Source organism: Aplidium turbinatum, chromosome 1 (assembly GCF_918807975.1).
Source record: "Aplidium turbinatum chromosome 1, kaAplTurb1.1, whole genome shotgun sequence".
Lineage (NCBI taxonomy): Eukaryota > Metazoa > Chordata > Ascidiacea > Aplousobranchia > Polyclinidae > Aplidium > Aplidium turbinatum.
Window position 1 is genome coordinate 43,593,575 of NC_137472.1, and position 60,948 is coordinate 43,654,522.

Consider the following 60,948-nt stretch of genomic DNA (forward strand, 5'->3'; position numbering starts at 1 on the left):
GTAATGATACGTCGCCTGGATTTGATTTGTTAAATTTCGTCTGAAGAAAACATTATTGACCTATTGTGTTGTTCGGTTACACTCAAATATTTCTCATTTACTCAGGCCCGGATTTAGGGGGGGGCAGAAGGGGCAGTTGCCCCGGGCCCCCCGACTTTTGAAGGGCCCCCCTATATGGAAAAGTGTTATTTTTTTCCTTTTGGCCTTTAAAGTTTCTGCAAAATGCTGTGCAGTACTGGAGTAATGCTACTGTAGACCAGGGGCGGATCTACCGGGTGGGCCTGATTGGTACAGGCCCACCCAGATTCACAGCGGGCCCACCCAAAGTCAGATTCATGCAAAAAAAATATTAATGTTTAACACTAGAACCACCAAGAACACTAGAACTGAATTATCCGTGGCATCACTATTTCACAGCATGATACCCAAAAAAAAAAACATTCTAAATGATCCGTGTGCACTGTATGGCATTGAGACCGCATATGCTGAACATGCTGTATTCATTCAACACATCAGAGGGAAAATGGATTGGGAAAACTTTCCTGCATTAATGGAAGGAGGCTGCTGGATAGCTGCCCTGCTGACATTTTCCCGAACATGAACAGTGTTTTAAGGACCATCATAACACTGCCTTCCACGTCCTGCAGCGTTGAGAGACTTTTCTCCGAAACAAACAGGATCCAAACGCGCTTGAAATCATCCATGCTGACTGGACGTCTTAACAACTTAACACTTTTGTCTTTTGAAAGACAACTCATTGACAGTTCGGATTATAATGACATTTATAATCTACTTTTTTAACTCGAAACCTAGAAGACTCCACCTTGTGTAGAAGCTCCGGTAAAACTTTTTTTGTATGCTGGCCCGCCGTGGCATCATTGGTGAAGGCCCACCAAGATATTTCGTAGGCCCACCCATGAATTACATTCCGAATCCGCCACTGCTGTAGACGTAGAGATGGTTTTACGCGGCGTAGGCGCGAAAAATTTTTTTGCCTGGGGCCCCCCGATCTAAAAGTGCCCCGGGCCCCCCATCAGCTAAATCCGGCCCTGCATTTACTAGTTTCAGGATTGTTCGCTAGTTTCATGCAGCCTAACAGGTCACACTGAGAGTCACTCAGCCATTTCTTTTATGACAGAACAATAGGCCTATACCTTTTTTTAAATTTTGATTATTTTTGTATTGTAATACTGTTACTAAAAATGTTTTTACTCGTATAGTCTTGTACTATTTATTGGCTTGAACTTTTCTCTGTTGCACTGAAGTTTAAACGCCCTTGCTACAAGAGTTTATTGATTTTAAAAGTTTTTCCTATTTTTAATCACGCGGAATAAAGTTTATATTTGAATAAAAAACCACAGGACTTCACTTGAGGATCGCAGCAGCACATGATTTTTTTTCTTTCATTAATATTACTCAACATCAGCCTATCTTGTTTCAACGTAATTTGCCGATGCTTGACATTTGTCACATTAAGAACTGGGAAGCAGCTGACTCGATGACTGATATAGTCTTTCGCTGCTTCCTGTCTGTTGTGGTATTTAGATAGCTATGGTACTATTTTATTCGTATTGTCGCAATTGTCGCAACAGACAAAAGAAAATGTTTCTCCCTCTTCTCTCTCTCTCTTGTAAGCTTAGTTTAAATGGCAAAATCGTCATTTCCGTAGGGTGGCAATTGACTTGTAGACCGTATGGTCGTTTCGTTGTTTCCCAGTCGGTATGGGAACTTGTGCAACTTTGCATTGTGTACATTAATTGCATATTTCAAACATGTACCTATGTTCCTGTTACTGACAAATAAAACATTGATTGATTGATACACCATACTATTTGGTGCTACATATAGCTCTGTCTGATGGTATATTGTCTCAATTTAACTTGATAAACCACTTAGTATGAATAATAAAACACAAACTGCATGTATCAAGCTAAATTAAAACAAACTTTCAAAGGTTGTACGCGGCCACATAGTTGGAGCTATCAAGCATCAACCAAGCGCAATCAGAGGAAGGTGATAAAGACCAATTGGCCTTGTAGTGCATGTTTTTACAAGTGGATGTGGAGCTATTCTGGCATCCGATGGGTTTTCACATGCATTTATAATATCAAACAGCTGTCTGAAACTTTTGTATCGCAAATATTCTGTTTGAATAAGCTTAACTGAAGGTGATCTACAGTGGCGTATCTAGGGGGGTGGGGGGGCAGACCACCCCGGGCGGCACGTCGGGGGGCGGCACTTGCAGACTACAATTTTAGATTTTGATAACAATCTGATAAAAAAACGCATTTCATTTTCATCTGCTTTTTCACATGCCATATATAATGGACTGCATGTACGGTACTGGTGAGGAACTTCCGGTACCAATTCAGCAGCTCAAGTCAACGAAATTCCTGGTAGGTTGCACAGTGACCGTGTGCTCTTCGAGACAGTAGCCTCCCGTATAGGTTTATAGCCTACTGCCTACCTGTATGTCAACATGTTTAGCCCAGCCAGCCATTCATACACAGTACAGCATACCAGTAGGCCAAACACGTTCCGGTTTAAATTTCTACAAGATCTCTGGCCTAAGCTATGCTTTCAACTCAAACGGTGCGACTGCGCATCATTAACCATACCCTGTTAACACTTAGGGGAAGGTCGGGTTAGTTGAGCCACTTTTTGCATTTTTGCAATTTTTTTTTATATGAGTTGCTTTTATTTCTTCATTCACAGTGCTCTACCTTCTGCGTATATTAAACAATATTTGTAGGAAGTACAAGCCTTATCGAACGACGACAACCGGTCCACAGGTGTTTAAAAACTAGTAGTCAAATGGCTCAACTAACACCACGGTAAGGGTTAGTTGAGCCACAGCCTGAGGTTAGTTGAGCCTCATTTATTATTTTTGAAAACACAAATTTAATCACGTTTCTTTTCCAAGCCTTAGTTTATATTTAAAGTAACAATATCAATGTATGAAAACAGGTTAACAATTGTTCCAAGAGTCGCTCGTAACTCAATTTGCAGATAAAATAATGAAGGTATTGCTACGGCATCCAAATAACACCATTTCATTATAGCTTGACCACGTTTATGAGCTTTTGTTGAGTTCTATGTAGTTCAAAGAGATTTATTGGACCGTAAACAGACTTATCCAACGGCTGCAATCTATGTAAGGTGTTTGAAGGTATTGTAAGCATTATAACGCCATTTATACACTGGCTCAACTAACACCGAAGGCAGTGGCTCAACTAACATCTTAACTATACCGCCATGAAAATGTTAAAACTACAGCAAAACTTCATGGCACACCATGCCGCTTTTTATTCAGAACGTAGCTTGCTTGGTAAGCTACCAAACAAATTAAATGAAACTGTCTCAGTAACCAAGCAAAAAAAATATTATTGGACATACCTCTATTTTCAAAATCTACTTTCCAAGGTCAAAACACAACTTTTTAACTTCAGCACCACAAATAATATCAATCGTCAACTCAAACCAGACGGGAGACCACGCGATGAAAAACTTTAAGATTGTCGGCAGCCGTGGCCGAGTGGTTAGCGCGTTGGGCTCGCAGTCGAGAGCCTGCATGTTCGACTCCAGCCACCCGCACTTGCTGTTGTTTCTCTGGGCAAGAAACTTAACGATAATTGCCTCTACCTAGTGATCGATTTCGAGTAATGGGTAGTACCAAATTTAAGTCATAAGTAGAGTAGACAACCGGAAACTGACATTGCCGTCGGCTGCAGCGTGGGTCAGGTGTATGTCGGAAGGCGTACACCGATGCATAGCGCTCAAGTCCGCTTTCCCGCAATGCAGGATAAAGATAAACAAAACAAAACAAACAAAGATCACGTGACGATAAAATATGGTTACCTCACCACATTTAAGAATTAAAAGGGGTGGATCAACTAACCCAGTGGCTTAACTAACCCGAGCTTCCCTTGGCAAGAAAATAAATGTCAAAACCGCATCCCTCCAGCTGCCCAGTCCAACTCCAATTTTGGTTGGTGAATGGTGACTGGTGTGACTGGCCAGTGGCCTCTGGTCTGGAGCTTCCATTTCAATAAATTAGGAATTCGGAGTTTCCAGTCCATAAATTAAAGTTTTTTGATAGACTTTCATTAATAAAAGTTTTTTAAAAAACTGTAGTGGTGAGTTGTACCGGTACCGTAATAATTACAAAAAAATGCCAGACACAAAAATAAAAAATGCCAAAAAAATGCCAAACGTAATTTTCTCCTGCCAAACGCTTTCAAAAAACGCCAAATTTGTGGAATTTGGCAGGAAAAACGTCAATATGGCAACCCTGTATGCGACTGACTTCCAACAAACAATTTTACGAATGACTAGAATAATTTGCGATATCTCAAATGCACGTAGACAGTAACTGTGACGCAATAATGAAAGACATTGTCACGCAATTCAAACCGTTGTTCAAAGGTAGTGATGCAATATTTCATCAGGTCTTACGACCGATGGTGCAATATTTGGACATTTTCTAGCAATTTCCATGACGTAAGATGCCAGCTAGGTTAAGTAGACCATAACGGTTTTTATATGACGTTTGATTTGGTGAAAATTTTCGGGAACATAGCGGCCCCTAGTTATGACAGTCTGACATGGCATAACTAAAAAAGAATTGACGACAATTGTGAGCCAATGAATAAAAACACACGATACACAAATTGTTTGAATCACTCACGTTTATGTTAACACGTAAATACAAAGGGCATGCAAAGAATGAACAACAATACGAATAATACACGACGATACATGAAATTGGTACCATAGGTACACACTAAAATGACGCTATATACAATGGTTGCGATAATAACCGACTGTTCTGGGCTCAGACAAGTGTCGGCCACCGCAGACAAAACCAGGCTCAAACCCTAACACTTAGGTGTTCTTTACGGGGGCGAGGCACGAAATATCCCTCAACACGTAGTCTACTTTCACTTCCCCCGTACTCTCATCATAGTTGCAGACGGCAACTTTAGCTCTACGAACCACAGGCTTCCCTTTCCTAATTTGTGGAACTACCTCATGCACCCTCCCAAGTTGATACTTCCCACGTTTACCAATGTCTTGGAGAGAACCCACCACTACAAGTTGACCAGGCTCCAAATTCTCGGCCATTTTTAGCCATTTTTTCCGGCCCTGAAGCCCTGGCAAGTAAAAATCTATCCATTTGCTCCAAAACTGCTGAGAAAGTGACAAATTGAACCGATAATCCCTTCTTAGTTGGTCACGATCATGTGGTTGCCCAACAGCACAGTATGGGTCTAAGTATGGGGTCAAAAGTGAGGCAGGGGTGATGACAGTAAAATCCCTAGGGCCGTCACTCAAAGGTACCAAAGGGCGTTCGTTCACGATCCGAACAGCACTGCTGGTGTACGTAAGCAGTTCAATAAAATTGGGCTTACGAATTGAAGAGTCCAAAATGTGAAAAAAGTACTTGGTCATATCGGCCACGAAACCAAATCTACTCAGCCGAAATCTAGCCAAGACATCTACCAGAGGGTTTAACAAGTCAGGACCCGAAAACATTACATCATTAACACAAGTTCCTCGCAATTCAGACTTGCCGGCGTAAACAATGCGCTTTTTTAATTGTGACGTAACAAAGTATGGTAAATACCATTCACATTCCTTTAGATTTTCTGCTTCAGCAGCACGCTCAATATAGCCATTAGATTTAAGATCCTTCATGGTGTCAGTAAGGAAATCACGAAGTTCAGGTTGTTTTAAAGCCTTCTTCCTTAAAGCAGCAGCTCTATCTGACACCAACACAAAATTGTTAGGTAGATCAATATCTTCCTTCAACGGAACAGGTATCTCAAATCGACCATCTTTCAACTCAATATTCGGTTCGACAAGTTCTCTAGCCAACTTATCATTGCGAGACAATTCACAGGTTTCATTTTGCAAGGTCAAATCCTGAATGACTTTATTCAGGTCTGCTATTTCCATATCACGAGACTCAATTTTACGCTGAAAGCTAGAGATGACATCCGACTCTGAAGACGTCTGCACTCTGCACACGCTAGCAACGCTTTCATCTAAGGGTGACTTACCACCACAAGCCAACCAACCGAGAGGAGTGAGCAAAGCATGTGGTTCACTACGATTCTCACCAACACGCTCTTCTTTAGCACACATCAAATAAGCGTTGTCGTTTCCAATCAGTACATCTACAGTACTACAATCATTCAAATGAAACATATTCACGTCATGAAAATGACGGAAACTACTTAAATCCTGCTTATGTGGTAAAGTTTTAACATCGTCAGCCCAAGCTGGGTTAACCACCGAAGTTATATCACAAAACAGTTCATTCGTCTCTAACGACTGAATGTTGAGTTTAACAAGGTCAGCACAAGTAGGTTTCTGACCAGCCAGAGTATCCATTTTAAACGACGCTTTGTCATACGGTTTAACGTCAAGTTCGCAGACCAAATCACTCGAAACAAAAGTCAACTGCGAACCAGGATCATGCTGACAATACACCAACTTCGATTTGCCAGTTATTGGATTCAAAACACGAGCAGCAGTAACGCGGTTAAAAGCTGCTTTAACATTTCCAATCTTAACATTACGCACAAAAACTCTGGCACCAGCATCATCTTTGCCAATCGAATCCAGAGAATCAAGTGACGTCACATAAAAATCATGCAGAAGAAAATAGTGTTTCCTATCGTTGTTAGGGACACACTTACGACAGTTGTTTGCATGAACGCAATCCCTAACCATATGCTGGCGCAAACAATTCAAGCATTTGCCAGCTTTCACAATGACATCTCTCCGATCTTTAGGTGTCAAGCGCAAAAATTCTTTACAATTAGACAAAAAATGATATTCAACTTGACCACGTGACGAACAATAAAAACATGCCGGTATGTCTCTACGTCTGGCCACACCACCGCGCGGTGCGCCAACAGCAGTCGAGTACTGCGAACTCCCTGAAATCACATTATCATGGGGTTTTACCGACGTCTGCCTAACCGGACATGAAGGCAATTTTCCTTTGCCAGACTTTTTAAAATGCTGCGACTCACCAGAATCGCCCATTAGCATAATGCTAAAATCAGTCGACTTGCGCGTTTCCTCCCGTACTACAAATTCAAACAAACTCTGAAAAGTAGGCTCATCAGTGCCACCATACTGATCACCTAAAAAGTCAAGATAACGCTGCTTAGCGTCAAACGGGAGTCGCTTAGCCAAATCCAAAACAAAACGTCCTTCCAATTTGTCACGCTGACCATAAGCTTGCGCGTAAAGCAGACACTGCGACAATTCATCTTTAAACTCTTTCAAATCACTGGAAAAGATCGAAGTCAATTTGCTACCATAGCGATACTTTTTAATTTCCGGTTCGGCGAAAAGACCTCCACGAACCCCAAAACGCTGGGACAAACGAGCTAACGACATTTCTATCCTGTCTTCTTCTGACAAGCCAGGAGTGTCGGAAACCAAATTAGCAATCGTTTGCGCAGCTGTTTTAACACAAGCTGCTTGTAACAAAGTCAAACGAGTTCCTTTAAACGGTGAAGCTGCCATTAAGGCCGTAACACGACTTTTAAAGAAGATAAATGGCATATTATTACCATCGTAACCAATCAAGGCCGCCTTATCAAAAAACGTCCTACTATTTTGGTATTCAAAAAAGCAATCCTGTTGTTGAGAACTCGATTTAGCGGGAGAAGACAAACTATATCCCTTAAGGGGCTGAGTGGGCTCAGTCACATGCACAGCCCGATCACGATCCTCACACACGTTAAAATCAGGAGACGCGATACGCCTCTCACAACCACCCAAATTACGTGTAGCTGGGAGATCAAAAACTAGCGGCGCAGAAAATTGTGAAGGGAGCAAAACATTACTTCTGATAGCGGCCCCGTAACCTGTACGCTCTGGGGGAGGAGTTCGGCTATAATTCGCAGGCCTTGGCTCTACAGCCTTCGGAAGACCCTTAGCCGCGGCCCCGAGACCTCCTGAAACAGCTGGAAAACGTGTGGATTGCACTGGTCCACTTACAGATTGAACAGGCGCCTGGAAAAAGTTATGTAAATTAAACTGCGATTGATGTTCATTTCTGGAATGGCTAGAAGAGCCCTTCTTAGAACTACGCCGGGAGCCCAACTCTGATCGATATTCAGCTAAAACTACCTCTTTACGTTGTTCAGCCCTCAACTGAGCGTCTTTGAGTGCGAACTCAGCAGCTCTCGCTTCTGCTCTCGCGGCGGCCTCAGCAGCTCTCGCTTCGGCCTCAGCTCTTATGGTCTCAGCTCTCGCCATGGCCTCAGCAGCTCTTGCTTCGGCCTCAGCTTGTATCTGGAGCTCCTCTCGTCTTAGCTGTAGGTTAATTTGTGCCACTATCCGAGACGAACTCGTAGACATCCTAGTGCTTACATTTGAGGCGCTATCCTCAGGATGTATGTCAGCATCCAACATATCTGAGAACTTACTTACTTTTTGTTCAAGGTTATTTTTTAACGAGTTAAATTCGGGGTCTACCCTATCACGAAGTTCTGCCAAGATTGCAGAGTTAAAAATTTTAGTCAAAAGAGCATGGAAATGCCGTAAATCCTCTTCCAAAGTAGAGAACTTAGATCTAAAAATTAACAGTTCCTGCTTATCACTCAAAGAACCTAGGGCTACAGAAAGTTCCCCAATTTGAGTCAAAATATCCCTTTTAAGATGCCGGGCCTCTCGAACTGACTTAGCCTCATCGTTACTGGGTCCCCCCCAGAATGGCCTGCCCGACCGCAAAGAACACCATCAGGCTTAAACTCAGTCGAGTCGACGGCGGTCGGTAGCCACTTTAACAAGTCGAAATTCTGCCACTGAAATTGATTAGAATGAAACCGCCAACCAATCAGAACGTGTTATAAGAGGCTACCATCCAATTGTGACCCTTCTAGCACTCATCTAGAGAGTTAATGCTTGTTTTGAACTTTATTTGGTAATTACAGAAGAAAAAGAGCAATAGCAGTGGTGAGAACCGAACACGCGTCAATGAAATGACTACTTTCTAGCCCTAACCCTAACCCCTAAGCCAACCAGCTGACAAAAAATCCATCACTTAATTTGCTTTCTATGATCTTCTTTTCGCCATTTTTTACGTCACTTAAACCGTAGCTTATGATTGGTTGGCGGTTTCATTCTAGTCAATTTCAGTGGCAGAATTTCGACTTGTTAAAGTGGCTACCACGGCGGTCGAGTCCCTGTCGCCACCGAGTGTAGACATATTAAATGTTGGGGCTAAATTTAACAATTAAAAACTTAAGTTACACAAACACACAAATTATTACAGTAGTTATAAAAAACTTAACTGCAATAACCGTAAAAATACAAAAAAGAATTTAAATGCACGATACCGTAGCTGTACGAGTATATGAAGTCCAAAAGTCCACAAAACTTGCTTGGATTCTTCGACTTGAATCTTCAAACACAGATCGATTGTCTTTAATCTTCTTTCTTGCCAATGAATGTCAATGTTGTTTTTTCTTCAGAACCAACAAAGAAACGCCTTTAATTTTTAACTTGAAGTTCTTCAGTACCAACTGAGAAGAAATGTCTTTAATTTTCTTTTGCTTCTGTAGACTACCAACCAACAAGATCTTCTTTTATTATTTTGCTTTAATTTCTTCTTGACCTACCAACCGACAAGAACTCGTCTTTTATTTTTTATGCCTTCAAGTGCTTCTTGGCCTACCAGCTAACAAAAACGTCTTTTATTATTTATGGTCACAGCGGTAAACCATAATCTCTTCGTGGGAAAATTGTAACATAAGATTCCCGAATCCGTTCGTCTGTATGTAATGACCGAAAAAGAAACACTCCTTCGAAACGTCTTTTCAAAATTGTATTTCTGTAAAAATAGCCTCAAAGCTGTCGAAATTGGATGCAACGCCGTACACCACTAAAACTTGTCACTACAGAACAGATTACTTAGATAAAAGACGGAAAATTTGTCCAGCTAGCAAGCACCAAGCAAACAGTTAAATATGCGACTGACTTCCAACAAACAATTTTACGAATGACTAGAATAATTTGCGATATCTCAAATGCACGTAGACAGTAACTGTGACGCAATAATGAAAGACATTGTCACGCAATTCAAACCGTTGTTCAAAGGTAGTGATGCAATATTTCATCAGGTCTTACGACCGATGGTGCAATATTTGGACATTTTCTAGCAATTTCCATGACGTAAGATGCCAGCTAGGTTAAGTAGACCATAACGGTTTTTATATGACGTTTGATTTGGTGAAAATTGTCGGGAACAATAGCCTACAACAAGAATAACCGGGAAAGGCAAAGTAATGCACTACATATAACATACAGAGTACAACATCATGCAAGCAATCACGGTCGGAGACCAAATATTTGAGTTTGTTTAGATACATAGGCTGCACTGCTCATTGCCTGAGAAGTTTCTGATTTGTCCCAAAATGCAAGACTTAACTAACATAAATTAAAGTGCTCACAATTGCTTACAAACGCCTTCAACACTGCTTGACTAAAAATACTTCACACTACGAAGCCAAGTCATTGTTTACATTTTGCATGGAGCGACATTACCAACCTACCTACTTGCTTGCTTACATTACATTCCTGTTCTGATATGTAATTTACTAATTTCTCAGTAGGCCTAAGTTGTTTTAACTAATTCTTTCTTTTTTTCTGCAAGACTTCAGTCTCCACGTGGGACTCTAGCGTCAAAGGCAGTAGTGCGATATACAGTACAAACAAAACCAGCTGACTGAACAATAGATGACACTGTGACACAACACTAGAACAATGGGCAATTGCAAGACGTCAACATTTCGCAGTTTGACAAAAAAAATTGCAAACTACAACTAAGACATTAAAAAGTATGCGTTGACGCTATGCGCTAAAAAACTGCGAAAACTTTGCGGCGCAGCCTCAAGCGCAAACTATCCAAAAAAATGTGGCCGCAAGCGTTAGGGCAAACAAAAAGTCTACGCCGCAAGTATGCGGCGTAGAATTTGCGGCGCATACGTACATCTCTGATAAAAGCACAGATGTACGGTAACCAGTTGCTGATGATAATTCCAGTTCTTCTAAACAACAACGTTTGTAAAAACGTACCCTTGCACAGGTAAAGTAGCCTACGTTATAACTAGGATTTTTTAAACCTACCGGCACTGACAACTTGTATTGCGCAAAGCTCACTGCTTGTAGTTTCAGCACTTCGGCAAGGTTGGCAAAAGTACCATTTCCGTGACTCTTTACGTTAATGAAAAATTGCCACACGGAGGTATATACATAGGCTACTTTCGTGGTCATTTCAGTGTACCTACTGCACTGATGAGGCCATTTAGGTCGAAACGGTGTGCCACTGTCTGCAGTTATATGTATGTTTGTATATGTTTTTAACTCATTTTTGCAACCACGGATATCATGCTTTAGACAACGATAAAATTATTTATTTGTAATTTAGTTTTGTAGCTTTTGACAAGAGTTCAAAAGTTATCTTTTGCAGTCATTAAATGCTCAAAATGGTACACATCTACAAATGAAATCATTTGAAGATATGACAGGCCAAAAAAGTCGAACTGGCAGTGAATTTGCAGCTGCAATGGATGTGGTTTTTACCATATTTTTGCAGTATCACTTACTGTGATCCACCAATTACATCTACCAGAAAACATTTGTTTCATCCGTCGCTAATGACGCTCACCCAGTATGACGTAACACCACCAAAGTCGTCTCAGAGCAGTGAAATATGGAGTTTCGGCCATGGTGACGCTGCGGAGCAGTCGTATGATATAAATTTCGCCCTAACCAGTAACCAGTCGAGCTTCGAAGTTAAGTTAAAAAAGTTTGCTAAGCATAATTTTGCGCTACGAAATGCTTAAAAAAGTGACTACACTTGGATCCAACCTGTCAGGGGCATTAACCAAACAACCAGTCGACTGTGTATCAACTAAAAAACGTGTCCTAGTGTTAAAAATATAGGCTATTAGTCTTACCCTAAATTTGATAAATTTTTCAAACTATGTTGTCTGATAAAGGCTGAGTTCAAATTCACATGCAACTAGCCTAGGCCTACAAAATGGATTTATTTTTGTTTTTATTTTCATTTCCGAAGAAGTTTTATGTTGAAAATATGCCAACCCACAATCTAAAAAGATTTTCAAAAATTTAAACTATGTTGTTCGATACAGGCTGACTCTAATTGAATGACGTAACCAGGAGAGGGGGGCAATAGCCCCCCTGTAAAAAAAATTTGTCCTTTTGTAAAAATGCAGCTAATAAAACGTTTATCAGGAAAAACAGTTTTTGATTGGAATTCCGTATTTCATAGTAGGCTACAGTGCAGTAGCTCGCTAAATTTAACCAGATTCGGTTAAACACATCCGTTTTCTTTGATCCAACTGAAAACAGTAGCCTGTAGCCTATGTCACAGTTGATGATGTTATTATCTTGATCTTGCATGTTCGTTACTTATAAAGTGTCATTTGTTTTGCTTTTCCTCCAACTACAACCAAACCAGAATCAGCAAGTGCAATCCGTATACACAGGGACGTATAGGCAAAGGGGCAATTACCCTCCTCCCTCCAAAATATTTTGTAGGTCATGTGCAACAGAATAACAATTTTGTGAGCTATTGAAACACTGTAGAAAAGTTTGTAAAAAAAATAAAATTTTATTTTCTTGACCAAATCCAGTGATGTACGCGCATACAAAAAATATTGACGCCGTCAGCGTAAACGCAAACGTTCAAAAAACCGTGCACGGACATTTTGCCGAAAGGACATTTTGCCGAAAGACATTTTGCCGAAAGACATTTTGCCGAAAGGACATTTTGCCGAAAGACATTTTGCCGATGGACAAATTGCCGAAAGGACTAAGGTTGTGAACGATAGACTAAATTATACTGTGGAGAATATCGATACATATAACACAAAAAGGAGTTTCGGTAAAATGTCCGTTCAGCAAAATGTCCTTTCGGCAAAATGTCTGGGTACCCAAAAAACCATACGCCGCATGCGTCAACGTAACTGGTAAAAAAGTTGGCGGCGTCAGCGCATACACTAGCGCAAACTCATTTTGTTTGTTAGGTGCCCAACATTCACACGGTATAAACTACTAGAAACAAACAAGTTTTTATTTTGAATTTTCACGAAGAAACACAAGCATCTGAAAGTGTTCATCTGACATTTTGCTGCGTTTTGGTTTAAATATGTCTTTGCCTATTGCAAACATTCTTTCAACTTATTCAATATTTGGAAAGTTTGATAAAAAAATGCAAACAACAGCTGTAAGACATTAAAAAGTATGCGTTGACGCTATGCGCTAAAAAACCGCGAAAACTTTACGGCGTAGCCTCAAGCGACAACTATCCAAAAAAATGTGGCCGCAAGCGTTAGCGTAAACAAAAAGACTACGCCGCACGGCTACGGCGTAGAGTTGCGGCGTATACGTACATCTCTGACCAAATCTATGTGACAATGTGGTAATATAAGATTCTGTAGGCTAAGGACAGTGCATACCAGGACGACTCACTTTACTGATTTTTCTTGCGAAATGGACAGTTGGAGGGTCACTAAGAAATTCAAAAATTAGCAGAAATGCAAAGCGTTTAATTAAATTCATTTTCGTCGAATGAATTGCTATGTTTTGCTTGAAATTTTGGGTACTAGAACTCCTGTGGCACGAAGCAGCTAAATCCGTTTTCGGGATTTTGCTTTAGTTTGTTACGTACCCCGAACCTAAGTTTTTGTTTCAATTAATCATTGTTTCTGATAGAACACAAGGATCGACTTCGCTGAGAAACCCAACATCCGGAGCTCCCACTCTCGCATGTAAATCAACGTCAACCAACGGGGTGTGAGGACTAGCACCCTTCCCCGCACAGCTGCAGAACCTCACTGCAGCAGTGTGATGCTACCTAGGCTATAGCCTGCTGTTTCCGCTGTAGCGTGAAGTCTACCCCAGTGGCGCGGGAACTATTTTTCTCTAGGGGGGCTGAAACTGCAGTAGTGTTGGCATGCGAAGCCCCCCAGACCCCTCTTGTACAGGTGACTATTTATACCTGGTAGTATGCAATCGGTCTGCTTTTGTGTAAAAGGGTCGCCAAAACAAACACGTTGTAAATTGTAACAAATGAAAGACAACAACAACAAAGCAGTTGTTCAGGAAATTAAAAAGAAAACGAACAAATGAGAAAGTGATATGAAAACGACAGTTCGTGGAAATGAGTTCTCACACGCTCCCGACGATTGCCTTTCGCTCAGGTGTTTTCTCTATGAGCGGTGTCATAAGTTCTTTGACATCTACAATGTCCAAAATTTTTTGGTGGACATGCATCAACGCTAAATGAGTAAGTCGATTATGTCGTCTTCTCAACCACGTTTTCAGGCGTCTTAGAAGAGAAAAAGAACGTTTTGATGATGCAGTTGAAACCGAGAGACAAAGGCAGAGCTCCACGAATTTTCGCATTTCTTTGAAAAGATCAAAGATCGAGGCCTAGTGTTTGAGGGTTTAGTTGCGATAGTATCTCAGCAACCTTTTGAACGGAGTATGTGGTTTTTCCACTTACAACATTGCTGAGCATTGAGCAAGGTAGGCTAAGTTCCGTTTTTAGGCAATCTTTTCTGATGGCATCGGGTACGCATCTCAGTATCAGATCTTTCCTCATCGTTTGCACAGCTCAGAAAGGCCTTTTCTCTGTAGGCTGCTGTAAGCAGATCTGCCTGGTCGAATCATCGATCAAGCTCAGCTTTAACCAAATCAAGGACTTCGATGTATCGCAGTTTCCACGCTTCTTCTCCCGCAGACGACAATTAAGCATCCGATTCCTCTGTGTTTCGAAATCTTGCTGGAGTTTTGCTTACTTGGGGATCCTTTGGCGTTTTATAGGTTATTGGCAGACGCAAAGACGTTCGCTGCTTCCATAAGCTTGGAAACGGATTCATCTTTTCTGAGATTTTTGATCCGTTTGCGAAGAATGGTGATGGATTCCAAAGCTGGAGAAGCAGAGATCTTCTTGTTTTGGAGCTGTCTTGCGACGGCTTCTGCAGGCTGAAAAACTTCACCGCTGCAGGGAATCGCAAAATAAAGCCACATCGTGCTTGCTTGCTTTACCAAGCCAAATATCTTTGCACGTGCGTCTCCTCTCATTGCACTATCTTCTGTCATGTCGGCCAGACATTGCACAGGGTAGACTAGCACTTAACAACATAAGCGAGGGCAGAAGCACGAACGCACCAACGAGGAAGGCACAAAAACCCAGCAAATTGCAGGCAACTTCATCTGAACCAAAAAGCGACATGAACAAACGAATTACAAGCGCAACACTTTAAACAACATCTGTGTCATGTAGGCTACCTTAATTTGTCAGAATTTTCCAGGGGGAGCTGAAGCAATTATCGAAAAAATTCCAGGGGGGGTTGAATTAGCTCTAGGGAGGCTGCAGCCCCTTCGGCACCCCTACTTCCCGCGCCCTTGTGGACTACCTCTGCATTATCATGACTTGAATACTAATAAATAAATATGATATCACGTATTTTCCATATTTATTTTGGTGATACACGCTTTGTACACACTTGGACAGGTCACATGCGCTGCACCTGGGTATGCAACATATGGCAGTAGACCTCGAGCTGTAGTGGCACTAAATTTTGTCATAGCCTAATACTATGACCTTCCAGCAGCTGTCCACCTTCTTTTTTATTGATCAATCCCCTACTTTTACCATCCCTACCGTAGGCTAACACTTTCGTTAACGTTTTGCTTACTTGTAGTAGCCAACTGTAACGTTGAATGTTTGTTTCTACGTACCACGCACACCTCAGGTCTTATACGAACATTAAATAAGTACTAAGTAGGCTTACGGTAGAGGAAATATGGGATCTTGAACCAAAAGTAAGTTTTGCAAGGCTAAAAAGTCTATTTCTCAAACAATTTCTATAAAAGTTTCAATCAACAATTTACGTAACAATAATGAGCTTTCCCTTGAATATTTGTTTTCCATTTTTATTTTTAGCAAATTTGCAGACATTTTCATAGTTTTAAATAACTGGTTTTAACATCCCATTGGGGTGGGACCTTCAAGCCACCTGTGTGAGATGTTTAAACCACTTTTCTGAAATCAAACTTGCATTAAAGGAATAACTAAAAGATAGTTGGGGCAGCCTATAGTTAAGTTTAAAGAGATACTAAAGGAAAAACCTGACTTTGGCGATTGTACACGTTCTTTGTGTTTAACATGCTACCATAAAATAATTTTCAATAAAATTTTGCCCCATTGCGTTCTGGTTGGTTTGGTTGGTTTTGAATTTTATCCTCAGACTGACAAAACCTTGATAGGTTATTCCTGGTAGTTTCGCATACTTGTGGAGGCTCTTGACGCAGGGCCGGTTACCGAGATTGGCAGAGTGAAGTCTTCCGATTGTTGAAGTGTTATTGCCGGGGAATTATTCCATTCACTAGGTGCCGCTGAATGGAGAGCAGTCCTGAAATGCGTTGCTCAAGCGCACACCCCGAGAGTCGAACCAGCGCAGCGTGATCTTAAGCCCGGCGCGTAACTATTGAGCTATCGGGGCGGATGATCAGCATTTCGTGCGTGCTTTTGTCAAAGCTTTGAAAACGGAAGTGGGCGTGAGCAGCGAAGCGGGCGACTGTACAGTCTACGTCACTATAGATTAGCAATCAGCTGATCGAGCAATAGTTGTTACTGCGGCGATTTAACTGTAGCTTAGTAAGCTATGTATGTATGAACATTAAAACATCAGATTTCAACATCAAAACATCAGACAGTTTGCTCAAAACATCAAATCTGATGTTGAAACCAGGGATGCCAGCGACAAATTTCCAATAAACTTAGATTGTGTGCTAAAAAAAACCCAGATGAGGCAAAAAAAACCAGGTCCAGAAAATATGTAGTAAAGCGGTTAAAAAAACCTGCGTGTGCTTTCAGCACCATTTTAAAGCATTACACAAAAGCCTCAGAAATCTACAAATAGTAACATGTATATATAATTATACAATATACATGCTTATGTTGGTATGGTAGTTAATAGCCTATATAATATGTAATATAACTATATACAAAAACAAGAGCTTGGTAGGCCTATATGGGCTCACAGCAAAGATTTTGTTTCAAAATTACCTTTATGGTAAAGCGTCTAGCTAGCAAGGTTCAGTGTGTGTTTAACCAAAATTTCTAAAACTGACTAGATGTATGAGTGTATAGGCTCATAGGCGTCGATTTTTTCTTAGAAGAAAGGAATTCTGGGTGGGCGAGAGTTTTCAAACAGATTTCATTGAATGTGTATGTTCGCAAATTCGCAATGGTTAGTCTTTCTCACAAAGACTGTGTTTAGCGTCGCTGCAGCAATTAGGCCTTAATAGGTTTGATGTTTGCTTTTTTGCGATCTTATAAGCGCTGCTAAACTAAACAAACTTTTTTATATTTTCCTTTGCGACCTAAAAAGCGCGTAAATCATAAATTGTTATCTTTAAAGTGGCGCCTTCAGATTTGCCGCAAAATGTTCGGACAGGTGACTGCTGACTGAACCTTCCTGAGCCGGAAGCTAATCTGGCAGCATGCTAACGTCAAATGGAGCAGGTAGAGATCCATGGCTCACGCTGCTTCTGCAACTACCGGAGCATTGCCCGAGACATTCACTTCACCACTGTCCACATCCTTGAAGCACTACTTTCTTCATCAATGTCATCTCTACGTTCATTCGTGCTGGACGTGGCTTCTTCAGCGTTATCATCTCGACGGCTTTTGGAAGCTGGTTTTAAGAATGCGCAAATAGATGTTTGACTTTGCTTCATGTTTAACTTTTCAATAACGAAATGACAACATTGCGCGGTGCCCCAATTTATACCCAGCAACATGTTTGTGAGGAAAGATTTGTAAAGAGCGATTGTTTCAGTACGTCTTTAGTTTGTATCGGTTATTTTATTGCCATGTTCATTATGATGTCATATCCATATTCCCTTTTTACGCTGACCCGGAACTGAAGTTTGATTGTGACGTAACGAAAGTGAGACCATTCGGAGAAAATAGAATTGCCAGCGTGTGGCAGTTGCCGCAGCAACAACAATGCATAGTACCGCCTTTTTTCAATGCAGGGTTGTTGCGGATGCGGAATTGCTTTGTTCTGTCGGCTACCTAGCGAGAGACATTGCGTAGAACAAGAAGTTGCGCTGCAGTTGGTTGGATAATTCAGCGTTTAACAAAAACGAAAATAAATGTAACGAACACTTCATAAGTGTCATGAAAACAGGGTGGGCGAAACATATTTTGCCCACCCTCGTTTCACAGCAAGGTGGGCGCCGCCCACCCGGCCCACCCTATTTCGACACCTATGTATAGGCTAGCCATTAAGGTTAGTTTTGGCTTTTGAACTAAACTTTTTGCTGTGTGAGTTGTAGACTGCGGCTGAGGAGAATCATCATGCCTGCTTACTGCTTACAGTTTGGTGTACAACTACGATAACTTGGTTCTTAGCAATAAACCCTGCTTAGCTTAGCCTTTTTCATTTGTGCCGGCAGGCGTGGCCGAGCCGGCAGCCGTGGCCGAGTGGTTAGCGCGTTGGGCTCGCAGTCGAGAGCCTGCATGTTCGACTCCAGCCACCCGCACTTGCTGTTGTTTCTCTGTGCAAGAAATTTAACGGTAATTGCCTCTACCCAGTGATCGATTTCGAGTAATGGGTAGTAGCTACCAAATTTAAGTCATAAGTCCGCTTTCCCGCAATGCAGGATAAAGATAAACAAACAAACAAACAAACGAACATACTGTTGAAAAGAATAACTCAAATTCACAATAAATAAATGTTCAGTAACACAAATAGTTGTAGGCTACTGGTCACAGCGGTAAACCATAATTTCTTCGTGGGAAAATTGTAACTTAAAGTTCCCGGATCCTTTCGTCTGCATATAATGACCGAAGAAACACACACTTGAACTTCTTTTCAAAAAGTGTATTTCTGTAAAAATTAGCCCACGGCTACCGAAAACGAGGGGGTGCAACGCGTACACCACTGAAAACTGTCACTACAGAACAGATTACTTGGATAAAAGACGGAACCTTTGTCCAGCTAGCAAGCACTAAGCCAACAGTTAAATGTGCGGCCAACTTTCAAACAATCATTTTACGAATGACCAGAATAGATAGCAATATCTCAAATTCACGTATGCAGTACTGTGACGCAATAATGAAAGACAATTATGAAGTCATTCCAACAGGTGTTTAAAGCTGATGTAATATTTCCTGTTTAAACAGGCCCAAACAGGCCCAAACAGGTTTGACACAATTCTTATGAACGCTGGTGCAATTTTGGCACATGTTTTAGGAATTTCCATGACGTAATATTCAGTAGACTTGAACGGTTTTTATATGACGTTTGATTTGGTGAAAATTGTCGGGAACATAGCGGCCCCTAGTTATGACAGTCTGACATGGCATAACTAAAAAGAAATGACGACAATTGTGAGCCAATGAATAAAAACACATGATACACAAATTGTTTGAATCACTCACGTTTAAGTTAATACGCAAATACAATGGGCATGCAAAGAATGAACAGCAATAAGAATAAACACGACGATACATGAAATTGGTACCATAGGTACACGCTAAAATGACGCTATATACAATAGTTGCGATAATAACCGACTGTTCCGGGCTCAGACAAGGGTCGGCCACCGCAGACAAAACCAGGCTCAAACCCTAACACTTAGGTGTTCTTTACGGGGGCGAGGCACGAAATATCCCTCAACACGTAGTCTACTTTTACTTTCCCCGTACTCTCATCATAGTTGCAGACGGCAACTTTGGCTCTACGAACCACAGGCTTCCCTTTCCTAATTTGTGGAACTACCTCATGCACCCTCCCAAGTTGATACTTCCCACGTTTACCAATGTCTTGGAGAGAACCTACCACTACAAGTTGACCAGGCTCCAAATTCTCGGCCATTTTTAGCCATTTTTTCCGGCCCTGAAGACCTGGCAAGTAAAAATCGATCCATTTACTCCAAAACTGCTGAGAAAGTGACAAATTGAACCGATAATCCCTTCTTAATTGGTCACGATCATGTGGTTGCCCAACAGCACAGTATGGGTCTAAGTATGGGGTCAAAAGTGAGGCAGGGGTGATGACAGTAAAATCCCTAGGGTCGTCACTCAAAGGTACCAAAGGGCGTTCGTTCACGATCCGAACGGCACTACTGGTGTACGTAAGCAGTTCAATAAAATTGGGCTTACGAATTGAAGAGTCCAAAATGTGAAAAAAGTATTTGCTCACATCAGCCATGAAACCAAATCTTTCAAGCCGAAATCTAGCCAAGACATCTGCCAGAGGGTTTAACAAGTCAGACAATTCAGGACAAGAAGACATTACATCATTTACACAAGTTCCTCGGAATTCAGATTGTTTTAAAGCCTTCTTCTTTAAAGCAGCAGCTCTATCTGACGCCAACACAAAATTGTTAGGTAAATCAATATCTTCCTTCAACGGAACAGGTATCTCAAATCGACCATCTTTCAACTCAATATTCGGTTCGACAAGTTCTCTAGCCAAAATATCATTGCGAGACAATTCACAGGTTTCATTTTGCAAAGTCAAATCCTGAATGACTTTATTCAGGTCTGCTATTTCCATATCACGAGACTGAATTTTACGCTGAAAGCCAGAGATGACATCCGACTCTGAAGACGTCTGCACTCTGCACACTTTAGCAACGCTTTCAACTAAGGGTGACTTACCACCACAAGCCAACCAACCGAGAGGAGTGAGTAAAGCATGCGGTTCACTGCGATTTTCACCAACACGTTCTTCTTTTGTCCACATCAAATAAGCGTTGTCATTGCCAATCAGTACATCTACAGTACTACAATCATTCAAATGAAACATATTCACGTCATGGAAATGACGGAAACCACTTAAATCGTGTTTATGGGGTAAAGTTTTAACATCGTCAGCCCAAGCTGGGTTAACCACCGAGGTTATATCACAAAACAGTTCATCAGTCTCTAACGACTGGATGTTGAGTTTAACAAGGTCAGCACAAGTAGGTTTCTGACCAGCCAGAGTATCTATTTTAAACGACGCTTTATCATACGGTTTAAGACCAAGTTCGCACACCAAGTCACTCGAAACAAAGGTCAACTGCGAACCAGGATCATGCTGACAATACACCAACTTCGATTTGCCAGTCATTGGATTCAAAACACGAGCAGCAGTAACGCGGTTAAAGGCTGCTTTAACATTTCCAATCTTAACATTACGCACAGGAACTCTGGCACCAGCATCATCTTTACCGACCAAATCCAGAGAATCACGTGACGTCACATAAAAATCATGCAGAAGAAAATAGTGTTTCCTATCGTTGTTAGGCCCACACTTACGACAGTTGTTTGCATGATTACAGTCCTTAACCATATGCTGGCGCAAACAGTTCAAGCATTTTCCAGCTTTCACAATGACATCTCTCCGACCTTTAGGTGTCAAGCGCAAAAATTCTTTACAATTAGACAAAAAATGATATTCAACTTGACCACGTGACGAACAACAAAAACATGCCGGTATGTCACTACGTCTGGCCACACCACCGCGCGGTGCGCCAACAGCAGTCGAGTACTGCGAACTCCCTGAAATCACATTATCATGGGGTTTTACCGACGTCTGCCTAACCGGACATGAAGGCAATTTTCCTTTGCCAAACTTTTTAAAATGCTGCGACTCACCAGAATCGCCCATTAGCATGATGCTAAAATCAGTCGACTTGCGCGTTTCCTCCCGTACTACAAAATCAAACAAACTCTGAAAAGTAGGTTCCTCAGTGCTACCATACTGATCACCTAAAAAGTCAAGATAACGCTGCTTAGCGTCAAACGGGAGTCGTTTAGCCAAATCCAAAACAAAACGTCCTTCTAATTTATCACGCTGACCATAAGCTTTCGCGTAAAGCAAACACTGCGACAATTCATCTTTAGACTCTTTCAAATCACTGGAAGAGATAGAAGTCAATTTGCTACCATAGCGATACTTTCTAATTTCTGGTTCTGCGAAAAGACCTCCACGAACCCCAAAACGTTGGGACAAGCGAGCTAACGACATTTCTATCCTGTCTTCCTCTGACAAGCCAGGAGTGTCAGAAACCAAATTAGCAATCGTTTGTGCAGCTGTTCTAACACAAGCTGCTTGCAACAAAGTCAAACGAGTTCCCTTAAAGGGCGAAGCTGCCATCAAGGCCATAACACGATTTTTAAAGAAGACAAATGGCATATTATTACCATCGTAACCAATCAAGGCCGCCAGTAGTAGTAGAGGGATGGTAGAGCAAGTAAATGTACTAACCCTCAGTACGAACTGGTAAGGACCCTCGCTCGGTAAGAACCCTAGATCGCATCCTTTGTGGTACGAACCGAAGATAGGTTGTTTGGTCTGAACTTTGTGGTACGAACTTGTAAGAACGGATGTTATGACGTAGCCAGCGGTACTAAGCCTAGTCGGTACGAACGGATGTTATGACGTAGCCAGCGGTACTAAGCCTAGTCGGTACGGACGGATGTTATGATGTAGCCAGCGGTACTAAGCCTAGTCGGTACGAACTTGTAAAAACGAATGTTATGACGTAATGATATGTAAGAACGACCGGTAAGAACTCTATGAACGAACTTGGTATCGAACCCTCCGACCTAGGACGGGTTCGGTACGAACGAGTGATGCTAATAGGTTATGTATTAAATCTAAGTACGAACTTTAGCTAGAAACTATAAGCTTACTTACTACATAACTTGGTTTACTTATAAAAAGCAACAAATAAATATTTTTTCATTTGTGGTCTGTAAAGAGTGATTTTTTAAACGCAATAAAAATGGAAAGTTTCATACATTAGATGTCTTGTTGGTCTGTTGGTGTGCATGCATAACCACAGTGGTTGCAATAACTACAAGATATAGAAAAGACTTTAAAACATAACCAGCTTATTTTTATTAATTCACAAAGCAACCTTTTAAACTGAAAGTAAAACGATATGACATTGAAAAGACTTTAAAACATAACCAACATAGTTTTATTAATTCACAAAGCAACCTTTTTACCTGAAATTAAAGCGATATGACATTGAAAAGACTTCAAAACATAACCAACATATTTTTAGCAACTCACAAAACAACTTTTTAACCTGAAATTAAAGTTAACAAACTCATTTTAGATTTAACATCATTGTGGGTTATTTTAATGTTGTTCTAACTGTAGACACACAGCTGGGGACCACCGCAATAATCTAACTTCTACCAAGCAAATAACCTAACACTTAGCACCTAACACCTCGTATGCTAGTCAATAGGAAAGTCATTTTTGATGTCACATTATTGTGGATTCTTTGATTTTGTTTAAATTTTATAACTGTAAACGATGTAAAGTTCATAGATCGGTTAATATACAGGGTTTGTTTATTAATGTGTGTGCTTAGTCGCTTATTAGTTGGTTATATATAAGACTTATTATAATCTATGACTGGTCTAAAAGCTTAATAAATACTGCATTTTAGCATCTTTATTTCGGTTAATCCTTCGTTTCGGTTTATGTTGGTTTCGGTAAACCTTTATTTCGTTAGGTCTACATTTTGCTAAAGCAGTGTTTTTTTACTTAAACTTTATGGTAATGTGTATTAAATGTTACTAGTCTGAAAAATTAATTTTGTTGGTATAATATCACTTAAAGGTTGTGAGAATCATAGCTTGACCAAAATGACCTAACTTTAAGCTTGTCATGAAGGCATAACATTTACGGTTTTGTTTTATGATCTTTACAACAACTGCACTACTCCATGATATTAACATAAAGGTACAACTCAACACACAAGCAGTACTGTAAATTGAGACATAGAACCTCCTGTTTTGGTTGTGTTCAACTTAGATCCATGTCTCTTATCGTGTTTATCTTATCATTTTGCTAAGCATCCATTTCATAAAGATCGTTACAGCAATGATTTTAGCTAAAACTTTATGGTAATGTTTACAAAATGTAACTAACTTGGAAATTATTTTTGTTGATATAGTATTGCAATGGCTTGGTCAAAACAATGTAACTTTTGTTATTTGTGTTTGCATAAACAACTTTTACGTTTTTTATATGATGCTAATAACAGCTAAACATTTAACGTTGTCTTTTATGGAATGAGAACACCCAAATGAACAGCTATGAAACCAATTGTTGCAACACATAATCACACTTGATGATAATAACACACAAACAAGATCCTGAACACAAGTTTTACTTTGTAATTATGAAACAGAAACTCGAAGGTTGTGATGTTTTGTTGTAGTTTCTATAAACTTGTAAAAAAAACATAACATTTGTTAAACTATTTTTCAGTTTGTGAATTATGGAACATAAACTTTGTAGTTAGTTAATAATATTTTTTGATGTTTGGTTAGTGCAATAAAAACTTTGTGATTTGTTGAAATTATTGTTCAGTTTGTAAACAAAAATTTAAGTTGTGATTTAAAATAATTTTTCGTGTGTATGTTATTAGAATAAAGTTTTTAGTTTACACTTTGTCAAAACTACTTTTTAGTTTGTAAAACAAAGCTTAACTATTTTTGCATTTATGTTATTAGAATAAAACTTTTAGTTTAAAATTTGTCAAAACTACTTTTTTAGTTTGTAAAACAAAGCTTAACTATTTTGGTATTTAAAATAATTTTTCGTGTGCATGTTATTAGAATAAAACTTTTAGTTTAAAATTTGTCAAAACTTAACTATTGTTTTATTTAAAATAATTTTTCATGTGTATTTTTTTAGCAAAACTTTCATCATGTTTCCTTATTTCACATTTATTAACTTTACAAAATTTCATGTTATGTGAATAATTATGTATATAATGTAAACTTCATATTTGATTTAACTTATAAATTAATTAAGATAATAATAACTCAAATTGATAGCTTTTTTGTACATAGTTTTGTTTGAAACAAAAAAAATTATGATATGTATAATGTTTAGTTTACAATAACTTATTACTACTTATTGTGAATAAATGTGAGTTATTCTCAGATTGATATTTTGTTTTCTTATTTCTAAAAAATAATACATCGGCTTATCTATTTTTTATATGTTGCACAATTCAGTTTTTAAAGTTTTAGAGTAAGAAATCAAGATGAGGTATTCCAGCAACCATATCGGAGCGCCTGAAACCATAAAATGTAGCTACTCAAAGCGCACTTATAATTTGCAAACGCTTCAAACATTTTCGATGTGTCACATTAGACTTTTAAATGGCAACACCGTTTACTTAAGGTTTCACCTCCATTCTGTTCTGAAGTTTTTATTGTTGAGCTGTTGGTTCCGTGATCGATCCCATGCTTCCATTTGTAAGAAGTATTAGTTGTAAAGAAAGGAGCGTTGTTCCCGGCTATCAGCACAAGGCTGAGCACTCACTAGTACAGCGAGCAGTTGCGATTCGCTAACCATATCGGTGTAGCTTTCACGCTTGTTAATACTTGGGTCACAGGTATTTTTTCACATTTTCAACCCTCCTGTTATTTTTTGTTAAACACAAGCATGATTTACTTTGTAAATGGTAAAATTTTCATGCTGGTAGTTTTATCAAGCATATTAGAATATAGTACAATTCATCTGTAAAGATAATGATTGCCTAAACTTACTGTTTTAATATAGCAATGTAATATTTTTTAAATCGTGGTAAGTTGTATAGTGCATAAATCATTTTTAAGGCCTTTGTGTTTTGCAATCTCCGGAACCACTGTAGGCTACAAGATTCTTTTAAGAAGCAAAGGAAGTTATGTTCTTCAGCTTTTTGTAATTATATCTAACCTAATAGATAAACATTCAACCTCTAACAGATATACTAAACTATTTTATTGCATTGAAAGATGTTTTCTAGCAACCCATCGTTTTACACGTTCTATATGCCTCTAACTTTATGTAATAATTTTACCATATCTACTTATAGCTTAATTTCAGTGAGGTATATTTAAAACAACAACTTTTTTTTTTACGAGTGTAAACCCACAACTAAATTTTTTCACTTCGATTCGTTGGTGGGTGGAAGCACACAAGCAGGTCTTGGAAACGAAAATTTATTTATGCCTGTTCTAATGCATTGTCTTGTATCCAAACCACACACTTGATCTGTTAGCCTACACTGATTGATTTGTATAAAAACGAACCCACATTTCCTTAATTCCTATCAAATTCGTATAACGAAGTGTATCATACAACTTAATCGCTTGCTTTAATTGGATAACACCCTTTAATAAACTGCTAGCACCTCGTGTTCGAATAGCTTAGGCACCTGCTATAGCACATAATTTCATGATCACAAGTTTTCACAGTCGAATTATGTCTTAAAAGTCTTTGTTTTATCACAGTCAAAACATCTTTTAAATGAAATTACAATAAACTGTTTTATGTTGTATAAAACATACCTAGTATAACAAGTTTTAGGTGGGTCATGCGTACTGAGCACTTGTTTAGACCACAACAAACTAGATCAGCGTTTCTTAACCTTTTCTGACTTTAGCACCCCTGTAAATAGGCCTTAACAGTTTAGCACCCCCTAACTATCGTTAACATACGACTACTGCAGTGCCGGATAAACGTTTAGTAGAAGCCGAAATTTTGACATGCTTGCAAGTTGCAGATCGCTGGCGATATATTTTGTAATGAAGTCTCTATTGTTGTCTAACAAACTGTGCTGTTGTTTGAACGAAGTTGATTCAGGATTTGGTATTTGACTTTCATTCACCAACAGAAATTCAGTTATAGGCTAACCACATGTAAGTGAATCAGCTCTCTTAAAACAACAGCACAGTTTGTTAGACGACAAGAAACCTCACTACAAAATATATCAATAGATCAAAAAGCCAGCGATCAAAAAGCATGTCAAAATTTTGGCGCCGCCATAAACCTTTGGCGAAGGAAAGCGATGTACAAATTCATCATTTTGTTTATTCTTCAAAACTACTCTTCAGGGATACACGGGTCCTAATAAACCAATTTTTGTGTGTTTCAATGCGCGCAATTCACGCATGCGGTAGCCACGCGGCTAAACACGCATGGTGAGGTTCTGCAGGTGAATACAAAACTGCAGGTATGCACCCACCAGGTAAGTTCGCACAAACTACCCAGGATCAAGTTGCGCACTTGACTGAGAGATGACTACAATAACAGCAAACCATGTACCGGTATCAGGCTACTTCGAAACAGCAACTCTTGATATGACAACTGCTGATACTGGCAGAAAGACGAAAAAAAGCAAAAAAGTAAAATGGCTTTTTTGATAATATGCTGCATGCATTTAGCACCCCCTACAATCTATTCCAGCACCCCCAGGGGGTGCTAGCACCCCCGGTTAAGAAACACTGAACTAGATTGACCGAGTGGTTAAGGTGTTGGTCTTAAGTACCAATGGACTAGCGTCCGCGTGGGTTCGAATCCAACATCTAGTATTTTGATTTTCGGTTATTTTGTAGCACATACTTTGATTTATTTTGTTTCTTAACATCACTTCAGTTGCTTGTACACACGGTTGTATTTTTTTCTCAGTCATAACAAGGTTCCTTTTTCGCATAAAAACATAGAAATCTAAACATTTCCAATAAGTCACCTTTTGTTTGCTCAGATTTCAACATAAATAGATGAAAAATCGGTTTACCTTTGATCTATTTGACTATTTTCTGACAAATAATAACACTTTTGCAACAACTTATTAGGTTTTTACGTGTGTTCTAACTACAATCTACTTATCACGAGTTTACATGGCGGATAAAAATAAAGAAACTCAGCTTAGAATGGTGTAACCTTCGTGATTTGCGATAAGTTTGTGCCTACAAAATGTCAATTTTGAAACTGAACCAAAGTTAAGCACATATAACCATAACATCTTACTTATTTGTATACAGCAATACCAAAAGTAGTAATTATTTCCAACCATATAACATCATCCATTCTGTTAGAATCGATGTAACCTATTTTTTAAACAAGTCTGAACACGATTTATATTAAATTAGCGCTTTATTTTAAATCGATCACAACATCATTTCAAATTGATTCTCTGGTAATTAAGTTTTTTTTTTAGTTTTTGGTAAATGTTTATTTGTTTACATCATGCAAAGGCACATTTTTTATTTCGCTGTGTTATTGTTTGTTTTGTTTTTTTTGTAAATATCTCCATCTTGTGTGTAACTTTAAGTGTTTTGTAAGATCTAAACAACACTCAATCAATGTGATACATTTCATGGTAGCTTTTGAACAGGTCTAAACCGGTTTTGATGAAAATATGCTTGTAAACACATGATGATGCTTTATTAAATGACCCACGTATATAAATCACTAGCCAAACCAATTGCAATAATTTTGTTTCACAACATCAGAAGACTTTGTTTTCGTAGATTTTAATAATTGTTTGGTCTGTAATCGACTTTACCGGTTTGCTTACCATCAACTTACGTTTAAACATTAGAAAATTACTTCAACATTCTACTTCGTTACATAGTACTATAGCATTTACGCGTGATGATTTCTTGTAAAAACTACAAACCAATGACACCAATTTATTTAACAGAACCATCAAGTGAAGATTTGTTCATCATTACCGCAACTATTTCTATTGTCTTTTCACCATTCACCATTGAATCATCTCCTCAGACTTTCTTTTGTCGTGTGTTATCATCATCATCAGCCGGTCATGCCACTGCTGGCAGATGGCCTTCACATACATGTTTCCACATCATTCTGTCTTTTGCTGTTCTCATCCAGGTGATGCCAATCTCTTCTTCTATGTTATCTCGCCATCTTCTTTTTGGTCTCCCTCTAGTTCTTCTTGCATATCTTGGTGTCCATTCTGTGGTTATCTTGGCCCATCTGTTATATAATGTTTAATTCTTAAAAATATGTTATTTGAACAATTTTCCGCTTTTATGCTTATCCTCATCTCAAATAGATTGCTTGTGAAGACAGTATATTTTAATTGTTTCCATATTATAGTAAGGTAAATATTTCCATGTTTCATTTAACTCTTTTATCTTGCTCCTACATCTAAACTTATTGTTTGGTTCCTCTTGAACTGTCTTTCGGTCACATGTTCCTGGTGCTTCATCTTTATTACCCTATCTCACTTAGAATACCCTGGTTTGTGGTTAGTCTTTGTAATACCGACATAATATGCATATTATGCACTTTGTACTAGTTTTTGCTTCCAGACAGTAGATTCGACCTCTTTATCTTCACTTAATCTTACAGCACAACCGCTTTAATTTATTCCAAACACCTCTTCTTTAGTCTTTCTCTGATCTTATTGGCTCAGAACTTAATAAGTTTACCAACTCGTCTTTCTGTCTTTACATATCCATGGTATTTTACCACCACTCGTGTGTCTTTTCGCAGATATAAATCCAAAGGTAAAGCTTTAATTTTGTGTAACATTTTCAAAATAAATTCAAACGATTTTTTAAGACATGCCCAAAATATCATAAAGTTGTGTTTGAACCTAGAAACAAGAAGAAAAAAAATGTATATCTATGTAATACTTTTCACTAAACACAGATGCAAAATTGTTAAATCACCCAGTTTTGATGATGACTGTCTGTTACACAATAACAATCTATCTTTTGCTTGAGAAAAAACGCTTTTCTTTTAGATAAGTCACATATCTGTACACACTTTTCCGCAGTGATTGTCTAACAAAGTGGTGCTCCTTCCACAACACTTACTCGAGATGTTTGTGGTGACGTACTTGTATTTAATATGATTATGTTATGCTAACTGCAAGCTATCAAACAAAATCTAAGACAACGTAAAGCATTCACCAAAGCACATTTGTCAAGAAAAACTAGAATATACTATATATAAAAAAATACTTTAATTTATTCTATATAATTTTTAAAAGGTATAATATGATATATATATAGTAAGAATATAATAGAAAGATATAATTTTATAGGATAATCTAGTTATAATATGTTTTTCTGCAAATGTGCTTTGGTGAATGCTTTACGTTGTCTTAGATTTTGTTTGATAGCTTGCAGTTAGCATAACATAATCATATTAAATACAAGTACGTCACCACAAACATCTCGAGTAAGTGTTGTGGAAGGAGCACCACTTTGTTAGACAATCACTGCGGAAAAGTGTGTACAGATATGTGACTTATCTAAAAGAAAAGCGTTTTTTCTCAAGCAAAAGATATATTGTTATTGTGTAACAGACAGTCATCATCAAAACTGGGTGATTTAACAATTTTGCATCTGTGTTTAGTGAAAAGTATTACATAGATATACATTTTTTTTCTTCTTGTTTCTAGGTTCAAACACAACTTTATGATATTTTGGGCATGTCTTAAAAAATCGTTTGAATTTATTTTGAAAATGTTACACAAAATTAAAGCTTTACCTTTGGATTTATATCTGCGAAAAGACACACGAGTGGTGGTAAAATACCATGGATATGTAAAGACAGAAAGACGAGTTGGTAAACTTATTAAGTTCTGAGCCAATAAGATCAGAGAAAGACTAAAGAAGAGGTGTTTGGAATAAATTAAAGCGGTTGTGCTGTAAGATTAAGTGAAGATAAAGAGGTCGAATCTACTGTCTGGAAGCAAAAACTAGTACAAAGTGCATAATATGCATATTATGTCGGTATTACAAAGACTAACCACAAACCAGGGTATTCTAAGTGAGATAGGGTAATAAAGATGAAGCACCAGGAACATGTGACCGAAAGACAGTTCAAGAGGAACCAAACAATAAGTTTAGATGTAGGAGCAAGATAAAAGAGTTAAATGAAACATGGAAATATTTACCTTACTATAATATGGAAACAATTAAAATATACTGTCTTCACAAGCAATCTATTTGAGATGAGGATAAGCATAAAAGCGGAAAATTGTTCAAATAACATATTTTTAAGAATTAAACATTATATAACAGATGGGCCAAGATAACCACAGAATGGACACCAAGATATGCAAGAAGAACTAGAGGGAGACCAAAAAGAAGATGGCGAGATAACATAGAAGAAGAGATTGGCATCACCTGGATGAGAACAGCAAAAGACAGAATGATGTGGAAACATGTATGTGAAGGCCATCTGCCAGCAGTGGCATGACCGGCTGATGATGATGATAACACACGACAAAAGAAAGTCTGAGGAGATGATTCAATGGTGAATGGTGAAAAGACAATAGAAATAGTTGCGGTAATGATGAACAAATCTTCACTTGATGGTTCTGTTAAATAAATTGGTGTCATTGGTTTGTAGTTTTTACAAGAAATCATCACGCGTAAATGCTATAGTACTATGTAACGAAGTAGAATGTTGAAGTAATTTTCTAATGTTTAAACGTAAGTTGATGGTAAGCAAACCGGTAAAGTCGATTACAGACCAAACAATTATTAAAATCTACGAAAACAAAGTCTTCTGATGTTGTGAAACAAAATTATTGCAATTGGTTTGGCTAGTGATTTATATACGTGGGTCATTTAATAAAGCATCATCATGTGTTTACAAGCATATTTTCATCAAAACCGGTTTAGACCTGTTCAAAAGCTACCATGAAATGTATCACATTGATTGAGTGTTGTTTAGATCTTACAAAACACTTAAAGTTACACACAAGATGGAGATATTTACAAAAAAAACAAAACAAACAATAACACAGCGAAATAAAAAATGTGCCTTTGCATGATGTAAACAAATAAACATTTACCAAAAACTAAAAAAAAAACTTAATTACCAGAGAATCAATTTGAAATGATGTTGTGATCGATTTAAAATAAAGCGCTAATTTAATATAAATCGTGTTCAGACTTGTTTAAAAAATAGGTTACATCGATTCTAACAGAATGGATGATGTTATATGGTTGGAAATAATTACTACTTTTGGTATTGCTGTATACAAATAAGTAAGATGTTATGGTTATATGTGCTTAACTTTGGTTCAGTTTCAAAATTGACATTTTGTAGGCACAAACTTATCGCAAATCACGAAGGTTACACCATTCTAAGCTGAGTTTCTTTATTTTTATCCGCCATGTAAACTCGTGATAAGTAGATTGTAGTTAGAACACACGTAAAAACCTAATAAGTTGTTGCAAAAGTGTTATTATTTGTCAGAAAATAGTCAAATAGATCAAAGGTAAACCGATTTTTCATCTATTTATGTTGAAATCTGAGCAAACAAAAGGTGACTTATTGGAAATGTTTAGATTTCTATGTTTTTATGCGAAAAAGGAACCTTGTTATGACTGAGAAAAAAATACAACCGTGTGTACAAGCAACTGAAGTGATGTTAAGAAACAAAATAAATCAAAGTATGTGCTACAAAATAACCGAAAATCAAAATACTAGATGTTGGATTCGAACCCACGCGGACGCTAGTCCATTGGTACTTAAGACCAACACCTTAACCACTCGGTCAATCTAGTTCAGTGTTTCTTAACCGGGGGTGCTAGCACCCCCTGGGGGTGCTGGAATAGATTGTAGGGGGTGCTAAATGCATGCAGCATATTATCAAAAAAGCCATTTTACTTTTTTGCTTTTTTTCGTCTTTCTGCCAGTATCAGCAGTTGTCATATCAAGAGTTGCTGTTTCGAAGTAGCCTGATACCGGTACATGGTTTGCTGTTATTGTAGTCATCTCTCAGTCAAGTGCGCAACTTGATCCTGGGTAGTTTGTGCGAACTTACCTGGTGGGTGCATACCTGCAGTTTTGTATTCACCTGCAGAACCTCACCATGCGTGTTTAGCCGCGTGGCTACCGCATGCGTGAATTGCGCGCATTGAAACACACAAAAATTGGTTTATTAGGACCCGTGTATCCCTGAAGAGTAGTTTTGAAGAATAAACAAAATGATGAATTTGTACATCGCTTTCCTTCGCCAAAGGTTTATGGCGGCGCCAAAATTTTGACATGCTTTTTGATCGCTGGCTTTTTGATCTATTGATATATTTTGTAGTGAGGTTTCTTGTCGTCTAACAAACTGTGCTGTTGTTTTAAGAGAGCTGATTCACTTACATGTGGTTAGCCTATAACTGAATTTCTGTTGGTGAATGAAAGTCAAATACCAAATCCTGAATCAACTTCGTTCAAACAACAGCACAGTTTGTTAGACAACAATAGAGACTTCATTACAAAATATATCGCCAGCGATCTGCAACTTGCAAGCATGTCAAAATTTCGGCTTCTACTAAACGTTTATCCGGCACTGCAGTAGTCGTATGTTAACGATAGTTAGGGGGTGCTAAACTGTTAAGGCCTATTTACAGGGGTGCTAAAGTCAGAAAAGGTTAAGAAACGCTGATCTAGTTTGTTGTGGTCTAAACAAGTGCTCAGTACGCATGACCCACCTAAAACTTGTTATACTAGGTATGTTTTATACAACATAAAACAGTTTATTGTAATTTCATTTAAAAGATGTTTTGACTGTGATAAAACAAAGACTTTTAAGACATAATTCGACTGTGAAAACTTGTGATCATGAAATTATGTGCTATAGCAGGTGCCTAAGCTATTCGAACACGAGGTGCTAGCAGTTTATTAAAGGGTGTTATCCAATTAAAGCAAGCGATTAAGTTGTATGATACACTTCGTTATACGAATTTGATAGGAATTAAGGAAATGTGGGTTCGTTTTTATACAAATCAATCAGTGTAGGCTAACAGATCAAGTGTGTGGTTTGGATACAAGACAATGCATTAGAACAGGCATAAATAAATTTTCGTTTCCAAGACCTGCTTGTGTGCTTCCACCCACCAACGAATCGAAGTGAAAAAATTTAGTTGTGGGTTTACACTCGTAAAAAAAAAAGTTGTTGTTTTAAATATACCTCACTGAAATTAAGCTATAAGTAGATATGGTAAAATTATTACATAAAGTTAGAGGCATATAGAACGTGTAAAACGATGGGTTGCTAGAAAACATCTTTCAATGCAATAAAATAGTTTAGTATATCTGTTAGAGGTTGAATGTTTATCTATTAGGTTAGATATAATTACAAAAAGCTGAAGAACATAACTTCCTTTGCTTCTTAAAAGAATCTTGTAGCCTACAGTGGTTCCGGAGATTGCAAAACACAAAGGCCTTAAAAATGATTTATGCACTATACAACTTACCACGATTTAAAAAATATTACATTGCTATATTAAAACAGTAAGTTTAGGCAATCATTATCTTTACAGATGAATTGTACTATATTCTAATATGCTTGATAAAACTACCAGCATGAAAATTTTACCATTTACAAAGTAAATCATGCTTGTGTTTAACAAAAAATAACAGGAGGGTTGAAAATGTGAAAAAATACCTGTGACCCAAGTATTAACAAGCGTGAAAGCTACACCGATATGGTTAGCGAATCGCAACTGCTCGCTGTACTAGTGAGTGCTCAGCCTTGTGCTGATAGCCGGGAACAACGCTCCTTTCTTTACAACTAATACTTCTTACAAATGGAAGCATGGGATCGATCACGGAACCAACAGCTCAACAATAAAAACTTCAGAACAGAATGGAGGTGAAACCTTAAGTAAACGGTGTTGCCATTTAAAAGTCTAATGTGACACATCGAAAATGTTTGAAGCGTTTGCAAATTATAAGTGCGCTTTGAGTAGCTACATTTTATGGTTTCAGGCGCTCCGATATGGTTGCTGGAATACCTCATCTTGATTTCTTACTCTAAAACTTTAAAAACTGAATTGTGCAACATATAAAAAATAGATAAGCCGATGTATTATTTTTTAGAAATAAGAAAACAAAATATCAATCTGAGAATAACTCACATTTATTCACAATAAGTAGTAATAAGTTATTGTAAACTAAACATTATACATATCATAATTTTTTTTGTTTCAAACAAAACTATGTACAAAAAAGCTATCAATTTGAGTTATTATTATCTTAATTAATTTATAAGTTAAATCAAATATGAAGTTTACATTATATACATAATTATTCACATAACATGAAATTTTGTAAAGTTAATAAATGTGAAATAAGGAAACATGATGAAAGTTTTGCTAAAAAAATACACATGAAAAATTATTTTAAATAAAACAATAGTTAAGTTTTGACAAATTTTAAACTAAAAGTTTTATTCTAATAACATGCACACGAAAAATTATTTTAAATACCAAAATAGTTAAGCTTTGTTTTACAAACTAAAAAAGTAGTTTTGACAAATTTTAAACTAAAAGTTTTATTCTAATAACATAAATGCAAAAATAGTTAAGCTTTGTTTTACAAACTAAAAAGTAGTTTTGACAAAGTGTAAACTAAAAACTTTATTCTAATAACATACACACGAAAAATTATTTTAAATCACAACTTAAATTTTTGTTTACAAACTGAACAATAATTTCAACAAATCACAAAGTTTTTATTGCACTAACCAAACATCAAAAAATATTATTAACTAACTACAAAGTTTATGTTCCATAATTCACAAACTGAAAAATAGTTTAACAAATGTTATGTTTTTTTTACAAGTTTATAGAAACTACAACAAAACATCACAACCTTCGAGTTTCTGTTTCATAATTACAAAGTAAAACTTGTGTTCAGGATCTTGTTTGTGTGTTATTATCATCAAGTGTGATTATGTGTTGCAACAATTGGTTTCATAGCTGTTCATTTGGGTGTTCTCATTCCATAAAAGACAACGTTAAATGTTTAGCTGTTATTAGCATCATATAAAAAACGTAAAAGTTGTTTATGCAAACACAAATAACAAAAGTTACATTGTTTTGACCAAGCCATTGCAATACTATATCAACAAAAATAATTTCCAAGTTAGTTACATTTTGTAAACATTACCATAAAGTTTTAGCTAAAATCATTGCTGTAACGATCTTTATGAAATGGATGCTTAGCAAAATGATAAGATAAACACGATAAGAGACATGGATCTAAGTTGAACACAACCAAAACAGGAGGTTCTATGTCTCAATTTACAGTACTGCTTGTGTGTTGAGTTGTACCTTTATGTTAATATCATGGAGTAGTGCAGTTGTTGTAAAGATCATAAAACAAAACCGTAAATGTTATGCCTTCATGACAAGCTTAAAGTTAGGTCATTTTGGTCAAGCTATGATTCTCACAACCTTTAAGTGATATTATACCAACAAAATTAATTTTTCAGACTAGTAACATTTAATACACATTACCATAAAGTTTAAGTAAAAAAACACTGCTTTAGCAAAATGTAGACCTAACGAAATAAAGGTTTACCGAAACCAACATAAACCGAAACGAAGATTAACCGAAATAAAGATGCTAAAATGCAGTATTTATTAAGCTTTTAGACCAGTCATAGATTATAATAAGTCTTATATATAACCAACTAATAAGCGACTAAGCACACACATTAATAAACAAACCCTGTATATTAACCGATCTATGAACTTTACATCGTTTACAGTTATAAAATTTAAACAAAATCAAAGAATCCACAATAATGTGACATCAAAAATGACTTTCCTATTGACTAGCATACGAGGTGTTAGGTGCTAAGTGTTAGGTTATTTGCTTGGTAGAAGTTAGATTATTGCGGTGGTCCCCAGCTGTGTGTCTACAGTTAGAACAACATTAAAATAACCCACAATGATGTTAAATCTAAAATGAGTTTGTTAACTTTAATTTCAGGTTAAAAAGTTGTTTTGTGAGTTGCTAAAAATATGTTGGTTATGTTTTGAAGTCTTTTCAATGTCATATCGCTTTAATTTCAGGTAAAAAGGTTGCTTTGTGAATTAATAAAACTATGTTGGTTATGTTTTAAAGTCTTTTCAATGTCATATCGTTTTACTTTCAGTTTAAAAGGTTGCTTTGTGAATTAATAAAAATAAGCTGGTTATGTTTTAAAGTCTTTTCTATATCTTGTAGTTATTGCAACCACTGTGGTTATGCATGCACACCAACAGACCAACAAGACATCTAATGTATGAAACTTTCCATTTTTATTGCGTTTAAAAAATCACTCTTTACAGACCACAAATGAAAAAATATTTATTTGTTGCTTTTTATAAGTAAACCAAGTTATGTAGTAAGTAAGCTTATAGTTTCTAGCTAAAGTTCGTACTTAGATTTAATACATAACCTATTAGCATCACTCGTTCGTACCGAACCCGTCCTAGGTCGGAGGGTTCGATACCAAGTTCGTTCATAGAGTTCTTACCGGTCGTTCTTACATATCATTACGTCATAACATTCGTTTTTACAAGTTCGTACCGACTAGGCTTAGTACCGCTGGCTACATCATAACATCCGTCCGTACCGACTAGGCTTAGTACCGCTGGCTACGTCATAACATCCGTTCGTACCGACTAGGCTTAGTACCGCTGGCTACGTCATAACATCCGTTCTTACAAGTTCGTACCACAAAGTTCAGACCAAACAACCTATCTTCGGTTCGTACCACAAAGGATGCGATCTAGGGTTCTTACCGAGCGAGGGTCCTTACCAGTTCGTACTGAGGGTTAGTACATTTACTTGCTCTACCATCCCTCTACTACTACTGCCGCCTTATCGAAGAACGTCCTACTATTTTGGTATTCAAAAAAGCAATCCTGCTGTTGAGAACTCGATTTAGCGGGAGAAGACAAGCTATATCCCTTAATGGGCTGAGTGGGCTCAGTCACATGCACAGCCCGATCACGATCCTCACATACGTTAAAATCAGGAGACACGATACGCCTCTCACAACCACCCAAACTACGTGTAGCTGGGCGATCAAAAACTAGCGGCGCTGAAAACTGTGAAGGGGGCAAAGCATTACTGCTAATGGCGGCCCCGTGACCTGTACGCTCTGGTGGAGGAGTTCGGTTGTAATTTGCAGACCTTGGCTCTACAGCCTTCGGAAGATCCTTAGCCGCGGCCCCGAGACCTCCTGAAACAGCTGGAAAACATGTGGATTGTACAGGTCCACTTACGGATTGAACAGGCGTGTGGAAAAGGTTAGGTAAATTAAACTGTGATTGATGTTCACTTCTGGAATGCCTAGAAGAGCCCTTCCTAGAGCTACGCCGGGAGCCCAACTCAGAACGATATTCAGCTAAAACTACCTCTTTACGTTGTTCGGCCCTCAACTGAGCGTCTTTGAGTGCGAACTCAGCAGCTCTAGCTTCTGCTCTCGCGGCGGCCTCAGCAGCTCTCGCTTCGGCCTCAGCAGCTCTCGCGTCGGCCTCAGCTCTCGCGGCAGCCTCAGCTCGTATGGCCTCAGCTCGTATGGCCTCAGCTCGTATGGCCTCAGCTCTTGCGGCAGCCTCTGCTCGTGCGGCAGCCTCAGCTCGTATGGCTTCAGCTCTTGCGATGGCCTCAGCAGCTCTTGCTTCGGCCTCAGCTTGGATCTGGAGCTCCTCTCGTCTTAACTGTAGGTTAATTTGTGCAACTATCCGTGACGAGCTCTCAGACATCCTAGTGCTTACATTTGAGGCGCTATCCTCAGGATGTATGTCAGCATCCAACCTATCTGACAACTCACTTTCTTTTTGTTCGAAGTTATTTTTTAACGAGTTAAATTCGGGATCTACCCTATCACGAAGTTCTGCCAAGATTGCAGAGTTAACAATTTTACTCAAAAGAGCATGGAAATGCCGTAATTCCTCTTCTAAAGTAGATAACTTAGATCTAAAAATTAACAGTTCCTGCTTATCACTCAAAGAACCTAGGACTACAGAAAGTTTCCCAATTTGAGTCAAAATATCCCGTCTAAGATGCCGGGCCTCTCGAACTGACTTAGCCTCATCGTTAATGGGTCCCTCCCCAGAATGGCCTGCCCGACCGCAAAGAACATCATCAGGCTTAAACTCAGTCGAGTCGACGGCGGTCGAGTCCCTGTCGCCACCGAGTGTAGACATATTAAATGTTAGGGCTAAATTTAACAATTAAAAAATTAAGTTACACAAACACACAAATTACAGTAGTTATAAAAAACTTAACTGCAAAGACCGTAAAAAATACAAAAAAGAATTTAAATGCACGATACCGTAGCTGTACGAGTATGTGAAGTCCAAACGTCCACAAAACTTGCTTGGATTCTTCCACTTGAATCTTCAAGCACAGATGGATTGCCTTTAATCTTCTTTCTTGCCAATAAATGTCAAAGTTATTTTTCTTCTGTACCAAACTGAGAAGAAATGTCTTTACTTTTCTTTACTTCTTTAGACTACCAACCAATAAGATCTTCTTTTATTATTTCTTTGCTTCTAAGTGCTTCTTAGCCTACCAACTAACCAACTTCGTCTTTTATTTTTTATGGTCACAGCGGTAAACCATAATTTCTTCGTGGGAAAATTGTAACTTAAAGTTCCCGGATCCTTTCGTCTGCATATAATGACCGAAGAAACACACACTTGAACTTCTTTTCAAAAAGTGTATTTCTGTAAAAATTAGCCCACGGCTACCGAAAACGAGGGGGTGCAACGCGTACACCACTGAAAACTGTCACTACAGAACAGATTACTTGGATAAAAGACGGAACCTTTGTCCAGCTAGCAAGCACTAAGCCAACAGTTAAATGTGCGGCCAACTTTCAAACAATCATTTTACGAATGACCAGAATAGATAGCAATATCTCAAATTCACGTATGCAGTACTGTGACGCAATAATGAAAGACAATTATGAAGTCATTCCAACAGGTGTTTAAAGCTGATGTAATATTTCCTGTTTAAACAGGCCCAAACAGGCCCAAACAGGTTTGACACAATTCTTATGAACGCTGGTGCAATTTTGGCACATGCTTTAGGAATTTCCATGACGTAATATTCAGTAGACTTGAACGGTTTTTATATGACGTTTGATTTGGTGAAAATTGTCGGGAACAGCTACTACTCCAATTTTTAGTCATCACATTTTCATAAAGTTGGATCCTTTCTTCAGCATCCTGTACCTCACTGACTGCAGTAGCCGATGCAAAAAACATTACCGGTGTACCTTTGGTCACAGCGGTAAACCATAATTCTTCGTGGGAAAATTGTAACATAAAGTTCCCGGATCCGTTTGTCTGTACGTAATGACCGAAAAATAAACACACCTTCGAAACGTCTATTCAAAGTGTATTCCAGTAAAATTAGCCCGTGGCTATCGAAATGGTGCAACGCCGTACACCTAAAAACTGTCACTACAATACAAATTACTTGGATAAAAGACGGAGAGTTTGTCCAGCTAGCAAGCACCAAATAAACCAGTTAAATGTGCGACCGACTTCCAACAAACAACTTCAAGAATGAATCAGAAAAATTTGTGATAACTCAAAGGCACGCCAGCGCCCAGCAGTAGCGCGACGCAACAACATGTCCAAACAGGTTTAAACCGGTCTGACACGAGTCTTACGGACGATGGTGCAATTTTGGCTCATGTTTTAGGAATTTCCATGACGTAATATTCAGTAGACCCGAACGGTTTCTACATGACGTTTGACCAGGCGAACAACCGTCTGTAACATAGCGGCCCCTAGTTATGACAGTCTGACATGGCATAACTAAAAAAGAATTGACGACAATTGTGAGCCAATGAATAAAAACACATGATACACAAATTGTTTGAATCACTCACGTTTAAGTTAATACGCAAATACAAAGGGCATGCAAAGAATGAACAGCAATAAGAATAAACACGACGATACATGAAATTGGTACCATAGGTATTAGGTACACGCAAAAAAATGATGCTATATACCATAATTGCGATAATAACCGACTGTTCTGGGCTCAGACAAGTGTCGGCCACCGCAGACAAAACCAGGCTCAAACCCTAACACTTAGGTGTTCTTTACGGGGGCGAGGCACGAAATATCCCTCAACACATAGTCTACTTTCACTTTCCCCGTACTCTCATCATAGTTGCAGACGGCAACTTTAGCTCTACGAACCACAGGCTTCCCTTTCCTAATTTGTGGAACTACCTCATGCACCCTCCCAAGTTGATACTTCCCACGTTTACCAATGTCCTGGAGAGAACCTACCACTACAAGTTGACCAGGCTCCAAATTCTCGGCCATTTTTAGCCATTTTTTCCGGCCCTGAAGACCTGGCAAGTAAAAATCGATCCATTTACTCCAAAACTGCTGAGAAAGTGACAAATTGAACCGATAATCCCTTCTTAATTGGTCACGATCATGTGGTTGCCCAACAGCACAGTATGGGTCTAAGTATGGGGTCAAAAGTGAGGCAGGGGTGATGACAGTAAAATCCCTAGGGTCGTCACTCAAAGGTACCAAAGGGCGTTCGTTCACGATCCGAACGGCACTGCCTGTGTACGTAAGCAGTTCAATAAAATTGGGCTTACGAATTGAAGAGTCCAAAATGTGAAAAAATGCAATTTTAAATTGTTTTACCATTGCCTCCCAGGCGCCACCTTGATTCGAAGCATCACTAAACCCATGCAATTGATATGAAACAATATCATCCGGACTGCACACACCAGAGTTTGCAAAATACCATCTCGGTAACGAAAAATCCTTAAGCGGGTCCAAAGAGCGAAGCCACGACTCCCACTCTTCAACAAAGCTATCAGGGACCTCGGTGTCCCAATCAAACTTGTCTATCGCCAATTGCTGAAGTATAAGGCGTGCTTTTAGAAAAAATGGCGCTCCAAAGCCTAGCGGATCAAAATTTTGTCCAAGCTGACTGAGCATACTTCGGCGCGTGTGTTTAGCTAAGGGCTTTAAGGAACATGCGATACGCATCTCGTCAGACTCGGTTTGCCACACACAACCCAATGTCTTCGCTGATGGCAAAGTCATATTTTCAGTCTGAAAGTCAATGTCACGAATCAAAGGTGAAAGCATCTCATTATCCAAATTTGACAAGACAATCATAGCCTCCTTGTTAGCACTCCACTTACCAAGTTTAAACCCACGGCTATCAAACAAAGCAATTGATTCATGAGTGATTTGCTGAGCTTCCTCTAAGCTATCAGCCGAAAATATAAAATCATCCATGTACATATTATTTGCAATATTGCAGAGAGTCAATTCACCAGCACTGCTGGGATTCTGCTCGATCATTTTCTTTATAGCCAAGCAAGCGATATACGGGCTACTCTTTATTCCCCAAGGGTGTACACAAAAACGAAATGGTACCATCCTACCATTTTCAAGGTCATCATCTTCAAACCACAATATACGAAACAAATCCCTTTGCGACTCAGGTAACTTTATTTGAAAGAAGCATTTAGTCACATCAGCCATGAGACCAAATCTACCAAGCCGAAATCTAGCCAAGACATCTACCAGAGGGTTTAACAAGTCAGGACCCGAAAACATTACATCATTAACACAAGTTCCTCGGAATTCAGACTTGCCATCGTAAACAATGCGCTTTTTTAATTGTGACGTAACAAAGTACGGTAAATACCATTCAAATCCCTTGACATTTCCTGCTTCACCAGTACGCTCAATATAGCCATTTGATTTAAGATCTTTCATGGTGTCAGTAAGGAAATCACGAAGTTCAGGTTGTTTTAACCCTTTTAAGTACACTGGTACATATAGGTACCACAAGTTAATTTTGCTCTTGCGCAAGCAGTATTTTACCTATCAAGTCAGTTCAAAGTTTTAAATCTAGCCTAAAGTACGCACTTTAAAGTTAAATAAAAGTTTGGAAACTCTGAGCACGTGTTCGCTAGATACCGGTGTCTAAACTTTTTCTTTTTTGGCAAGTTGAAGCAACAGGCGTTCAGGCTGTGCTGTGAAAAGGTTTAAGTGTGTTTGTTTACTAAAATTGAACTAAGCATCTTGCAAGGGTATCGAGATGACATTTCTAACTTACAAAAACGTTTTTTGTGACATGGTCAGCAGTGAGAAGGTTTTTTTTTGCTTGGTACCTATAGGTACCACTGTACCTCAAGGGTAGTAATGGCCGTGTTGTGGTTGATCAAGTGAATGGCTGTTATTTTTTTTAGTAATTGTTTTATAATGGGACTAGAAAGTATTTGTTTACATAAAGAGTGTCATTATTGTTGTTTATGGTGAATTAAGCGTTCTTTTCAGTCTTAGGAAATTATTTTAGGATGAAAATCAGAACTTAAATTGGACTCAGGATATATTTTTTGAGGAATTTGTTATGCCACAGTCAAGAGAGCAAAACAAAATTCATAATTATTGCTTGTTTTGTTGTAGGCTATTTACCGTTTGTATTTGCATAATAGTAGGCGACATATATTTTCTATTACATTGTATAATGTCGTCACAAAGTAAAGTGTTCTATTTGAAAGAGGCAGAAATAGACAGAATACTGTTTTGTGATGAAAGCGACAACGAAGATGGTCTTGTTCTCGATGAAGAAGATTTAGAATTTTTGGAAAATGATGTCGCACAAGTTGAAAGCACTGGTTGTATAGACGAGCCGATTGAAGTTATTATTGACCCACCAGATGCACCACAATTAGAGGATGATGCAACAACAGAAGATGTGGCAACTACATCAAAGGAAAATATATTTCTCTGGAATTCTCGGTCAAATTCTCGGCCATTTTTAGCCATTTTTTCCGGCCCTGAAGACCTGGCAAGTAAAAATCGATCCATTTACTCCAAAACTGCTGAGAAAGTGACAAATTGAACCGATAATCCCTTCTTAATTGGTCACGATCATGTGGTTGCCCAACAGCACAGTATGGGTCTAAGTATGGGGTCAAAAGTGAGGCAGGGGTGATGACAGTAAAATCCCTAGGGTCGTCACTCAAAGGTACCAAAGGGCGTTCGTTCACGATCCGAACGGCACTGCCTGTGTACGTAAGCAGTTCAATAAAATTGGGCTTACGAATTGAAGAGTCCAAAATGTGAAAAAATGCAATTTTAAATTGTTTTACCATTGCCTCCCAGGCGCCACCTTGATTCGAAGCATCACTAAACCCATGCAATTGATATGAAACAATATCATCCGGACTGCACACACCAGAGTTTGCAAAATACCATCTCGGTAACGAAAAATCCTTAAGCGGGTCCAAAGAGCGAAGCCACGACTCCCACTCTTCAACAAAGCTATCAGGGACCTCGGTGTCCCAATCAAACTTGTCTATCGCCAATTGCTGAAGTATAAGGCGTGCTTTTAGAAAAAATGGCGCTCCAAAGCCTAGCGGATCAAAATTTTGTCCAAGCTGACTGAGCATACTTCGGCGCGTGTGTTTAGCTAAGGGCTTTAAGGAACATGCGATACGCATCTCGTCAGACTCGGTTTGCCACACACAACCCAATGTCTTCGCTGATGGCAAAGTCATATTTTCAGTCTGAAAGTCAATGTCACGAATCAAAGGTGAAAGCATCTCATTATCCAAATTTGACAAGACAATCATAGCCTCCTTGTTAGCACTCCACTTACCAAGTTTAAACCCACGGCTATCAAACAAAGCAATTGATTCATGAGTGATTTGCTGAGCTTCCTCTAAGCTATCAGCCGAAAATATAAAATCATCCATGTACATATTATTTGCAATATTGCAGAGAGTCAATTCACCAGCACTGCTGGGATTCTGCTCGATCATTTTCTTTATAGCCAAGCAAGCGATATACGGGCTACTCTTTATTCCCCAAGGGTGTACACAAAAACGAAATGGTACCATCCTACCATTTTCAAGGTCATCATCTTCAAACCACAATATACGAAACAAATCCCTTTGCGACTCAGGTAACTTTATTTGAAAGAAGCATTTAGTCACATCAGCCATGAGACCAAATCTACCAAGCCGAAATCTAGCCAAGACATCTACCAGAGGGTTTAACAAGTCAGGACCCGAAAACATTACATCATTAACACAAGTTCCTCGGAATTCAGACTTGCCATCGTAAACAATGCGCTTTTTTAATTGTGACGTAACAAAGTACGGTAAATACCATTCAAATCCCTTGACATTTCCTGCTTCACCAGTACGCTCAATATAGCCATTTGATTTAAGATCTTTCATGGTGTCAGTAAGGAAATCACGAAGTTCAGGTTGTTTTAACCCTTTTAAGTACACTGGTACATATAGGTACCACAAGTTAATTTTGCTCTTGCGCAAGCAGTATTTTACCTATCAAGTCAGTTCAAAGTTTTAAATCTAGCCTAAAGTACGCACTTTAAAGTTAAATAAAAGTTTGGAAACTCTGAGCACGTGTTCGCTAGATACCGGTGTCTAAACTTTTTCTTTTTTGGCAAGTTGAAGCAACAGGCGTTCAGGCTGTGCTGTGAAAAGGTTTAAGTGTGTTTGTTTACTAAAATTGAACTAAGCATCTTGCAAGGGTATCGAGATGACATTTCTAACTTACAAAAACGTTTTTTGTGACATGGTCAGCAGTGAGAAGGTTTTTTTTTGCTTGGTACCTATAGGTACCACTGTACCTCAAGGGTAGTAATGGCCGTGTTGTGGTTGATCAAGTGAATGGCTGTTATTTTTTTTAGTAATTGTTTTATAATGGGACTAGAAAGTATTTGTTTACATAAAGAGTGTCATTATTGTTGTTTATGGTGAATTAAGCGTTCTTTTCAGTCTTAGGAAATTATTTTAGGATGAAAATCAGAACTTAAATTGGACTCAGGATATATTTTTTGAGGAATTTGTTATGCCACAGTCAAGAGAGCAAAACAAAATTCATAATTATTGCTTGTTTTGTTGTAGGCTATTTACCGTTTGTATTTGCATAATAGTAGGCGACATATATTTTCTATTACATTGTATAATGTCGTCACAAAGTAAAGTGTTCTATTTGAAAGAGGCAGAAATAGACAGAATACTGTTTTGTGATGAAAGCGACAACGAAGATGGTCTTGTTCTCGATGAAGAAGATTTAGAATTTTTGGAAAATGATGTCGCACAAGTTGAAAGCACTGGTTGTATAGACGAGCCGATTGAAGTTATTATTGACCCACCAGATGCACCACAATTAGAGGATGATGCAACAACAGAAGATGTGGCAACTACATCAAAGGAAAATATATTTCTCTGGAATTCTCGGTCAAATTCTCGGCCATTTTTAGCCATTTTTTCCGGCCCTGAAGACCTGGCAAGTAAAAATCGATCCATTTACTCCAAAACTGCTGAGAAAGTGACAAATTGAACCGATAATCCCTTCTTAATTGGTCACGATCATGTGGTTGCCCAACAGCACAGTATGGGTCTAAGTATGGGGTCAAAAGTGAGGCAGGGGTGATGACAGTAAAATCCCTAGGGTCGTCACTCAAAGGTACCAAAGGGCGTTCGTTCACGATCCGAACGGCACTGCCTGTGTACGTAAGCAGTTCAATAAAATTGGGCTTACGAATTGAAGAGTCCAAAATGTGAAAAAATGCAATTTTAAATTGTTTCACCATTGCCTCCCAGGCGCCACCTTGATTCGAAGCATCACTAAACCCATGCAATTGATATGAAACAATATCATCCGGACTGCACACACCAGAGTTTGCAAAATACCATCTCGGTAACGAAAAATCCTTAAGCGGGTCCAAAGAGCGAAGCCACGACTCCCACTCTTCAACAAAGCTATCAGGGACCTCGGTGTCCCAATCAAACTTGTCTATCGCCAATTGCTGAAGTATAAGGCGTGCTTTTAGAAAAAATGGCGCTCCAAAGCCTAGCGGATCAAAATTTTGTCCAAGCTGACTGAGCATACTTCGGCGCGTGTGTTTAGCTAAGGGCTTTAAGGAACATGCGATACGCATCTCGTCAGACTCGGTTTGCCACACACAACCCAATGTCTTCGCTGATGGCAAAGTCATATTTTCAGTCTGAAAGTCAATGTCACGAATCAAAGGTGAAAGCATCTCATTATCCAAATTTGACAAGACAATCATAGCCTCCTTGTTAGCACTCCACTTACCAAGTTTAAACCCACGGCTATCAAACAAAGCAATTGATTCATGAGTGATTTGCTGAGCTTCCTCTAAGCTATCAGCCGAAAATATAAAATCATCCATGTACATATTATTTGCAATATTGCAGAGAGTCAATTCACCAGCACTGCTGGGATTCTGCTCGATCATTTTCTTTATAGCCAAGCAAGCGATATACGGGCTACTCTTTATTCCCCAAGGGTGTACACAAAAACGAAATGGTACCATCCTACCATTTTCAAGGTCATCATCTTCAAACCACAATATACGAAACAAATCCCTTTGCGACTCAGGTAACTTTATTTGAAAGAAGCATTTAGTCACATCAGCCATGAGACCAAATCTACCAAGCCGAAATCTAGCCAAGACATCTACCAGAGGGTTTAACAAGTCAGGACCCGAAAACATTACATCATTAACACAAGTTCCTCGGAATTCAGACTTGCCATCGTAAACAATGCGCTTTTTTAATTGTGACGTAACAAAGTACGGTAAATACCATTCAAATCCCTTGACATTTCCTGCTTCACCAGTACGCTCAATATAGCCATTTGATTTAAGATCTTTCATGGTGTCAGTAAGGAAATCACGAAGTTCAGGTTGTTTAAAGCTTTCTTCCTTAAAGCAGCAACTCTATCTGACGCCAACACAAAATTGTTAGGTAGATCAATATCTTCCTTCAACGGAACAGGTATCTCAAATCGACCATCTTTCAACTCAATATTCGGTTCAACAAGTTCTCTAGCCAACTTATCATTGCGAGACAATTCACAGGTTTCATTTTGCAACGTCAAATCCTGAATGACTTTATTCAGGTCTGCTATTTCCATATCACGAGACTCAATTTTACGCTGAAAGCCAGAGATGACATCCGACTCTGAAGACGTCTGCACTCTGCACACTTTAGCAACGCTTTCCTCTAAGGGTGACTTACCACCACAAGCCAACCAACCGAGAGGAGTGAGTAAAGCATGCGGTTCACTACGATTTTCACCAACACGTTCTTCTTTTGCCCACATCAAATAAGCGTTGTCGTTGCCAATCAGTACATCTACAGTACTACAATCATTCAAATGAAACATATTCACGTCATGAAAATGACGGAAACCATTTAAATCTTGTTTATGCGGTAAAGTTTTAACATCATCAGCCCAAGCTGGGTTAACCACCGAAGTTATATCACAAAACAGTTCATCTGTCTCTAACGACTGGATGTTGAGTTTGACAAGGTCAGCACAAGTAGCTTTCTGACCAGCCAGGGTATCCATTTTAAACGACGCTTTATCGTACGGTTTAAGATCAAGTTCACACACCAAGTCACTCGAAACAAACGTCAACTGCGAACCAGGATCATGCTGACAATACACCAACTTCGATTTGCCAGTCATTGGATTCAAAACACGAGCAGCAGTAACGCGGTTAAAGGCTGCTTTAACATTTCCAATCTTAACATTACGCACCGGAACTCTGGCACGAGCATCATCTTTCCCAACAGAATCCAGAGAATCATGTGACGTCACATAAAAATCATGCAGAAGAAAATAGTGTTTCCTATCGTTGTTAGGCCCACACTTACGACAGTTATTTGCATGAACGCAATCCCTAACCATATGCTGGCGCAAACAATTCAAGCATTTGCCAGCTTTCACAATGACATCTCTCCGATCTTTAGGTGTCAAGCGCAAAAATTCTTTACAATTAGACAAAAAATGATATTCAACTTGACCACGTGACGAACAACAAATGCATGCCGGTAGGTTTTTACGTCTGGCTTCACCACCGCGCGGTGCGCCAACAACAGTCGAGTACTGCGAACTCCCTGACATCACATCATCATGGGGTTTTACGGACGTCTGCCTAACCGGACACGAAGGCAATTTTCCTTTGCCAAACTTTTTAAATTGCTGCGACTCACCAGAATCGCCCATTAGCATAATGCTAAAATCAGTCGACTTACGCGTTTCCTCCCGTACTACAAATTCAAACAAACTCTGAAAAGTAGGCTCATCAGTGCCACCACACTGATCACCTAAAAAGTCAAGATAACGCTGCTTAGCGTCAAACGGGAGTCGCTTAGCCAAATCCAAAACAAAACGTCCTTCTAATTTATCACGCTGACCATAAGCTTGCGCGTAAAGCAAACACTGCGACAATTCATCTTTAAACTCTTTCAGATCACTGGAAGAGGTCGAAGTCAATTTGCTACCATAGCGATACTTTCTAATTTCCGGTTCTGCAAAAAGACCTCCACGAACCCCAAAACGCTGGGACAAGCGAGCTAACGACATTTCTATCCTGTCTTCCTCTGACAAGCCAGGGGTGTCAGAAACCAAATTAGCAATCGTTTGCGCAGCTGTCCTAACACAAGCTGCTTGTAACAAAGTCAAACGAGTCCCCTTAAAGGGCGAAGCTGCCATTAAGGCCGTAACACGATTTTTAAAGAAGATAAATGGCATATTATTACCATCGTAACCAATCAAGGCCGCCTTATCGAAAAACGTTCTACTATTTTGGTATTCAAAAAAGCAATCCTGCTGTTGAGAACTCGATTTAGCGGGAGAAGACAAGCTATATCCCTTAAGGGGCTGAGTGGGCTCAGTCACATGCACAGCCCGACCACGATCCTCACACACGTTAAAATCAGGAGACGCAATACGCCTCTCACAACCACCCAAATTACGTGTAGCTGGGCGATCCACAACTAGCGGCGCAGAAAACTTTGAAGGGGGCAAAGCATTACTGCTAATGGCGGCCCCGTGACCTGTACGCTCTGGGGGAGGAGTTCGGTTGTAATTTGCAGACCTTGGCTCTACAGCATTCGGAAGACCCTTAGCCGCGGCCCCGAGACCTCCTGAAACAGCTGGAAAACGTGTGGATTGCCCTGGTCCACTCACAGGTTGAACGGGCGTTTGGAAAAGGTTATGTAAATTAAACTGCGATTGATGTTCATTTCTGGAATGCCTAGAAGAGCTCTTCTTAGAACTACGCCGGGAGCCCGCCTCTGATCGATATTCAGCTAAAACTACCTCTTTACGTTGTTCAGCCCTCAACTGAGCGTCTTTGAGTGCGAACTCAGCAGCTCTCGCTTCGGCTCTCGCGGCGGCCTCAGCTGCTCTCGCTTCGGCCTCAGCTCTCGCGGCAGCCTCAGCTCGAATGGCCTCAGCTCTCGCGGCAGCCTCAGCTCGTATGGCCTCAGCTCTCGCTTCCGCCTCAGCTTGTATCTGGAGCTCCTCTCGTTTTAACTGTAGGTTAATTTGTGTAACTATCCGTGACGAGCTCTCAGACATCCTAGTGCTTACGTTTGAGGCGCTATCCTCAGGATGTATGTCAGCATCCAACCTATCTGACAACTCACTTTCTTTTTGTTCGAAGTTATGTTTTAAAGAGTTAAATTCGGGATCCACCCTATCACGAAGTTCTGCCAAGATTGCAGAGTTAAAGATTTTAGTCAAAAGAGCATGGAAATGCCGTAATTCCTCTTCTAAAGTAGATAAGTTAGATCGAAAAATTAACAGTTCCTGCTTATCACTCAAAGAACCTAGGGCTACAGAAAGTTCCCAATTTGAGTCAAAATATCCCGTCTAAGATGCCGGGCCTCTCGAACTGACTTAGCCTCATCGTTATTGGGTCCCTCCCCAGAATGGCCTGCCCGACCGCAAAGAACATCATCAGGCTTAAACTCAGTCGAGTCTACGGCGGTCGAGTCCTTGTCGCCACCGAGTGTAGACATATTAAATGTTGGGGCTAAATTTAACAATTAAAAAAATTAAGTTACACAAACACACAAATTATTAGGCTACAGTAGTTATAAAAAACTTAACTGCAAAGACCGTAAAAAATACAAAAAAGAATTTAAATGCACGATACCGTAGCTGTACGAGTATGAAGTCCTAAAGTCCACAAAACTTGCTTGGATTCTTCCACTTGAATCTACAAGCACAGATGGATTGTCTTTTAATCTTCTTTCTTGCCAATGATTGTCAAAGTTATTTTTCTTCAGTACCAAACTGAGAAGAAATGTCTTTACTTTTCTTTGCTTCTGTAAGAGTGTAGACTACCGACCAACAAATCTTCTTTTTATTATTTCTTGTACTTCTAATTAGTTCTTCTGCACTAGCTGACAACAAACACGTCGTTTATTTTTATGCCTTCAAGTGCTTCTTGGCCCACCAGCTAACAAAAATCGTCTTTTATTTTTTGCTTTAATTTCTTCTTGACCTACCAACTGACAAGAACTCGTCTTTTATTTTTTATGGTCACAGCGGTAAACCATAATTCTTCGTGGGAAAATTGTAACATAAAGTTCCCGGATCCGTTTGTCTGTACGTAATGACCGAAAAATAAACACACCTTCGAAACGTCTATTCAAAGTGTATTCCAGTAAAATTAGCCCGTGGCTATCGAAATGACTGGTGCAATGCCTACACCTCTAAAACTGTCACTACGATACAGATTACTTGGATAAAAGACGGAGAGTTTGTCCAGCTAGCAAGCACCAAATAAACCAGTTAAATGTGCGACCGACTTCCAACAAACAACTTCAAGAATGAATCAGAAAAATTTGTGATAACTCAAAGGCACGCCAGCAGTAGCGCGACGCAACAACATGTCCAAACAGGTTTAAACCGGTCTGACACGAGTCTTACGGACGATGGTGCAATTTTGGCTCATGTTTTAGGAATTTCCATGACGTAATATTCAGTAGACCCGAACGGTTTCTACATGACGTTTGACCAGGCGAACAACCGTCTGTAACAACCTTATCATTTTTGTGTTGCAGTGTGGACCATTTATCGAAGATCCCAGTGCTTTAATACCGTGCAAGCTCTGTACAAAGTTAAAAACCAAAAATACCTAGATTTACCTAAATTTGAAATAAAAAAACTTAAAACCCAGATGTGGTAAAAAAAAACCAGATCTAGGTGGAAAAACCAAGCTCTGGCATTCTTGGTTGAAACATCAGATGTGGTAACGTGGCTTTTGTTATTGCTGTCGATAGTAACGTATTCTCGAGCAGTGTTTCCACTTTTTGGTCATTTTGAAAAAATTAATAATAAATAAAACATTGGACTTTGCGCCTTGCCAGTGCCATTAAAAACAAATTTTTTTTCGGTAATTTTTTTGAAATGTATTCTTGAATGTTCAGTTTACGCATTTGAATGCTTAATTCCCATTTGAAAATTTCATTTAGTATGCCTTAAAACAGGGGTGGGGAACCTGCGGCCCGCGGGCCGAATGCGGCCCGCGTGACTGTTCCATGTGGCCCGCGTCAAAATTTCTTTACCCAAAATATATTGAAACAACAGCTCAAAAAAGAGTAGGCTCTGCATTCTCGGTATATTGCGAATGGCCTGTGACTAGTTAATCCATCGGCTTCGCTTCAGACTGACTGATAAAAACGTGGAGATGCAGTTAAGAGTTGCAACGTCTTCCGTGTCAGCAGACATCACACGACTCACCAAAAATAAAAAACTTTCAGCCATCCCACTGGCTGTGAAAGTGAAATAAATCATTGTCTACTTCGCTGCATTATTTATCTGTAAATAAAATTTCGAAGTTTTTAGTGGCCCGCCTGTGTTATTTCTCATTTTATGTGGCCCGCAATACTAAAAAGGTTCCCCACCCCTGCCTTAAAACCATTAAACCTTGTGAATGACGTCATAAAACTTAAAAATCCAAATTGGCAAGTGTCACAATCAATAAGGGTAGCTCCGCGGCAAGCTGCGTTCATGTTCTAGAATAGTTATAAGTGAACAATTTTATTGCGTAATTCTGTTGTGGTGCTTTGTCGAATACTGACTTGTTGTCGCCTTTAGTTAAGCAATCGTTTATTGAGAAATCTGATTCTAAAAAATTTTGTGTAAGCCTAGGTAACATTCTGAAAACTTCTTTAACTTGTTGACCAGAAGAATGAATTCTTATGATGCAATATTACCCTAGTCTCTGGAAGTTTCTGATCCAAGCAAACCTGTTATAAATAGCCTCGTGATTTGATTACAGTTATTAATTATTAGAGTTGTGTTGAACCTTGTATTAGAGTTGTGTTATGGAGATTAAAAGTTATTGTAGGCTAATAACGAAAAGTAGCCTATGTTGAAAACGATTGTGGAGCTCTAGCCGATATTAAATAGATTGTAAAAATAGAATTTATTTCCAATTGTAAAGTAGCGGTTGCAAGTAGGCTAGTAGTGCACTAGTGCATATTTATTTTGAAATCGACAAAGACGTTTTTTGTTCAGAATTTGATTTCTTTACGTGCTGGCAGTGGTGAACCATTCATTAGTTTAAGGATTTCATCTATTATCTCACAAGTAAAACTATTCGACAATTTATTTGTCTGTTTAACGTTTGGTATCCCAATAAAATAAGCTTACATCATCAATCTTACCAAAATCTTTTTAGGTGTAAGAACTAGAGAAAATTGTGACAGCTACCATAGGCTATAAAATTTGTATAAAATATATGGGGTTGACGTAAAACTTTTTTGGAAATGAAAATAACAGAAAAAATAAATAGGCTACATCTTGAACATTGCATGTGCAATTGGAGAAGTGGCCTAATCACATTGGTAGTTACGCAACTTCTAGCAAACTGTTTGATGTTGAAATCTGGTGTTTTGATGTACATACATACGTAGCCTACAGTTAAATCGCCCGCAGTAACAACTATTGCTCGATCAGCTAGTTGCTAGTCTATAGTGACGTAGACTGTAGCCTACAGTCGCACGCTTCGCTGCTCACGCACATTTCTGTTTTGAAAGCTCTGACAAAAGCACGCACGGAATGCTGATCAGACCGCAATGGGGCAAAATTTTATTGAAAATCGTTTTATGGTAGCATGTTAAACACAAAGAACGTGTACAATCGCCAAGTCAGGTTTTTCCCAGTATCCCTTTAAAAACAAGCGTTGCCAGATAGATTTTTTTCTAAATTTAGGAAACGTGAGAAGAGAAAAAACTTTTATTTTGTCTGTTTCGAGAGTAGTCATGCAATTATAACACAACACGAATAAAATGGCACCATAAAAATCTAGATTCCACAACAAACAGGAAGCAGCAAAAAATTAGGGAAGAAAAACTTAATATTTTTGGAAAATATCAAGTTACGTAAGAAAATATTAAAAAAATGCTTTGGATTCCATTCCTCAAGACTCTAGATAAATTTAGAAATCAGTTGACATTTATGTTAAAGAGTAAAATATTGGCTGGGAGCTGGAAAAATTCACAAGCGGACATTTGGGAATACTGATAAGAACAAGGGGGCAGTTCTACTTGGAAAAAAAAAGTTTTCAATTTATTTTATTTTATTGATATATATTGGAAATTTATCGTAGATTCAGAATATGCAGTCAGTTTTTACCTATTTGCCCTCATTAGGCTTCAAACGAAAGGTTTTCTGAGTGCACCTCAGTTTAGAATATGAATAAAAATTAAAGATTAAAGTCTTCGAAAACACCAATTTCTGGTGATTATGTACCTGGTGGCCACTGATATATTTACGGTAATTTGTGTATGTGTAAACTCAGTATTTTGTTCATTATGTATATTTTAGTTGTTGTGAATGGACATTGGACATAGAACAAAAAAGTCACATTTAAAGTCAAAGGCATAAATTTACCTAATTCTATTTTTCAATATGCGATTTATATTATTTATAATATGCCTACTCAAAATCATGTTTTTGTGCACTAAAAATGTTTCTTCTAGAAAACTACTTCTCAGAATTGGCTAAAATTTTTAACAGATGTACAGTAGGCCCTTACGAACATAATGATTGAGTTTTGTTTCAATGTTCAGAGTTATAAATATTTTATTACCAAATCCTGAAGTCAAATTTGCTCTCGATGCATACCGGTAGCAATTATGGTAGGAGTTAAAAGAAATCCCCTCTATCAATTTATGGCTAGGATACCCTACTAGATCACCTTGCAGTTTGAAGTCCCTACCTCTAGCCATTTTCGAGTTTTTAGGGCTGCAATGGAGACAATCGGTTGATTTTATGTACAAATTCAAAATGGTATAAACCCTTAATGGATTTCCCCAGCCTAACAAAGTAAATATTTTTGGATAGCTTGTTTCCTTCTTTTTCCAGCAATATATATATGGTTTGTTGGGGTTTGTGGGTAAACTTTTGTGTGTAGATTGTTATTTATGACAAGTATGAAAAATGCAATTCTAAGTAGAACTACCCCCTTAACTGAAGGTAAACAGGAGAACTGTGAAAAAAGTTTGAGAATTACAGATGCTGGTGTAGCAAACGACTAGGTCAATGATTCAATATTTCAAAAACGCTTTTCATTTCTGGGTAGAATATGTGCTCTGGTTTTGGTAGAAATTGTTTTTTAAACCATGTTGCTTGGTTTGTTTGCTTATGTTAAGTAGGTTGCTTTTTGTGATGAGCTAACACATTAAGAGTGTTCCCCTTAGGACCATTAACACTTTTGATAACCCACCAAGGTCGATCAACATAGCAACTGTCTATTTGTCTTGTTTTTCTTTTTTTTTACTTATCTAAGTTGTTACGAAAAATTCACTAGCCTTTTTCTCTTTTTTGCTTCTAAATTAAAAAAATTCTAGGGTGTTGCGATCATGTCATATTTTAAACTGATTGTTCTGCTTTGGTATCAATAATCATGCATGTAATAATAAGGCAGTGGCTATTTGACCGGCTCCGGTCTTTGAATCTGAAACACTATTTGACCGGTCATGACGTCACTACATAAGCGCTTTTTTCTTTTTCTCTTTCAAAGCAACAGACGAGAAGCGCCGATATAAGTTCTAACTTCAACACGTATTCTTCAACTCAGTTCGTGGCGCATGCGATACGTCTCCGGCTGCCAATCTAGAGGGGATGAGTTCGATACTATCCGGAAGCATTCTTTTCTTTCATTTTTTTTTTATCTAAATTTTAACCCGAAGCGCATTTTTGTGGTCAATTTTTAATTTGAGTAGCCTACAGCCCATTTTTTATGTCTTTTCAAATGTGAGTAATAATGTTAGAGTTTTTTTAATTTGCTGGAATTTGAGAATTTCTCTTGGTAATTTTCCGATGGTCATAAGTGAACGTGTGTTGCCGAACGACCCTACATTTTTCTCTGAAGTTAGTTATATACAATACTTCTTTAAAAAATGGTTTTACCATTATCATTTCTTTTAAAAGAAGTATTGTATATAACTAACTTGAGAACTATACTTGAGAACTATTAACTAACTTGGACTGTAGGCTACTCAAATTAAAAATTGACCACATAAATGCGCTTCGGGTCAAAATTTAGATAGAAAAAAAATTAAAAAAAGAATGCTTCCGAATAGTATCGAACTCATCCCCTCTAGATTGGCAGCCGGAGACGAACCCTTCGCGCCACGGACTGAGTTGAAGAATATGTGTTGAATTTAGAACTTATTTCGGCGCTTCTCGTCTTTTGCTTTGAAAGAGAAAAGGAAAAAAAGTGCTTATGCAGTGACGTCATGACCGGTCAAATAGTGTTTCAGATTCAAAGACCGGAGCCGGTCAAATAGCCACTGCCTTATAATAAACCTCTTCTATGGTTGGCAAATATTTTTGCTGTTGTTGTGGTGGTCAGAAATAAAAACAAACTGAACTGAGGTTGATGTGGTATTTTGATGTCTTTACTTACAAGTGTTAACACAAAGCAGGTATGTAAAGTGAAATGACCATTGTACTGACCGATTCATTATCTTGGGTCTAAAATAGCATTGTGGACATGCTGTGGAACAAATGTTTTCCTGCTAGCCTATTATAGGCTTGACTTCACAGCCCTGTTAAAGAGAGAAGATTGCTATGGTACTTCTGAATATCACCAAAATATACTTCACTTCATTAAGATTTGTTTCTCGGCTGTCAAGTGTAGCAAGAATTTACAGCGATAGACACATGTTTTGCCCAAAAGGCTGAGCTCATCAGTATCGCACCACTAATTCATGCCACATAGTTCTCAACCGCTGCTTTTGTCAGTCAATAGAAAGAAAACAAAGAAATGCACTGTTAAGAAGGTCTATCGCTGTTAATTCTTGCTACACTCGACTGCCGAGAAATACATGTTTTTTTGCTAGAAAATAACATGTTTATTTGCTATAATTCAAACTGTATTTTAAAATTAAACATAAGCAATATACAAAGCTCATGAAACAAAACAAATGTTTTTCGAAAATGCTTTAGTTCACTTAGTTAAATTTTGTTTTAATGTAGCTTACCACTATAGTTACAGTATTTACAGGTAGCCACCAGCTTAATTTGCGAAATGATTGAAATGAAATCTAATGCACTACATTTTTGCTGTTAACTAATAGGTTAAATAATAGGCTTGTCAGCTATATAAATTAACGATATTAATTTTAAAGGTTAGTTCTATCAGTGTATAGCTTTGGTGAAAATACGTATGTTTTGGTTGTTATGGGTTTGCTATGTTGTAATTTCGTTGATATGGTACAATTGGTACATGCATAGTCCATGTGCAACCTGAAACTTAGAAAAAACCTATGCTTCAGTGCTTGACGCTATCATAGCCTTAGCCATCAATAAAAACTTAGCACATGTCATGTATATTTATTTATGAAAAAGAACAATAAAATTTGCATAATAATTTACTTTCGTGTGTGCTGTTTTTGATTAGTTGTTTTAATAAGTGACTTACAACAAGGTGGAAGTTAAAGCTATGCAGAATGCAAATCAAGAAAACTTGAAGATAATAATGGGAAAGGTTATATACATTGGCAAACTCAATTCATAATAGTTAGGCTTTTACTTTGGTTTGTATACAGTGCAATTGAAAATACAAAAGCAATGTTGCTGACACTGAGCATATATTGTAATGCTTAACACTATAACACTACATTGTAATGTTTTTGTTTCAGACCATTTTTAATGAAAATGTCTGATCATAAAAGAAATGGCTTTGGCTGATCATACATACATTGGTTGGTGCTGTATTTGTATTGTGCTTAGTATTTTGACTTTTGGTCTTCTAAACATTTTTTATGGACTCCTGTACATTCTATGCTTCTTTGGAGGAATAATTGCTGTTTTGTATGACAACAGTAAAAAGGAAGTGAAACAACAAAACATATATTTTTCAAGTTTTCTTGCCCCTGAAACTTCATATGTTTGCTCTGGAATCAAAACAGTTTTAAGCACAGACTATTCAGAACATGAGTTTCAAGAAGAAAAGAGCCTGACTGGTTCAACAGAAATTGATAATGGGATTCAGGCGTGCTTAGATTACTTGATGCGTGATTATGTTAAATATTGGTATAACTCTTTATCTGATGATACGGAATTTTTGCTTCACTTTAGAGGAACTTTGCAAGATTGCATTAGAGATATTTCTGTTAGGTGCAAAGCAATTGATTGGCAACCCTACCTGTCCACTATTTTAGTGGATGAATTTGCCAAGCATGTGAGACTTTTCAGAAAAGCGAAGCAGAAGCTTACAAGTGGAGAAGCTATTTTTGAGCATCAAGAACCCTGCAGTGGCTCAGGAAGCCCTATGCATCATGCAAATCAAGCTTTGACATCTGAAGATGTGGACGAAAAATCAAGATTGCTTGACTTATACTTTGATCATGAAATTATTAGTGACAATATTTGTCGGGATTTAGTAGCATGTGATTCGAAAAGTCAGTTAGCTTTCTTTCAAGATGTATCTGAAGTACTCCTGTTTGTACTGCTTGCAGAAAGTGATTTTCACTGCAGACCTTTGAAAGCATTGCTTCGTGAAACTGTTGTGCATGGAATTTTTCTTCCAATGTTTAAACTGTATGCTAATTCTGATTACTTGAATCAGTATGTAAATTGGATGATCAGTGATAACTGTCTTGTAAACGAATGGTTTTTATCAGTCCTGCGTTATAGCAAAACAATGGGTGAACTCCGAGCGGTGCGTGAAAAAGCTGAAGAAGAAATAGGAAAATTGCGCTCAAAAGATGGTGTTGGTGATGACCCAGTTGTAAAGCAACAATTGAGTAGTATGCGGTATGTGATGAATGTATGTGATAGACAAATACACAAACAACACGAGGGAAATGTTGAAATTATTGAACTTGGAAGCTCAGAAGCTGCGAGGGGAAATTTGTACAATCTTCCATTAAGCGTGGTGCTCAGAAATAATGTAGCTTTGCAAATATTCATCGAATTTATGCAATCTGTCAATGGTCAACCATACCTTTTCTTTTGGTTGACTGTGGATGGTTATAGAGCATCTGCAGAACAACAACTTAGTGAAGCAAAAATCCAGCAAATGAAAAGTAATGGTATGCCAGACATGGAAATGCTACGGACCATAGGACACAACATTTATGAACAGTATCTCAGTAAGCATTCTGAGCCAAGAGTTTCCTTGGATCCAATTGTAGATAAGCAATTGCAACGAAAGTTGGATAGTGGTGAACCTTCTCCATATGTCTTTGATGATATTCAGCAAAAAGTCTTCAATGTGATGCAAAAGAATGAAAATTTTTTTCCAGCATTTAAGGCAAGCCCATTCTATGTAAAGCTACTTGCTGAGCTTGACCTGCTGTGTGAGCCAAGTTTAACATCTGCTGATACTAGCAGTTCCACTGCTTCAGGCCCTTCTTTAGATGAAACTCTAAACATTGAGATGGAAGACGCAAGTAAACTAACTGCTGTGATTACTCAGACTGGAATATGCACAGAACATGGCAAAACATATGCATTGTATGCTATCACCATCACTCGCCATTGGAGCAGTGGAAAGGAAGAATCATGGTCTACGTTTCGGCGATATCGAGAATTTTATGATTTACATTCCAGCTTGAAAGAAAATGGAATTAATCTTGGGAACTTGCGTCTTCCAGGAAGAACATTTTTCAAGGATCTGAAAGAAGAATTTTTAGAGAAAAGGCGGGCCGAGTTAAATCAATATTTATGTGCTATTCTCAATATTGAACATTCTGTAAAATCTATGGAATGCGTTCATACATTTTTAGATGCCAAAGCTTACCAGAGAAATTCCAAAAGCTTTGCCAGAAAAGTTGATAACATGATGCGCACATCAGTTCGAAATGTAACAAATTTTGTTGCACAAGCTCCAGATAACTTCATTGATGGCATACAAAAGGCTTCTGACAAAGTGTCGGATGGCATCCAAAAATTTTCAGATATCTTTCCCAATTCATCACTTGAACAAAAAGATGACGATGAAAAGTTATTTGAGCAAATTGAATTTAACATCGACAATAATATTCCACTTGGAATTCTTTTGCTACTAATGGACGAAGTATTTGATCTCAAACAAAAAAATCAATGGTTTCGTCGTCAGATGGTCGGGGCAGTTCAGCAAGTCATGCGTACTTTGTTTGGAGTTCGAATGAATAGGAAAATAATTGACTATGTTGAAAATGCACTTTCAGCTGATCAAGTTGCAGTTTACACAGACAAATTTAAAGATAACTTTTGGCCCGGTGGCATTTTAGCTGAAGAGACCATTGCACGTGATGAAGCTACAATAATGAGAACAAGAGTTCTCACAAAATCTAAAATGCATGGCGTGATACCAGACGAGCTGCGTCCCATTGTAGGCAGTGAAACATGTCGCCGGGGAGTGCAGCTGTTGTTTGAATTGATTCAGTATCAGGAGCTAAATCAACGTTTCTGTTGTGTGTTGCTGGAAAGCATTCTAAAAAAGCTGTTTCCAAGTAATAAATTTTCTGACCTGTTCAACGAATTTCATTCTGCATCTCCAAAGCTACGTGCATACAAACGAGAGTTAATGTCTCGAGGCATAGAAAGAGGAAAACCAGGAAGCAACAGATCTTCCCTCAAGAGAAATGCAACTTTATTTTCAAAGACATCCTGAGACTATCATTGTTGTTTTTAGAATTTTTGTTGTAATCCACTAGTTTTGTTTTATATAGCTTCAATCTTGTATCAGTTGAAAAGCATTCACTGCTACTGCATGTAAAATCAACCTTGTCTGTTTTTGTGCTTTCAGCAAGGACATATTATGTGTGGAAAATTTTTCACAACTTTTTTTCCCTTGTACCCCCAGGTTCCTATTTTGAACCATGATATAAGCATGCAGCTAATTTTTTTTCACATTAGCGCTTACGTTGCAATGCCAGCTGTTGTTCTTCATACAGTATAGCTTGTGGACGTTATGTATTTATTTGTCT

The 60,948-nt window shown here is 38.4% G+C and overlaps 1 protein-coding gene and 2 non-coding genes across 3 annotated transcripts; 2 read left to right on the forward strand and 1 right to left on the reverse strand.

Moving 5' to 3' along the window:
* Positions 1-27,374: 27,374 nt before the first annotated feature.
* On the forward strand, positions 27,375-27,457 carry Trnal-uaa (transfer RNA leucine (anticodon UAA)). Its single transcript has one exon. It is a non-coding gene; the product is annotated as a tRNA-Leu (tRNA).
* Positions 27,458-32,348: 4,891 nt separating this feature from the next.
* On the reverse strand, positions 32,349-32,431 carry Trnal-uaa (transfer RNA leucine (anticodon UAA)). The gene has a single exon. It is a non-coding gene; the product is annotated as a tRNA-Leu (tRNA).
* Positions 32,432-45,649: 13,218 nt separating this feature from the next.
* On the forward strand, positions 45,650-60,632 carry LOC145766141 (sorting nexin-13-like). Its single transcript, XM_082577800.1, has 3 exons — positions 45,650-45,924; positions 57,764-58,251; positions 58,339-60,632. The coding sequence occupies exons 1-3, from the start codon at positions 45,650-45,652 to the stop codon at positions 60,630-60,632; spliced, it is 3,057 nt and encodes a 1,018-aa protein (XP_082433926.1).
* The last annotated feature ends 316 nt before the right edge of the window (positions 60,633-60,948 follow it).

What these genes read in the sequence shown, in the direction of transcription:
- LOC145766141 (XM_082577800.1), top strand. Translation starts at nt 45,650, where the DNA reads ATGTCGTCACAAAGTAAAGTGTTCTATTTGAAAGAGGCAGAAATAGAC. An exon ending in ATATTTCTCTGGAATTCTCG is followed by an intron (nt 45,925 to 57,763) that starts GTCAAATTCTCG and finishes TATTGTGCTTAG; the next exon opens with TATTTTGACTTTTGGTCTTC. An exon ending in AGCGAAGCAGAAGCTTACAA is followed by an intron (nt 58,252 to 58,338) that starts GTGGAGAAGCTA and finishes TGACATCTGAAG; the next exon opens with ATGTGGACGAAAAATCAAGA.